The 72,089-nt window shown below is 33.5% G+C and overlaps 1 protein-coding gene across 1 annotated transcript; it reads right to left on the bottom strand.

Annotated features, from left to right (window-relative positions):
* Nucleotides 1–52,429: 52,429 nt before the first annotated feature.
* Nucleotides 52,430–53,574, bottom strand: PABPC4L (poly(A) binding protein cytoplasmic 4 like). The gene has a single exon (XM_045550688.1). The coding sequence runs from the start codon at nt 53,540–53,542 to the stop codon at nt 52,430–52,432; it is 1,113 nt and encodes a 370-aa protein (XP_045406644.1). The 5' UTR covers nt 53,543–53,574.
* Between the last annotated feature and the right edge of the window lie 18,515 nt (nt 53,575–72,089).

The raw sequence follows: 72,089 nt of genomic DNA, 5'->3' as shown, positions 1-72,089 counted from the left end.
TATTCATGTAACAAAAACACTTGTACCACCTTAATATTTTGAAATTAAAAAAAAGAAAACTAAAAGGAAGCCAAATGAAACTAGGCTAAAAATGTATCAATAAAAAAGCCAAAATATAAGAAATGGCTAGAAATAAATATGTAAAGCATACATACAGTGAAACTCTAATTTTGAAAAAATACTAGTTAAAAAGTGGTTTGCATTTCATCTCGTAATGGTTTTATCTTTTTGTATCTTACAGATGATTTGACTTTTCCTCTTTTTTTTTTGTTTTGTTTTTCACTCTACATGTTGGTATACCCTAGTAAGTTTTCTCTGATTTTAGGTTGTATACAACAATCTGGTGATCAATTTGAAGTTATCTACTCAGCTTGTAATAATCCTTTTTCTCTAAGAGAGTCATTGCTGCAAATAACTGGATCCCATCCGGGTAATTACCACGTTCCAGGTAGTTGCTACATGTGTCACATGAGGTAGAGCTACCTGAACACTAGTGATGGAGAAAGGGTGGCCGTGGGACACCTGATCCAAGCTCTGTGAAACTTTCATAATAATTCCTTCTCATAGATACTTGGAGTTGGAATTCAGAGAGAGGAAATAAATAACTTGGTAATCTGGGAGCTTTATAGTAGCCATGTGTCTTTAGAAATACTAATAATCCCAGCAGTAAAAGAAGAAGGTAATAATAATAAAAAACTGTTACTAGTTTATATATTTACTATACTGTACTTTTATCATTATTTTGTTATTTAATAACAAAAATATTTATTATTTAATAAGCACTCCTACTTATTAAAAAAAAATAGTTAACCACAGGTCTTTCAGCAGGTATTCTCAAAGAAGGCATTGCTACAGAAGATGACAGTCCATGAGTGCCATTGATTCTGGAGACCTTCCAGTGGGACAGGACATGGAGGTGGAACACACTGGTACTGACCAACCCGAGCCTGTGGAAGGCTGGGGAAATGTGTATGTTTGTTGTGTCTTAGTTTTTAACAAAAATTTAAAAAGTAAAAGAAATAAAAATTTTAAAAATAAAATAACTTATAAAGTAAGGATATAAAGAAAGAAAACAAAGAAAGAAAATATTTTTGTACAGCTGTAAAAGATGTTTATGTTTTAAACTAAGTGTTAGTACAAAAGGATCAAAGAGTCAAAAAGTTAAAAAGTATGTAAAGTAAAAGAGTTACAGCTGCACACAATGGCTCACACCTGTAATCCTAGCACACTGGGAGGATGAGCCAGGAGGATAGCTTGAGCTCAGGAGTTTGAGACCAGCCTGAGCAAGATCGAGACCCTCGTCTCTCCTAAAAATAGAAAAATTAGCTGGGCATCGTGGCATGCACCTGTAATCCCAGCTACTCAGGAGGCTGAGGCAGAATGATCGCTTGGGCCCAGGAGTTTAAGGTTGCTGTGAGCTAGGCTGACACCATGGTACTCTAGCCCTGGCAACAGAGCTAGACTTTGTCTGGAAAAAAAAAAAAAAGTTACTATAAGCAAAGGTTAATTTATTACTGAAGAAAGATATTTTTTATATAAATTAAGTGTAGCCTAAGTGTACAATGTTTATAAAGTCTACAGTAGTGTGCAGTAATGTCGTAGGCCTTCACAATCACTCACCACTCACTGACTCACCTAGAACAATTTCCATTCCTACAAACTCCATTCATGGTAAGTGCCCTGTACAGGTATGCCATTTTTCATCTTTTATACCATATCTTTATTGCACCTTTTCTATGTTTAGATATGTTTAGATACACAAACACTTACCATGTGTTCTTATTGCGCATGGTATCCAGTACATTAACACACTGTACAGGTTTGTGGCTGAGGAGCAATAGGCTGTCCCATGTAGCCTAGGTGTGTACTGGGCTATTCCATCTAGGTTTGAATAAGTCCACTCCATGATGTTCCCACAGTGACAAAATCACCTAACAATGCATTTCTCAGAACATATTCTCTTCATTAAACAATGCATGTCTGTATTATAATGCAGGATAGAATAAACATATTTTGAAAAATTTAAGAAACAGAAGAAACACATTCAGTTAAAGGGATTACAAATAACTCCAGAGCTGATGCTTAAACTGTGTGTTTGAACATAACTGGCATTTAACCAAGTATAAAATGTGGGAAAAAGTCATGCTAGACAGTAGAAACCTGTATAAAGTCCCAGAGGAGTGAGAGAGAAGGTCATTTTCAAGCATCTATAAATAATCAAAAGTGGAGCGAGAAGAGGGTGGCATAATGGAAAAAGGAATATAAATAAGACAGGCAACAAATTATACTCAACCTTTTGCTAAGTGTGACGGTAAGCCACAGAAAGATTTAAATCTGGGTGCTATGATAAATTTCAGAAGAACACTTTGGAAGCACTTTGGAGGACATGGAGTGGGCAAGAAGCAAGTGGAGAGTGATGTGGAAGCTATTTTAAATTTCTATTTGAACAAGGTAAATAGCTGAGCTAAGCAGGGGGAAATGATGATAAGAGAGTGGATTCCGGAGAGCACCAGGAGTGGCCCCTCCCAAGCACACACTGGGGGACACGCTCAGAGACTCTTTTTACAGTGATCACACAGGTTAAAAAATGTGCATCTCATTCAAACTTTTGTGGGAGGACAGATTATTTAAGATGTGTCAAAGCACTTTGCAAAATTTAAAAAATATAAATATCTTTGGTATTAATCTTAGTAAGGTTAGGCTTCTCATTAAAATAAAATTTCTACTTTGCCTTTTATAGTGCAGTTAATATCCATCCTTTTGTTATGAACACATTAAAGTGAATTTATTTCATACAATTTTAGAGAGGAGAGAGTTAATTACCTGGATATTAGGCACTGAGCATTCCTTTCAGTCACCTGGATTATAGCTCATTTTCTTTATTTTGGGAATGGACCCTGTGTACTCCCCCTTAACGTTTCTCACTTCTACTGTCCCTTTCCATGGCTGACACTGACATCTCCTTTCTTTCTTCACTTTCCTTTGTATTTACTCAGCTTCTCTTTTTCTTTTCTTTCCTGGAGAACATATTTTCAGAAGGCTGATACAGGATAGGAATAGAGATTAATGTGATACCCCAGAGTCCAAAATATATTTATTCACTGTTTACTGTGCACTTGCAATGGACCAGGTACTGTGTAAGGTCCTGGTGATCACATGGTGATGTGGCAAACTTGGTCTCTGTCCTCATTGAGCTTATAGTCTACCATGTAAGACAGTCAATTAAAGCAATGTGCACGTACACACATACATGCATGTGTGGAGAGGGAGAATGAGGGGAAGAGAGACAAATGAGAAAGAGAGAGAGAAAGAGACTTTGAGAGAGACTTTGAATTTCTGTAAGATCATAGAATAGGAGCCTAATTTATAACTAGGTAATTAGCAGCAGGCTTTACAGAGGAAGTAATGTTTTGAGGGAGATCTAGAATACAAGAGTTTATCCAGGTACCACAGGGGCCAGGGGGATTAAAATTTTTCCAGAATAAGGGAAAGACTTTCTTGAATGTCCTGATGCAGAAGAGAAAATGCCAACTTCCAAGAATAAAGTTGAGTTTAGCTGGAAAACACATAGTGGAACGAGACATAGAGAGTCACTGCTATCAAGAATGTCAAATTCAATATTGTGGTATACAGGAAGAATACTGCCTTAAGAATCACATAGTGACACTGAGATACACTTTAAAGCAAAACTCCACCTTAAGAAAGAATACCTGAATTAGAGTAATATTTCCTATTATTATCACATCTGTGAATATAGCGAATGTGAAACTCACTTGAAGAAGTTGAAAAATGGTATTTTTATAGAATTAAGTAAATATTATTTCTATAAAAGGAGCTTTCTCTGATTAGATTTTAAAAAGATAATGTGATGGCTGAAAACTAATTAAATGGATTAAAAATACTTGCCTAGGAAAGAGAACATACTATATTTGAAAAATAAATGTATAATCGTAGCGTAAGTGGATTATCTACTCATATACAAAGGGCTCCACACTCAGAAACAAAGACAGGAAGAACAATTAATAGGCAGAGGGTGCATCAAGGACAGCAAAGAAGGAGCCCGGCATCGCCACATGTCGTGACCTCCATTATCTGCAGACCTGTCACTCACACCCACTCAGGAAGGTGCCGAGTCGTGTTCAAAGAAGTTTACAATTATAGGGCCAAGTGGAAGAGTCACATTACATGTAAGTAAATTGCCCATCAGTCTGAAACAGTAGAAACCCTTCAAGAAATGATGAAAAGGTCAAAAGAAAAGTAATAAAAAGCCCACTGACTGACTGTGCCACCAGACATAGTACCTACTTTAAGTTATAGCTCTTTGATGTTTTTCAAGTACTCAAAAATGTATTAGAAAATCCACAAACCCCTTTTTTTCAGAACTACAGGCAATTGGAGTCACTAAAATCTCTCCAGTGTAGGAGAGAAAGCCTAACCTGTTGACCAACTGAAATTTAAGAATACGGGGGCCTATCTATTTATTTCTATCTGTGCTCATAATAAAACAGCAATTTTTGTTTTACTCAAACTATTTGGTATCAATCAATGTTAAGTAAGAACAAAATAATGCTGCTAACAATGGAAATAAAAATAATAACAATATTAAGATGTATAAATTTATTTTAGAATGAAGAAATTCATGTGTTATTATGTTTAAACTACCCAAACAGATTTCAATTAGATTTCAATAGTTTTCTAATCTTCTATTCATCCATTAGATCCTTCCTTTGATATAAATTTACTTGACAACTGTAATCCAAAGATGAATAATATAATTAAATGTATGTATTCACAGTAAGATCTCTGTATGTTTTATATTATAGTTTTACCTTGTTCCTACAATTATATTTCTGTGCTGTTTGGGTTGTTACTATTGTTCTATCTTCCTTTTTTCCCCACTTTCTCTCTCTTCTTTTCTTCCTTGCCTCTACCCTTCCTTTATTCTACCTTCCATTCCTTCAACAACAATGTATAAAACAATGTGGTATTTGCATTTTCAAAACATAACCATGACAATATCTCTCATTCCATATTCTCATTTAAAATGTAATCTTGACACTCCTGCTACGGTAAGAGGGGTCCTATGTTCTTCCTCTTGTGTCTGAGTAGGTTGCTACAAGGGAGGAAATGATTTTTAAACCTACCTAATAGAGAAAAAGCATTTCTATGTCTTACTCTCTGTGGCACTCACCTCTGCAGCCTAAGTACCATAAGGCAGCCAACACCACACACTTCCTCATGAGAAAGCCCTGGTGCTACACGGAAGGAGAGAAATACTCAGGCAGCCCCTATCTTTTTCAAGCTCCCAGAGTTCCAGCTGTAGTAACCATGTGACTGCAACCATGCGAGAGATCCTGGGCCAAAACTGCTCAGACAAGCCCCTTTTGATGTCCTGGCCATAGAAACTATGAGAATTAATATAATTGTTGTTGTTTTAAGTTACTAAATTTGGGGTGATTCATTATACAGAGATGGAAGAAGCAGGGGAAACACTAAATCAGTGTCAGTGTTCATAGATGCTAAAGGTACAAACATGAATGGCTTTCCCCCCCCAACATTTACACAATCTGGTTGGAAGGAAAAGAATGAATATATCAGAAATGATAATACTACGCAAACAGTTCAACAACAGAGATAAACACATTATGCTTTGGGAAGCCCAGAGGATTGCTGCAAGAGGCAATGAATTCATTCCTTCATACTCTTACTGCATATGCCAGAACTACATCTTCTAGGATAGTATTAGCACCCAACAATGATGAGGAATGAAATAATGCCACTCCTAAAAATAAAAGCAGGTTTGCTTTTGCTTTCCATAAAACACTCTAAGCTCAGTGTTTCCCTTCTATAATACAGCCCACTGTACGTACAGGTATTAATCTATGCCCACCTGTGTTACCCTTCTGGGACTTAGAAGGCCTAAGGAAAATGGTGCCAACAAAATGATGCTCATGCTACTTACTCTTTATTATGAGTAATAAAGTCCTGTGTCTCCGACCCAGTAGTGTCCTGCTTTCTGCCAGGACCTGTGACACAGTGACAGTCTGGCTTGTTAGTTTGCAAGTAGGTTAAAATTCAAGACTTTGTGCAGGTCCTGTCAAGGATGCCTCAACTTACCTTGAAAAGTCAAGGAACAATTCAGCAATGATCTCAGTTGAACTTTTATAGCTTTTCAGGTCTGTTGTATAGAACACCCGATTTTCATGGTTGTATAGGCTGCCTATTTGATTAATGAGAAATTAAAACTAACTGATTTAAAATGTAACTTTCTAAATGAGATTTTCATGGTAGTAAAAAGTCATGATAAGAATTAGTGACAATGTAGGACAACATTTAGATACCTAAATTAAAAAATATATATGTATATATTTCATTTGATGAAGAATTTCAAATAAATAGGAAAAAATATTTTCCCTTATTGCTGATGTTTTAAAATTTGATTTATCTGCAGCTGGATCGCATCTGTTGGCATTAGAATTCACAGAGGGCCGTCTCTTTGTTCTTTACTTCCTTAACTTCTACCTTCCATTTGAAAAGTGTATTCCCTGCTTTGCTTCAGTGGACTGGAAAGTTCTCTATTAGTAATTGACAATTACCATCTGCTTTTAAAAGAATGTGGCTGTCTCTTGTGTGTCGTAATATGATTCATCAACTTAAATGTAGACTGGGGCAAAATGGTTCAAGAAAATTTTACAAAGTAAATTACTTGTGTCTCAAAACAATATGATTATAGTTTCTTGTTTTATAGCATGTTTTTTTTTCCTAAAATGGTTTAAACTCCTCACAATTAAGGTATAAATGCAATAGTTCTTATTAATGAGTTATTAATCACTATGTAGTGACACTATTTTTCCTTCTGTGAAGTATCTGCTTGAATTCTCAAGTATCTGTTTATGAAATTTGGCATATTATATGCCTTTTAAACAAATATTACCACATAATTACATGTAAGATGTTAAGGTGCTTAGGGCAGGAGGGGAACTGAGTAATTTTATAGTAACATTCTGCATCTTACAGATTAAAGACAAGTGACAGTGATTGGTTTCCCAATATCACACACTACTACACAGAAAGTTAAAGGAAGAGCTACAGTTAATGCATAAGTTTCCTGAATACAAACTAACATAATTTTAGTGATTTTTAAAGTAGAAATAGACATGTTCTCCTTTTCTTTCACATTATATTTTATTCATTGGCCTTACATAATTATTTCTGATTATTTAACTCTTTTCAAAGAATAGTGTCTTTCAGGATGTGGGGAAGAATGTTACAAGAAGGGTGAGAGAATAATGTCTTATTTTTATAAAACATTTAAGTGAGGCATATTAAGATGAGTGATTTACTCACAATATTACACCGGTTTGTTTTTATGTAACCTTTTAATATCAAAATATAAAGAAGAAAAGTGCACAAATCTTACATGTACAGATTAATGAATTTGTACCCTGCAAACAGACCCAGTAAGCATCACCTCAATCAATATATCAAACATCACCAAGTACTCGGAAATTACCCATATGCCCTCTCCTCCTCATTCTGCTCCCCTAAATATGTTCACATCTCTGACTTCTATTACAAGAGACTAATTTTGGTCTTTATATTTTTAAGGAATACTATTTAAATGATGTCATATAGAGTATCCTCTTTTACGTTTTTGTTTCCTTCTCTTAATGTTTATTATGTTTGGGAGATAGAGTCATCTAGTTGTTGTATTAATAGCAGAATTTTGTGAATGTTCATTGCTGCACTCTGACTGAATAGATCACATTTTTAATCCATTCTAACCTTCATGGCCATTTAATTCATTCAAATATTGATAGTAATATTTGAATTTGGAGTGTTTTGATTAGTTCTCTGGACATTTTTTTTACATATAGTCTGGTACATATAAAATACATGTACTTCTGTTGATATTACATTTTGGAATAGAACTTCTGACTCCCAGTATATACTTAACCTCACTATCAATCAATACAGATAGCAGTTTTGCAAAGTAGCATACCAATGCAAAAAGGGAAGAGAGAGAGAGTGAGAGAGAATCCATCTTAACAACATTTGACTTGTGAAGAAAGCCTGACCAACAATGTTTTAAACATTTAATATGAAAATTTTAAGTTTTTAAAATACCTAAGAGGAAGATTTGGGAGACATCTCAGATGTGAGCATTTTAAAAATTCAATAGTTCTTTAAAAAAAACCCCAAAACTTATCAAAAGAGGTATCAATGATCTCCAGCTAAAGACTGCCAGACACAGACCTGCAATTGAAAAATGTTAGATTTGTTGGCTTGTGGCATTGAGGGAGAACACATATTAATGGAAATCATAGAATGTCTCAGTAAAAAGTGTTCACAACTACATATATGATTTGGCCTTACTCTGCATAATTTATGGAGAGAGTTCAAAGAAGTGATAATTTGCTCCGAATTGGAGGCAATCAGAAATCAGGGGTAATTCTATGATTGGCTACGTTACTACATCTTACTGAAATTGTGGGAGGGAGTATAGTGAAGCCAAAGCTATAATCAGTACCGCGAAATCTGATCATATGAACTAGGTCATTCTTGATATACACAACTAAAAAAGAGTCAAAGAGCCAGGGGAAAAACATTCAGGGCACATAATATTGCCAAGGATGTAATTCTCTGCAAGCCTGGCTGCTGAAACTGCCTGCTGTAACTTGAAATCAGTTTTATCTAATAGCTGCTGAAACAACCTGCTGCAACTCCAGAACTAGTTTTACCCATCACCATCGTTTACCAATCAGAACTTGCCAGCTCCCCAAAACGTTACTAGTGCCAATGAACTTTCTTGTAAACAATATGTGACATTTCTCCTTTTTATAAAAACCTCTAAACCTCCCTTTTTCCTATAGATGTCCTGAAGACCACACCATCTATGGTTTATACCCCAAACTGCAATTCTTGCTTCCCAAATAAAATATTTTAAATTTAGAGATGTGTCTCTATATTTTATTTGACTTCAGCAATACACAGGCAGCAGTCACTCTTCCAGAAAAAGAAGATATTTGGTTATGTTTGTGATTTGCACAATGTTTTTTCCCTTATCTAAGTTCAGTCATAAGTATAGCGAACTCTCCTTTTACCTTGATCTATCATGTTCACAGAGTAGCCGGGTCAGAGTCTGGCATTTTGCAAAATTTCATATATTCAGTAGGAGAGTACCAAGACCTAGCTGTGAGCACCAAGCCATCTCCCAGAAAGACCAGTGCCTCAGGGATCACTACTAGGCCAGCTGCTTTTCCCTTTCTCAAGAGTGCAAAGCATTAAAAGTATTCCAAATAACTTATATTTGTGTCATCCCTACTATGATATAGTAATATATGTTATTGAAGACACACAGGTCATCTGCTCATGTATTAATCTTTTGTGCACACAGGACATAGTAGTAGGAAGACTAAAGGACACAACCTACATTAACCCTAAAGTGTTAAAATATATCTCTAAGCAAAAAACAGAGGTTTTGAAATAAATATTGCACAATCATAAAATATTCAGATTCAGGTTGCATATTTTTCCTACATAAATGGAAAATACTTAAAAAAGAAAAAAGAAACCTTGATGGAAAAACTAAAATTCTATATTTGAACCTCGATACTCCCTCTCATTTTATGTAGTGACTTGCCTGTTTGTGCTTTTATACATTCGTCCTTCAAAAATTAGCAACTTCCTCCTCTTAAAATGATAATGTGTATTCTAGTCTTTGTGGAAGTTTACATTCAAAATTCCTGGATGTACATTTTGCTATAAACTGTGGCCTGGTTTAAGAAGCTACATAGGGATGCTGTAGCTTGTAATGCAAGTTAAACAATTAAATAGATCATTATTATATGAAGCAAAAAAAAAATTAGTCATGTTGATCTATCAGCGGCCAAAATATTTTATTAAAATTCAAATATAAATATTGCTTTTAAATGTGTGAATACATATCTAATGTCATTCTAACAATCATATCCAAAATGTGCATTTAATATATATGTATCAATAAAAGAACTAAATCTTGGATACTGCTCCCCCTCAAAATCAGAAAAATCACAGGGTTTAAAATTAACAGCTAAATTGATAAAGCCTTTTATTTGCTACTCTAAAAAGCTGTTGCATTGTAATGTTAATTCACACACCTACATACACACACCCACATGTAGAGCTATTACTTATTTTAAGTGCACGTTGGGCTAAACACACATCCTCTGGGGTTGCAGGGTCCAGTACCTCAGGAAACAGATCACTTTCAGGCCACTAGGATTTGGTGACATTTGAGTGGATTCCTCAATATTAAGCCCTGAATGTTGAAAATATTGGATATTTATAGACCTTATATTCTTTAATAAATAAATTGATAAAAATATCATTTTATTTCCTACATACATATGCACACATATGAGACAAAGAGAGAGAATAATATGACAGTCCCATATATCCAGCCTCATATCATCAACCTACCTACAAATACCATATCGTCACATTTTCCCATGTATAATTGAGGTTATTTACAACAACTAATAAATTTTTCCTTCTACAACCAAGGTGGTATATTTGGGGCTGAATTAGGTATGCCCCCTGGGCACAAATGTGAGAATCTCAAAATTCAATATCTGTCCCCACTGTCTGTGACCATTGGGCCACAATGGCCAAGTCTCAATGTCTGGTTCTGCAAAGATTGGAGACTAGTTCTTAGCCTCTGCTAGTAGAATCAACATCCTCACCTATCAGTCTTTTTGAATATTTCTTGAATCTCCATATTAAGTATCTGGATCTTTATCTGACACTTTGAATTTTTGTCCTCCTCAAGATTTAGTGCTACTTTCTATGCCAATTAAATAGGTCCTAAGGGATACTTTGTAGTCAGATGCATTTATATGTCTCTTACTGAATTTATGTCACACCAGTCGTACTTCTGCTTAGTTTTTTAAAAATCTTCATCCTATGAAAATTCCAATTTGCAATTTTTTCCCCTTAAACATTTTAGTATTTATTTTGGCTAGGAATAGGTCATTGATGGTTTAAGGATTGTGTTTTTTATTAAGGTTGTCATATTGAATTTTATATAAAAAAGTAGTATTTGCCTAACAATGTAAAAGAGATACTTTTCTTGATTTTTAATTTAAATGTTACATTGAAAGAAAAAAATCCACTTTTCCTATTTGAGACATTACATGTCTTTCATTGAGAAATAATTTCAATAATGTAAGTTATTAGAAACTTAAATGTAAGATTCAAATTATAATTTAAGAGTTTTTCATATATTAAAAGAGAGAGATTTAATTTTCCTTTCTTTTAATTATCTGATTTTAATGCTAACCACCTGGGTAACAATATGAGTTTAAAACTGATTCTTAGCTATTGAACCCCATAGGTTAGTGTTAGTTTTCCAATAAAAGCTAAATTAAATAAGATAGTCTGATTTTCAAAACAATAAAACAAAGTGATCCTAACATAATGGTCAGTTGCAAACATTTATCTGTTATATAAGAACTTGGATAATAAAACAGATTATTTCAATAACAAAATGGCTTTATTTCAAAGTTAATGTAACAGAGTATATAATTACAAATATAATTCTAGATGTGCTCAAATCTAATAAGGCTTTTCACCTAAATAAACCAAAGTGAGTACTTAAAGGTATCCTTTTTAAATAAAATTATAGTAAAATTGTGGCATATTATAATATTTAGATAACTAAAATAGAAGATGTTGACCAAAGTTTAAATGAGCTATAAAATATGAACTAAATTTACATAAAACAATCTATTTCATTTTCTTCATTTTAATAATATAATCAATGAAAATAGTAATTATATTTGTTTTGGGAGAAAAAACCCTGAGAAATTGATCCTTCTTTGTGCTCTGTCAAATTTCTCCTAGGAACTGGATTGAGAGGGAGCTGAATAAATTTTCTGAGCACCCAGTATGACAGGGTACGATTAATTGAAGTACAGAACTGGAATCCCTAATGTGGGGAATCAGAAATCTATAGAAGCTCTGTGGGTTAAATTTAATACTCTAATAGTTATTTTAGCAAATAATGACATCCAGAAAGAAATGATATCTAGTGAATTAAAACTGATACTGAACAGTAAAACATTTGCAGACCTATTGAACCTTAATTGATTAAGCTAATCATCACTAAGACACCATTACTTAATAAAGAAGAAATACATTTTCTCAATGTAGGAAATACACCACAATTAGAAAAAGAAACTTTGTTCTGTTGCCTTTTTTGTTCAAGATTTTTCAGCCTATCCACAAATTAAAGGGATAAATGAGCAACATATCTGGTAATTTCTGATTTTATTCTATCATCTGCTTCTTTTTTTTTTTTTTTTTTTTTTTTTTTTTTTTTTTTGAGACAGAGTCTCACTTTGTTACCCGGGCTAGAGTGAGTGCCGTGGCATCAGCCTAGCTCACAGCAACCTCAAACTCCTGGGCTTAAGCGATCCTACTGCCTCAGCCTCCCGAGTAGCTGGGACTACAGGCATGAGCCACCATGCCCGGCTAATTTTTTTTTTGTATATATATTTTTAGTTGGCCAGATAATTTCTTTCTATTTTTAGTAGAGACGGGGTCTCACTCTTGCTCAGGCTGGTCTCGAACTCCTGACCTCGAGCGATCCACCCGCCTCGGCCTCCCAGAGCTAGGATTACAGGCGTGAGCCACCGGCGCCCGGCCTCATCTGCTTCTTAAATGCAGTCATGGCCTCAGGTCTTTGTCCTCAAAACTCTTTTTGTCATTTGCTGGTACTTTCTGAAACATTGTCTACTCCTTCAGTTCCATTTATTACTTTTGGTTAAATGTTTATCAAATATATTGCTCAAAACTTGACCTTCAGTTTACTTTCCCAGTTGCGTTATAAACATCTACACCAAAGTATCGTAAAGGGACCTCAATCTTTACATATTTTCCACTAATTTTTGAAAGTTTTTCTTAATTTTTATATGTTCTTAAAAATAAAATACAGGAAATAAAAATGTAATACCCATTTCCCCATCACTTGATTTCATTTCTATAAATATTGTGGTATAGTTGCTACCATTTTTATGTTTAAACAAAATTACTCAATTATTTTTATAAAAATGGTATATTCCTATTATAAAAATTTCAAACATTTCAAAAAGTATGGGAATGAAGGTGAAATATCAGACCAAATCTCATGATCCAAATTAGGAACAATGGTGACCCAAATCAGCCACACCTTTGCCAAGTTCAATATTTAAATTCATCTTTTATCTGAATACATATAGTGGTCAGGTAGGTGATTTCCCATTCCATTCAGTAGAAGAGCTCAAGGGTGTTATATTTATTAATTTTATCATGTTTCATCAAGCATGTCAATGGATTTTGTTCCTGAATATCTCATATGCTGATTCTAAACTTCTCAAGGTATTTTCTTGCTCTGACTTTGCACACATTGCTACATTGTCTTCTGACATTCATTCTGTTCGTCTGTTTTTTTTTTAAGAGATTTGGGACTTACCTGATAATTTTCTCCTGTATAACAATTTGCTTTCATTCCTGGATTACCAAATAATTCTCTTTTTTTTTTTCCTTCTTTCATCTTTGAGAACTATTGCTGTACTAGAGTATGCCTCAGTTTTATTAAATTCCTTAGACCCTAGGAAACTTTGATATTTAGATTCACTTCTTTCTTCACTGTAAGAAAATAAATTTTATTTTCCATTTTGGACCTCTGCATTCTAGAAACATGATATCCCTTTGTTTGCTCTAAATATTTTGTATTAAATGTTATTTGCAACAACTCTGATCATCTCAAGCCTGTGACAGTGATTTGATTTTTAGTGGTTTATCTTTTCTTTCTTGTTCTAACTATAAATTTCAAATTCTGTCTGACACTGGAATTTGCTTTGATGACTGTGTGAGAATTCTTGTCATCCTTCCCACTGTATCTGAGAACATTTGTTTTCTCCTTTGAGCTATAGTTTTAGGGCTGAGTATGCCCTGGAACGGATGATGAGAGGAGGTGAAAATCTTAGCTGAGTACATAAAACTGCAGTCTATTTTAGAATAAATGGGCTATGCTTTTTCTTCTGAGAGTTTTAAAAATATCTATACAGAATTTAATTCCCATAAGTATCAAGGGCAGAGAAAGAAGACCAACTTTTATGTGATCCCAATTATTTAACCTGTTTAAAAATAGCCCTGGAGGATTTATTTTGTTCAGCCAGAATCATTTCCTTCATTTGTTTTCCCCAGCCTACCTACTTATTCCCCACAGCTATTTCCAATAATTCTTAACCAAAAGTGGAAAAACATATGATATGCCTCTCCTCAGATTTGGGAATATTAATAAAGATTCTTAAGGTACTGTGAACTCAACTCTGTGGGACCAAGTAGTGGAGTATTCTGCTTCTACTTCTTTACTCGAGAATCTTCTCCTACTATGACATCCAGTGTTAGAAAGTATACGACATTAGAGTACTCACCTTGCTTTGATTGCCACTTGAGTTGTTTTATTTTATTTTGGTCCTACTACCTTTAGCTTCTGTCATTGAGTAATATGCAAGTCAAATTCTGGGACAGAGTTTCAAATAGCATTCTTAACTAGAATTTCCAAACTTAATTACCATTATCTATTCCAAACTGCTTTTCATTTGTACCAATCTGAAACCACTGTCCTTAAAGTCCCAAAAGTTCAAAACCCTGCAGTTCTTTTTTATTCCTTTTTCTTGCTTTTATACAACTTCCAATCAGCCATCAACACACAACAATTCTCTGCCTGAAAATAGCTCAATGGCTCTTTATATTTTTATCTCTGAATTATATGTTCTTTGTTCAAGCCTATATTCTTTCTATAATGGATTATCAGGAAAACCTCCTAACTAGAATTTCAACCACTAATCCCCTGACCTTCTAAAATAATGAAGAAATAAGCCTTTATTGATACCTACTATGCAAAATACATTTTATTTCTCTCTCTAATCCTCAAATACTTTATAGCTTTTGTGTTACTACAAACATTTCCAAAATTAGACAACTAATCAGGGACAGAATCAGGACTTGAGCCCATATGTGACAGAATCCATTTCTGTTCCCATTCCACTACTCTAAATATCTTTCCATTTATTCATACAATGTTTAAGCTAATATGTGTATAGTGGATGCTTTCCATTTTCAAACAGTTAAAATACATGCATTATGAAAATCTACATTTAAAAGAGCACTAAAGGCAACTTGCTTTAAAAAAAAAAAAGCAATTTTTTTCTAGCAGATGATACCATAATCAAAAAATAATAATCTTGCTATATATGCTTCCTGAATTTATTACCAAAAGCTAATGATGATATTGTATTAGAATATGAATAAAAGAACCACATTTATTCATTACACATTTGTTAATGTTGAGAACCCTGATCAACTGGGAGAAAAATAAAATGAAAGGGAATTATCCCTTTTCCTACAACTCAGTATTCCCATTGAAAATCAAATTAATGGGATATCTACGTGTCATATTGCAAAAAGCACTTCCTCTGTTTTGTTTCTCTCAATCAATAACTCCAGTGATTACCTAATAATTGTATGTACTAACAAAGTAGGGATATATATATATATATATTTTTTTTTGAGACAGAGTCTCACTCTGTTGCCTGGGCTAGAGTGCTGTGGCATCAGTCTAGCTCACAGCAACCTCAAACTCCTGGGCTCAAGGGATCCTTCTGCCTCTGCCTCTAGAGTAGCTGGGACTACAGCCATGTGCTACCATGCCTGGCCAATTTTTTTCCATATATTTTTAGTTATTCAGCTAATTTCTTTCTATTTTTAGAAGAGACGGGGTCTCGCTCTTGCTCAGGCTGGTCTCAAATGCCTGAACTTAAGCAATCCTCCTGCCTTGGCCTCCCAGAATGCTAAGATTACAGGTGTGAGCCACTGCACCCGGCCAGTAGGGCTATTTTTAATTACAGTTTTGTAGGTTTTTTTTTTTTTTTTTAGTATAGTTGAAGCATTTCAGGGTTTTTTTCCACTTAATATTTCTTTTGATATATATGCTTTTTCAGTGGTAGGGGATCTAGAATTCCCTGCTTTAGAGTTGTGTATGCCTTCCAGTGGCCCAGTGGTATTTGACTTTATTGTTCATCCTAATTTTAAATTTTCTTCTTTTGAAATTATAAACTACATTTCAGCCAGAGTTAGATTCCAATATGTGTAAGCAATGTGTTTCATAGCTTATTAGGTATATTGAATAATTTGTGTGCTTTAAAATAAATAGCAGTGGCCTCTTGCTCTTGAAAGAACTATAACTCTGTTTGAAGGAAGGTGTTATGATAAACTTCTAAGTCAACTTTGTGGTAATACTACAACTAACTTTGCTTTAGATACTGAATTTCTATATCAAATTTCTGTCTTGCAATTATTCAAACTGACCATTATCAGATAGCTGGTGAAAGAACGTAAGGAAATAGGTATTACTAAGCATCCAATATATGGCAAACAATATGTTAAGCCTATTTCATTTACAATTTCATTAAATCTTAAGAAAAATCCTACAGAGACATATGTAATAAATGAGGCTATAGAAGGTCATAGGGAATATTGGAAAAGAATGCAGCTACTAAATGATGGAGCAAAGATTGCAACTGAAGTCTTGAGGACCTCAAATTACATGTTATTTCCAGGACTCAGTCCTGTGTTTATGTAGTATAAACAATCCTCCATCCGTCCACTAGACAGTTATCACCCATGGATGTGCAAGGACTCTGCTGAGCTCTAGTTAGAGCCTGGCAAAAGTACACAAGAAAAGCAAGAGACTCAATATAAAGACATAGAAAAATACTCTTCTCAGTATGTTTTATCCATTCAGCAGAAGTTTACTAACTATCCATTTCATAGTTAGCTTTGAAAGTATGAATTCTGAAGTTCCTCACTTTAGATCAGGGCCAGTGTACTAACCTTAAACTGATAATTATTCAATCTCAGATCAATGGAGCTAGATAATGAGTGGCCCATGATAATAAAAGAATTTCCAAGCAGCTGCTTTATGGTGGACGGAAGAAATCAAATAAATATATACATATTCTTGACATAAAGCAATGAAGCATTGCTGCTGACTGCTAGTAATTGACAACAATCAATCAATGTGACATGTAGCAATTAGAAATAAGGTAGCTATAATTGAACTGTGTCAACCAGCTTATAAGTGAAGGGGCAGTCACAAATAGCAAAGACTTAAAATGCTTTATCTATTCATTAATCAAAGAGCAAACTTCATAACTATATTTGGTAATAAGCCTTCCAAACAATGCCTTTTTATTGTTCAAGTATTATCTAAGTAAAAAAATAGGGATATATGTAGAGTCATACATAATTAGTGTGCAAAGCTAATTTTACAAGCAATGTTCTATGGGCTTAGCCTTCATACTTTTAAAACAACATTACAAACAAAGGTGCCATGGTATGAAAAGTTTCAAACAATTTTATATAGCATTTATGTATCATGGAAAATTGGATCTCTTGAGAATGCAGAATGTTTCTTACAAAATGGTACATTCATTTTCAATCATAGTAGTATGAAAATTAGGAATTATGATGATGCATTTAAACATTTCACTGTGTTAATTTTTTTAGTTTAAAAGAGAGTTTAAAAAAGACATAGATAATTTTAGTAGCAAAAGCAATTGTAGGCTATTTTACTGCTTTGTCTGAAGTGCTATTCTGACTTCGGAGGTCAAATGGTACCAAGTTTCAGTTATGTAGGATAAATAAACCTAGAGATCTAACATACAGCATAAAGAATATAGTTAATAATAGTGTGTTTGATACTGGAAATTTAGCAAGAAAATAGATTTTAAGTACTTTTGACACACACAGAAAAGAACTATATGAGCTGATGGATATGTTACGTTAATTTGCTTGACTTTAATAATCATTTCGGTGTGTGTGTATACATATATCTTAAAATGTCATGTTGCATAACTTAAATATATAATAAAAATAAATTTAATAAATAACTTGAGATTGAAATCCAAGGTAAAATTCATATAATAAAGAATTAATTTTGTATGATATTTCTCATCAATCATTTATACAGTTTTATATGATGACCCTCTTCAACCATTTATACATTTAAAACAGGGTGGTGTAAAACACACTGTGATGGCTTTTAGCCATATCGGCGTTACAGCTTTTATTAAAGTAATTTGTAATAATGAAGGGTAGAGCTCATTAGTCACATGTTACTTAGTTTTTTCAAATAAGAGCAGATAAATGTAGGAATTTTTAATCAAATTAAAAATTATCAAACCCTGATGTATGTTGTTTATATACAATTTAGAGGAGATACGATATGTATGTGCTTTTATTTATTTGTAATGATAACTGTGGATCCAATTTGTAGATGTTTTGACTAGTTTGATTATATTGAGCATAGTTTTAGACAATGGAATGTACTTGCAGGGTGGCTGGATGATATTAGTGGGTGATGTGTGACCATTGATTGTTGAAAATAAAATAAGTGCTTAGAGGAAAAAATATTAAACTAAGACATGACCCAAATCTTCAAAATCTACCTAGGGGCTCATTCTGCTATGCTGTGTAATAATTAGTTTTATCCTAAATATTTGAAATAATTTTTTGTAGTAAAACAAACAGGCTTAGATTTGAAATTAGGGTGTGTGAATTTTATTCTGGAAGAAGAGAATTAGAACTTTATCCTTCATGGAAGCAGGAAATGAGCTAATGGAAAACCACATTGTACACAATGTAAAGTAACCCTTAGAATTATATAATTTTCCTAAAAATGGGAGATAACAAAACCACTCCAAATATGGATATTCTGAGTCATGCAATCCCCAAAGAAACAATACCTACATCATGGACAGAGGGTGAAAACTACTCTCTATGGCTTTTTTGAAGTGTGTCTGGTTGAAAACAGAGAATTGGTAAGCAAAATTTATTCCAGTAATAAAGCTACCAAAACTTGAAAGGTTAAACTTGGATACAAAGTAAAAAAATAAAAAATAAAAAGGTCTATGTATTCTTCTATCACCTTGATGGGCTCACTTTCTCCAAAGTGAGAAAAAGAAAATATCTCCCTCTTTCTGTGTGTGTGTGTGTGTGTGTGTGTGTGTGTGTGTGTGTGTGTGTGTTTGTGTATATTTATGTATTGGTACACTTACCATAAGAAAAAATGTTAGAAACATAAAAAAAATTCACTAATCAAATAAAGGTAGCGAAATTAAATCTTTCTTAATCTATATATAGTCTACTTAATGTTAAAAGTTAAAAATCTGGTGAATTTGGAGGTGGGTAATCTCTATATTTTAGGCGATTATTGTGTTATTGTTAACATTTTACAAGTTTCCTAATCAATGTTCAGTTCTTAATTGAAAGCAATTAAACTTTATTCATTCATGGTATCTTCCTTTTCCTAAATTCAATGAACAAATGCTCAATTTTCATTTTTATATTTTCTATGTTTCCATATATTTATAAATACCAGCCACAAGGGTGATGGAGAGGTTGAGAGCCTTTCCTTTAAGTCATATTAAATGGCACGTCAAAAGGTCATCAGGGATGGGGAACACAGGCATATTCTGAAATATTGAGCACTGCACTGCTAACCAGCTCTGATAGATGCATCAGAAAATATCTCATAAATGAAAAAGGCATTCCAGAACAAAAGACTGTCACTTCTTTCTTTGAAAAATAACTGTCTAGCTTATCTGTCTTTCCTCACACTGACAATTGCCTTCGTATAAGCAGAAGATACACAATATGGATTGAAAGGCACATTTCATGTTTATGCAAAAGAAAAAAAAGTGAATTTAGAAAAGAATACAGCCACATAAATGAGTTAAAAATACCTATATGCCCCATGAAGCTCTCAGAAACATCAAGTGAATAAAATAATCCCAAATTTTTCAAACGCTGCAGTCCTTGTCCAGTAGCAAAAACAGAGCATTGATTTTGAAAACTCTATAATTTTTTTAAAGCAACAACCACAATACCTACTTTTGCTGATCTTTCATAAATATCTCCTTTGACCAGTCATTTGTACAGGTGAATGTACAAGAGGTAAGAATTGTCACATAGCATAGATTAATGAAAGGGACGGGGGTATGTTTTATCCAAGGAAAACATAGTCTGAGGTTCTTATAATCAATGTGAACTTTGAGTGATATTTATAAAAATATAAATTACTTAGCAATTATCAAAATTGATAAATTTACCTGGTATCTTTAAGATTTGTATGTAAGACCTGCCCAACTAAAGAAACACTTATTGATCATCCAATATTCTGTGCACTGTTCAAGTTAAAAAGAAAATGATAATATTGTGTTTCTTCTTGTCAAGAAATTACAATATAATGAGAGATATAGGTCATGCATACAACTAGAAATACTGCATGCCAAGTGATCATTGTTATAATTAAGAGATATGTAAACTGTCGGGGTATTTAGTAGAATACTAATGAAAAGACAGTAATATAAAAGAAATGGCAAGCTAGCACAAAGCTTTTGGAATAGCTCTTAACATATTCCTTACTAGCTAGTTCTATTTCTATTGTCCTAATCTTTGTGGGGCCTTTTCTAATCTAGTCAATTGCTCTCTATTTATCAACTTGAGACACTTTTTTGGCATAGTTCACTGAACTCTTTACATTGAGTGAGAGTCAGGGAGTCTTACCATAAAAAAATCATAAAGTTCCTGGTATATCAGAAACTACACACATAAATGAATGAAATGCATGAAGTCTGTTTTTCTCAAATGATATACTATAAAATTTCAGAGTTTGTATGACAAGTTCTATTGTATTAACATACTATCAGATGACAATTCTATTATATTGATAAGTTATATATATTATTGATAAGATATATGTTAATACATCAATAACAAAAATTTGATATATACTATATATAGTAAATATTATATAATACATATCTGTCTGTATATACAAAAACTAGGATGAGAGTGGGCTTGCAACACTTAACGTGAACTGAAAATAAATTATAATTTTCTCATACAGAGCTATAAGAATTATAAGTGAATACTGAATTACTTTAAACTAATAACATTGACCTTTCACAGCTATATGACACTAGAAAATATTCATACTTGATTTCTTCAGATATATGAAATAGCAACATAAACCTTTCTAAATAAAAGGCAGTAAGAATTGATTACTTTATTAAAGGTAGTCTGTGAAGATAGTTGTTTACTAAATAAAAGTAAATGAATGAAAATATGATAAAAATATCGATATAATCTTTATAGATGTTTCAGTTTTCAAAAAATTCATGACTTTGTATAATATTTCCAGAATATTTACTTTTATTATATATCTCTGCACATAATACTATGAGGCATATGCATCCTGAAACACCAGAAAATACCAAGCAAACATTGAATCTACAACAGAGAAAAGAAAAATCAGTGTTTCCTTAGAGTTGGCTTTATTGTGTGTCTTGATTTTGTCTATTATCTGCCATTATGGGGTGGGAAACCCAGAGGAATATATTTCCTAAAAAAAAAATAAAACGTTTTCTATAAGACTTGTAAAATTATGAGTAGCTACCTAGTGCATGAATACTAATCTAAAAATATTTTCCTTTTCTAAGACTGATGTTGAACCAGAATATTTATGTTTATTGTGATCCTTAGATAAGACTGCATGTAAGTATATCCCAATCTCCTCATGTGAGTGATATGAAGAAGTTTCTGAGTATGTAGCTTACTGATTTGCAGAACAAATGTTTTTCTACAAACTGCTGGGCTCTGCTTTCAGCATGGAGCTCACTTCTAGAAGGAAAGGCAGACAATAAATACATAAACACATATCATACTGCTAGATGGGATGCGGAAGGGAAAGAAGCAAGGTAAAGGAACAGTAAGTGACAGTTGGGTGTCTTTTTTATAGTAATCAGGGAAGGACACCCTGATGTGGTGACATTGAGAGGTATTAAGGATGTAAATGGAAATAGCATTACAACAAAATGCCTTGAGGGTAAAAACAATTTGGTGCTCTGAGGCTCAGAGGTTTCCCATGAGTTCTTTTTAAAGAAGAGGCAAAAGATTCAAGTTATTAAATAGCTGTTAAGGCATAGCTGGTAAGCAGCAAAGGGGTACATGGTAAGCAGCTGCTTGCCTATTTTTTAAGTGCAAGTTAAGGGCCTTCCTTATCTAGAGAATTATCTTTTTAGAGAACTAGATGGAAAAATTACAGTCTTCTCTTTCAAAAGTGTACGTTCAAAAGAACTTTCAGTGTCTACTTGGTTTAGTTTTTTTATCATTCACTGTGATACTAGCTGTGGGTCTATCATATCTGGCTTTTATTGTGTTAAGGTATGTTTCTTCCATCAATATAACCAGTATAAAATTTCCCAATGTCTTGAGCCACCTGAGTAATATTTAGTTTTCTGCAATTATTTGAAATATCACCTTTTTAAATAATAATATTTAAAATATATGTAATATAAGTAGAATCTTGGGGTCCTCATGATCGAATCTCTATGTTGTTTCAAAGATATCGTAATCAAAACTAGAAACCTTAATGAACAATGCAGAGCTTTACTCTAAATCTCCTTAAAGAGGTTTTTATCATAGAATCTCATTGAACATCCTATTTATTCAGTTCTCTCGTTCTTAAGTGTTTCCCCTCAAGGCAGACGTTAAAGTAACTTTCTCATATTTCCCCTCATTCTCTCCTCTTCACCCCCAATACACACCATTCTGCCTCTTTTTAGAACATCACTTATCTGCCTAATGACCGTTTCTAAACACTCCATCTTCGTTCTGTTTTTGTCAAGGGAAGCACAGAGGGCCTACTAGAAAATATAAATCATTACTTGCTCTCATAAATTTTTTTCTAAAATTCATCATCCATAAAAAGATATTTTAGCTGTTTTATATAATTGCTAACATTGCTTCCTGAGATATTGATCTATTTATTCTGAACCTGTAAAATTTAATATTATAGTATCTTTATAAATGTTTGGTAAAGCTTATTGTTCTGGTACTCTCATTACTCTGCTGCTTAAATTACTTTGCAATTGTTATTTGTTTGTTGTTTAAGATGGATTTTTAAAATATTTGCTCAAGTTGAATGAGGAGTCACTTGGAGTTTTAGGGAAATTATATCAACTTAATATACAAAATTAAGATAAATGAATATCTTTATGGTAACTTTTTTCTAATATGTGACCACAGTATACTTTCTATTCAGTTGAATTTTATATTATTGGTATAAAGTAGATTTAAATAAAATTATAGAAAAGATAAAAATTGGCAAAGATAAAAAGTTGATAACTCTGTGTAGTTTTCATTGACACATACAGTTTGAAGTAGAATTTAATGAGGGTGCTTCCCTTTATAGCCTGAAAAGGGGAATAAATAATTTTCTTCATTTAATCCATGCATATTATTATTATTCCATTTAGAATATTCAGTTATTATTATTTTTAAATAACTGATATTTAAAATAAATGATATTCTAAATAAAATAAAATAAATTTTCCCAAAATGATCCTCACTAAATTTTACAGAAATACTTTTAGATATCTTACTACAGAAAATACCTAATAGAAACAGGAAATAGAGAAAATACTTTCAGGGAAAAGTGTTATTGAAATCTTTAGTAGAAGTATTTGAATGCGTTTTACTTGAAAATCAAGAAACTTGGGAAGGAGGTACATTGAAGTAAATCAAAAGATGACTAGATACCAGATAAATGTCAACTGTCCCTTTGCCAGTCATCAATGCAAATGACATATTAAATTTTGAATATTTTTGTGAAGGACTTGATTTTCTATATAAATAATGTCATCTTCAGTTGTATTTTTTCTTACAGAATATGAATATCATCTTTCAATATTTTTTCCATTTTCTTCTGTTATATTGTCTTATTATATTGAGTAAGAATTACAGAGCAGCATTAAAAAGTGGTGGTGATAGATGCAGCCTTATTTTATTTTATTCAACAAATATTTACTAAGTTTATCTTGTGGTAGGCCCAAGAGATGTTATATTGATCAAGCCCTTAGGAAATTTACATTTTAGTAGGAAAGATAGACAATACATAAATATTGATATAATAAATGATATCATTGTAGATTGGAAAAGGTGCTCTAAAGACAGGGTTACCAGATAAATAAAGGTCACGTACTAAATTTTGAATTTCAGGTAAACAATGAATAGGTTTTGTTTTTTAAATTTTTTGTATTTTGTATATGTTTTATAAAGCATTTCATATAAATATTACCCAAGTTTTGCATGGTACACACTGGTCTTAGTTCATTTTATGTTTCTACAACAGAACACCAGAGACTAGTTAAGTTATAAAGAAGAGAAATGTATTTCTTACGGTTCTGAGGGCTGAAAAGTCCGAGGGCATGGTGTTGGCATCTGCTGAGGGTCATTGCATGGCCGGCAGGCAGAAGTCAGCATGTGAAACAAAGAGGAAATGGCAGCTGAACTCACTTCCGCAATAATTAACCCACTCTCAGGATAACAGCCTCAATCTATTTATGCCGGCAGAGCCCTGATGGCCTAATCACCTTCTAAAAGCCCCACCTGTTAACACTATTACACTGCCAACTAAATTTGAATGTGAGTTTTGGCAGGGATATTCAAACCGTAGCATTCCCCCCCTTACCCCCCAAATTTATGTCCTTCTTACATAAGAAATACATTTATTCCATCTCAACAGCTTCAAAACTCTTAAACTGTTCTAATATCAACTCAGAAGTCCAAAGTCTAGAGCAGGAGTGGGGGAACCTTTTGTGTTGGAAGGCTGTATTAATTTAGCTGTAATCAAATAAGCCTGTATTTAAGAAACTTCAATTAGATACACTTAAAATTTCACACTATTTTGTAAATATCTAACTACTATATACTTAATAATTTCAAAAAATGAAAACTATTTGTGAACTTTAAAGTTAACTAACATTTTAATGACTTTGTTGTGTCTGCTGTTTGTTGAAAAGTATTTGAATATTTGGCTGAAGCATGGAGGTTCAGTTGATCCTCTAGATGGGTATCAGTCGTTTGTGGATCTTGATTTGGATCAGGTAGGAGAACATAGATTCGCAGCAATAAGTGGTTGAAAATCAAGAAAGCATTTTTCAGGCATGTTGCCAAAGGCTTGGGTATTCTACTGCATTTTTCCATATTTCCACTGGCTCTTTCTTATCAGCAAACAATGACTTTAAAATGTCATCTACTAAAAGCTCATTCAAGTCCATCTGCAGTTCTTTAGGTACCTTGGTGATATCAAGGAGGTGAGGCTGAAATGTTAATTTGAGTGTGATGTCATGATTCTCAAAGTCAGTGAACCTTTCGTTGTATTCTCCAATTAATAAATCTGTAACAGCTGCATATTCTTCAAATGATCGCTAACTGGGGATAACGTTCATCTGAAATTTCCTTTTGAAGAAGTCTTTTGAAAAAGATAGCTTTTTTCAAAATACTTGGATTTTTTTGCCACATTATCATATATAAACTTAGTTTTACCTTGCACAGAAATATTCAAGCCATTTTGATGTGACATGATATCACACAGAAATGCTGCAATCCCATAGAAATCTTCTTTCAAATAATTCACATTGCTGATTCTGTTCTTCATAAAATTTAACTATCTGTTCTCATAGATTTTTCAAGTATGTTCTATACATGTTGAGGTAGTTTTCTTCTACTCCTAGTTTGTTGAGTGTTTTCATCATGAAAGAGTATTAAATTTTGTCAAATGCTTTTATGCATTAATTGAGATGATTGTGTGTTTTCCCCCTTCATTTGATTAATGTTATGTATTAAATTGATTGATTTTCATATGTTGCACCATCCTAGCCTACTAGGAACAGACCCGTCTTGATCATGGTGTACAATTCTTTTAATGTGCTGTGGAATTTAGTTTCCTAGTAGTTTGAGGATTTTTGCATCAATATTCACCCAGAGTGTTTGTCTGTAGTTTTCTTATAGTGTCTTTGTTTGGCTTTGGTGTCAGGGTAATGCTTACCTCACAGAGTGAAAAAATATACCCTGCTCTTCAATTTTCTGGAACAATATGAGAATGATTGACATTATTTCTTCTTCAAATGTTTGGTAGAATGCACCAGTGAAGCCATCTTGTCATGAGCTTTTCTTTGTTGGGAAGTTTTTGAGTACGGATCCAATCGCCTTTAGTAGTTATAGGTCTATTCAGATTTTCTATTTCTTTGTGATTTTGTTTTGGAAATATGTGTGTTTCTAGGAATTCAGCCATTTTACCCAGATTATCCAATTTGTTGGTGTACACTGGTTTATAGTACTATCTTATAATCCTTTTTACTTCAGTAAAATTAATATTACCATTTTCATTTCTGATCTTAATTATTTTCGTCTTCTTTCTTTTTTTGACAGTCTAAACATTTGCCAATGTTGTTGATCTTTTCAAAGAACAAACTCTTAGTTTTACTGATTTATCTCTATTGTTTTTCTGTTCTCTATTTTATCTTTGTTCTAATCTTTATTATTTCCTTCTTCTGCTTGTTCTGTATTTAGTTTGTTCTTTATCTCATTCCTTCAGAGATGAAGGCTGATTTTTGACTTGTGATTCCTTCTTTTTTTAATGTGAATGTTTAGAGATATAAATTTCCCTCTTAACTGCATCCCATACATTTTTTATGTTGTATTTTTATTTTCATTCATCTCAATGTATTTTTCAATTTCCATTCTGTTTTCTTCCTTGGTCCATTGGATGTTTATAAGAGTGTTATTTAATTTCCATACATTTTTGTATTTTCCAGTTTTCCTTCTGCTGTTAATTTCTTAATTTCTTGTTTCATTTCATTGTGATCAGAACAGATAAGTTATATGACTTTAATCTTTTTAAAATTTTAAGTCTTTTAAATTTTAAATTTTTTAAATTTATTAAGTCTTACTTTGTAGCCTAATAGATGCTTTATCCTGGAGAATATTTCATGTGTTCTTTCCATATTTTCTTAGCTCCTCTATTCCCCTTTCTTTCATTATTTGCATAAGATATAACAAACACTATAATATTTTTATTTATTGCATTTTTAAATAAAATTACTTTAGCTCCTCTGAATTTTAAATCAGGTATCCTGGGGGTACAATGTACACTATTCCAGTAGTGGGTAAATTAGAAGCCTAAATTTCACTACTACACTATATCCACATAACAAAAATGCACTTGTACCCACTAAATCTATAAAAATAAAAACTATAAAAAGGAGAAAATAAAATATACATTATTTTCCATGCATATTTTCATGGCCTGTTTTATCTTTTTAATAGCTCTTAAAAATATTACCCATTGTTGTTTTTACTGATGTATCCTCTTGCCAGATCTCCACTCGCTGTGAAAAGTATTAAAAATGTCGTAATGAATAGGCCCACTTGAAAAACAGATAACCTTAACTTTCAAAATAGAAGAATGTGTAAAGGAAAACTGTTTCTTTCCTCACAATATTTCTATTACCAGTTGTGTAGGTTTTTCCCACCAAGCCATCCTCAAGTTTCCCATAGACGCCAACTGGATGACCTACAATTTAATTCAATTCTGACACTACCCAGAGTCATTGCAGATCCCACAGATCCACATATTTCCCCACTTCAAACTGCAGCCTCTAGTATTGAATGCCTAGGATACTCACGGACTAGGCTACAAATCAGGGGTTTCCACAAAGCCCTCCTCATGTTTGATAATTTCCTATTATCAACTCATAAAATTCAGGCAAATGCTTTACTTAGGATTACTGATTTTTCATAAAGGATATTTTAAAAGGATACATATGAACAGCCAGATGAAGAGGTACCTGGGATAAGATCCAAAGGTCCCAGGCACAGGAGTTTCTGTCCTTGTATGGCTGGGATGCACCACCTCCTGCACAGGGATGCATTCATCAACACAGGAGTTCTCCAAACCCTGTGTTCTGGGATTTTTAAAAGGGCTTCATCACATAGGCATGATGGATTATTAACTCAATCTCTAACCCTGCCCCTCCCCAGGGATTGGTGGTGGGCCTAAAAATTGCAAGCTTCTGGTTATGGCTTGGTCTTTCTGGTATCTAGCCCCCATCCTGAAGCTATCCAAGGCCCACCAAGTGTTGCAGAATTAGGACAAAAGACATTCCTAGCTCCCAGAAAATTCCAGGGGACTTAGGACCTCTGTGTAAGATGCACCTATTATCTATTATCCATATTACTCAGGAAATTATAAGGAATTTAGGAGGTCTGTGTAAGAAACCAGGGGCAGAGATTAAATATATATTTCTTATTGTGTCGCAATGTGTTAAGATCACCACATCTAAATTTATTGATTATGTTTTTATTTATACATATACATTCCCAGGCATAATTTCTTTGTTTCTCAATACTCTATTGTTTTAAGTGAGATAAAACAAATAAATCAAATAAAAGCAACTGTGCTGCCACCACTCACCAGGAAGAGCTCACCAGCTCCTGAAAGACACTAATGGCACCAATGAATTTTCTTTCAAAACTACTTATGTAATCTTCCTCTTTTCTCCAGTAGAACCCCAGGCTTTCCCTTTATTTTTGAGACACATCTAGGGCCTACCCTGGTTTGTGTGCCCCAAGTTGCAATTCCGATTCTTGCATATTATTCCAAAATGAGCCTTTGTTCGGAGGAAAAAACAAAAGAAAAAGAAAATTACCACTATAACTCAGTTCTGAACCAATTAGAATCCATAAGTAAATTACAAATATATATTAATCACTTAAAAGAAAATCTTCAAATGTTTTTAATAATAGATCATGATAATTAAATAAATAAAACTTTAAAAAATACCTTTAGTTGCTTTCCTGAAATTTTGCAGATGTGTCTAAACTTCTGTTCAATGATTGATATTTTCTACCACTAGACAAAAAGGAAGGCTTGGGGTTTTAATGTCTTTAGTTTTATTATTTATACATTGCACCTGAATATTTCACTCATGACAACTGAAAGGTTCAAGAAAAAACATGCAAAATAGATCTTCTGATGACAATTGACTTTACTTGAAAAGATCATGTGCCTTAATCGCTAAGGTAACCTCTCAGTCAAAGGCTGAAATAGTACAAGATTTGGATGCCATGTCATATCAGAATTCATCACTTACTTATTTTTAAAACATCTTAGGTTAGCTTTTACTTTGCAGTATTCAAGATTACCATGAAACTTCCTTGAAAGTATTTATAAAAATATTTGATCCTCAGAATCAGTTCACAAGTGCTAGCAATAACTTTGGAAAAGAAAGAGATAAATAATTGAGTTCAATTGAACAATTGTAGCAAGACAAAATATTAACTTCCTTTTCATTATCTCTATACTTACTGTTTTCTAGCACATAAAATACAATTTCCACTTGAATTTTCCATAGGTAAACACATCTATTAAATATTCTCTATGTATTTATCACCATCAATCTAATTGATTATACAAATTACACTTTAAAAGACACAGTTACTTTTAATATGTATCTATTGATGTTCATAAATCATCATATTCATAATTAAATTGTCATCCAACTGAAGCAGGGACACAGAAAAAAGAAACAGCCGAATGAGTTCTCTCTAAGCCATTGCCCAATAGCTTAATAAAAGCAGTTCACCCTTGTTTACATGAAATAAATACTTCTTTAGGCCCATTGTAAACTATGTATTTACAGTTATAATTATTTTTCTCATTGACTATTATAGTCAGGACACTGCTGTTATTCAGGATTTGCTTTTAGATCCACTTTTGTCAGACAGTTTTCACAGAATATTTGCATATCTCAATTCAATTACATTAAAGTTATTTTTAATCTAAACTGCATCTCCTAATTCTTTTTCTCCTCTTCTAATCTGAATCATTCTGTCCTTGTTTGGGTAAAAAACTCATGCTGACTTTTTTTCATTTTTTTTCTTGTTTATGATTTGAGAACCAACTTTGATCCCTCTAATTAAAACTTCTGTGAAGGACAAAACATAAAATGACTGCCAGGAGGCAGTCTGAAGTTATTTGAAATGATTTTAACATCAATGATCTAACTTTCCATAGTACCCTCAAGTGTTTGCAGACCCAAATAAACAAATTGCTTGGTCTTTCCCAAGTATAATTAGTATTTAATTATATACTATGCTCCGGTGACTTGAAGAGCCTGACAGTCATTCTAAGATGTTAGCAAAATAATTCCAAAAACAGACTCTCTATAGATAAATATTGTTTAAATGGAAAAAAGATTTAAAAAGAAAGGAAACAAGATAAAACTGATCACAGATTTTACTCCTACGTGGAAAAGAAATAGGATGAAGGATAAAAATATGAGGAGAAAAGTAGAATGATATGAACAATACATAAAGGGAAAGGGCTAAGTCTAAGAAGGATATTGATGGAAATGAAAATAGAGACACTAAAAAATAAACACACACACACACAAATATAGAGCTATTGCTTAGTTTTCCTGTTCATATTCAGCCTGTTTTTTTCTATGAAGCTCTGCAGTATTGCTGAGTAAGTCAAATGTAAATGAGACTACTGAAGCATAAATGGATACCCAAGAGTTGGGAAAATGTTATGCTAACAATCAAAGAGGTCTCTGAAGGTCATGGGAAAAAAGTACTTAAGGGCTAAGACAGAGTTTTCATTTGGTCTCTGAGACGTGATAGAAATTATACTAATATTGATGAAAAGCAGATTCCCAGTACTTTCTAAAATTTCTGTTTATGTAAAATGAATAACTTTTTTTAGGATAGAAATTCATGGACAGTATAATTCTATAGGCCTATAATAAATATTCATTGTACCTGTTATATCAAACGAGTATATCCCTATTGTTAGACATTTAAAAACATTTAATCTTGACAATTTAAAGAGAGAAGAAATTATTGAAAAGGTGGTTCTAAAATAACAGCCACTTCCTTATGTGTTGAATATAGGAGTGATTATGTGATATTTATATATCCAATTAAGGACTAGTCAACATCTACACCCAAGACATTATAATATAGTTATAGATTTGTTGTGGATTAAGGAAATTTTTTTATTTAAATAATAATAAAATGAGTGAAATGTACATGCATTTTTGTTCAATCATGTCAGTCAAAATTCTGATACTTTTCATTTTGGGTTTATCTTGGTTTTGTGCATCATTTATTAACATAAAAAATTTTAATAATAAATTTATTAGCATAAATAATATGAGATTACATAAATTTGAATTCCAGTTAATACATTCCCATGTCTAATGTCTATAATATCACTTATGATAAAATGATAAAAAGTATAAAGTGAATGAAAGCTACAAGTTTAGTTAGAAATGTAATATAGTTATTTTTAAAAATGAGTACATTTTTCTATATAAGAAATCTATTATTATGAAAAGATTTTAAAAAGCCAGGATCATGGTAATCAAATCAATGAAGTATGCTGTATTTTCATCTTGATTAAAATACAAGGGAAGCATTATCAACACAAAATAATGCACTTTTGTTCCATAAATTAGCATTTCACATGTAACTGATTTTGCTGTTTATTTTATTCACATTTAAACTGCAAACTCCAGCTTGTGTAAGATAGAAAGCAATAAGTCATAGTTCCATATTTTTAATCACATGCTGGCCAAATTTAAAAATTAGAACTCAACTGTTTTGTCAATTTTATTATAAAAAAATAATGCAAATATTAAGTAGCAAATATACTTGCTTGAGTCTTATTCTCAGTTTGAATTTAAAGTAAAAGCAATGTTCACCAAGAAATGCTGCATGATGTAGAAACTTCTTTTAATTTAATTTCAAGACATAACTTGGATCCTGTACAATTTACCAAGGAATTACTATTTGCTAATATTTATTTTTGAGGAATGACATTTGCAAAATGTATCTAGGAGACTAAAGTCAAGCAAGTAATCAAAGTTTATTATACAGGAAATAATGTTTGTACTGATTTATATCAAAACCACATATTTATTATATATATTCATGAACTAAAAGAGAAACAAGGAAATTCAATTTGTTCTGAAAATACCATTCTATTAGGATCCAATAAAATAATTATACATATGACTATCATTGTCCATAAAAATGAATATTTAGAAATTACCCCCTCCTTTGTTCTAGAGATCATCGTGTGTGTGTGTGTGTGTGTGTGTGTGTGTGTGTGTCTTATTTTTTTTTCCTAGAAGTAGATATTAAGATAAGAGTTTGCGTGCAAATAATTGTTTTGAAGTCCAAATGTGACTGGTGGAGATGTGAGAAAATGATAGGGAAGAAAAGGCAGTCATAAAGGGTGAATTATAAAGTAAGCTATCATGGTGGGCAACTGGAACTTAATCCCATGGTGAAACTCTAGAAAATGGAACAAAATCACACGTCACAATTACCCCACTTGAGAGGCAAGGGAGCTGGTATATTTATCTATCAACTTACAAAATCATTATTTGAGGGCTGCTCCCAGAGTGGTTTGAATTCCAGAATCATTCATTCCCAGCACTCTGCGTGCACAAATAACAGCCTTCTGTGCTTCCAGAAAGAAGTCCTCAGGCACGGAGATGCAGAGATTGCACTTGGAAACTAGCCATAATATACTGAACAATGTGAAGTATTTGGGCAGGGCTTTGCTATAAATATTCCTGTCTTCACCTTGCATTGCTCAGGACCTCCTCAGGCACTACATTGAATTCATAGTTCATTTAATGTTACTGCTAAAGGTTGGTCATAATTTTTTTTAAACAAAAACGAAACTAACAAATTACAAGATGATGGTGAGTAAGATAAGCTGTAACCCTGCTGTTGCAGTCGGACCTGAATCTGGCCACAGCTGATACTCTTTATATCCCCTGTCTAGAGTTCATATAAGATTTCCCTCCAATTGTGCCAGCAATTCAGCTAGTCAAGAGTACTTGCTCTTTGTGAGAAATTACGCTTTCATGCCTGAAGGTTCCAACCTTTGGTTACCAATTGCTTTGTCAGATTGTGTCTCCTGCAATTGCCATTTAAACTTTTACTCAGACCCAAAGAATCTCCTTAGCTCCAGACATACTTCCCCCACCTGTTACCCAGCAGCAACTCTAACTTGTCATAATTGCAGTCAGTTATTAAAGAGCTCAAAATAACTGAGTCGATAATTTTAAGTTTGGTGGCATCCTTAATATGTTTTTGGGTAAAAGTGTCCCTGCCTTCAGAATAAGGATGTCGCTCAGAAAACAGTATCTCAAAATGAAAGCCTCAAAAGCAAAAGTTTTTCTCTCACCTTCTCCTGCCCCTCTTATCTTTCATTCTTATTCTCCCCCAAGGCTAGCCAATAGAAACTAGAATTCCTCTTCCCAAGGTTTGATTAGTCTTAAGTTTTGGAATAATCACTTTTTTACCTTAACATTTCATTTTTAGGAAATAACTACTTCTACAAGATCAAGATCAATAATTAATTAAGGAATCATTATAGGTATCACTGTCATATTTTCAGCCACATATATATGTCTTGACCTTATTGTCAGAACAACTTGTTAACTTTATTAAGAGCTATATGTTCATTGAGATATATGTTTTTTAAAGTTTCTTTTAGATTTGATTTTCATTATTTTGTAAAAGAGGTTTCATTGTTAAAAACAGTGTGTTCTCATGGAAAGAGAAAAAAGTTATAGTTTAAATATTGATTATATATTTATAGTCCAATTACTCTAAGACAAATTTGTAATTACTAGATAAGAAAAATGTATATAAAATGTACATATACAAATATTCTATAAACAAGAGAAAACATATATTAAATTTTATTTACAAAATTTTATTTAGCAATATGTGTATTTATCCAACCTGGTTTATTATTTCCTTAAGTTTATCCATAATTATAATTTTTGTAGTAAACCCTTAGAAAAAGTATAGCAAGCATTTTGAAAAGTGAACAAGTTTTAAGTGTATGTACTGATAACTTGGCATAATACCCATGTACTGAACAAGGTTGTTGGTATAGTGATGAGCCTAGTTGCCTTCCATAATACCCATTGTTAACAGCACAGAAGCCTCTTTTATTCCCAACTCCACTCACTCTTTCCCACTAGAGATAAGAATTATAGTAATTTCTAGCACCATAGATTTTTTTCTTTTTTAGAGAGTATATACAAAAGAAGTTATGAAGTACTATCTATTTATTTGTTTCTGCCTTCTTGTATTGAACAACATACTTGTGAAATTTACAGTTGTTACTAAGGGTAGGTATAGTTTTTCATTCTAATTGATGCCATTATTTCACTAAATAAAAGTAAAATCTATTTAATCCCTCTACTGAGTGAATAATTGGTTGTTTCCATGTTTTAGATATTTTGAATAATTTCTTTATTTTGAACATTAGGTGCTTATTTCTATTTGGTATATAACTATATGTAGATATAGGAATGATTAACATTAATAAATAATTCCAAATAGTTTTCAAAGGAGTTTTACCAACTTACACTACCATCAGCGTGCATGAGATTCCTAATTCTCCTTATCATTGAATATATTTGATATATTTTTTTTCCATTTTTGCCATTCCAGTGAGTGTTTTCTTTTTTCCATTTTAGCAATTCCAGTGAGGGTTTAGTGGTGTCATATTGTGATTTTTTTTTTTTTTTTTGAGGCAGATCTTGCCCTATTGCCCTGGGTAGAGAGCAGTGGTATGATCATAGCTCACAGCAGCCTCAAACTTTTTACTCAAGCAATCCTCCTCCCTCAACCTCCCTAGTATCTGGAACTATTGGCATGCACCACCAGTCCCAGGTAATTTTTCTATTTTTTGTAAAGATGGGGTCTCACTATTGCCCAGGTTGGTCTTGAACTCCTGGGCTCAAGCGATCCTCACCTTGACCTCCCAAAGTGCTAGGGTTATTCTATTTTATATCCATATGTATTTGAATATTTTTATTTTTACTGGGCTTTTCTCATCTTTTGTTCAATTTTCTAATGGGTTGTCACTAACTATTTATTTGACATGTAGGAGTATTTTGTATAATCTGAAATTAGGTCCTATGTCAGAGATATGTATTATAACTACTTTTATCCTTCTATGATTTGCATTTTTTCTATAAATGTTTCTATTGATAAAAATAATTTCTTACTATAATAATCTTTTTGTTTAAATTAAGCTTTTTGCATGGTTACCTAAAAGAGACATTGGCTGTAAACATCTTTTCTCTTAACATTATTTTCAGGTTTGGTGTCTAGAATGTGCTATGTTATAAAATAAGTTAGAAAGTATATTATAACTTTGAATTTTTAAGTGATTTTATGTAAGATTCTTGAGATTTCATATTTAAAAATTTTGAAAAATTCACTGGTTAAGATTCCTAGTCCTAAAATGTTCTTTGTAAAAGGATTATAATAATGAATTCAGTTTCATTAGTGGGCTAGGACACTTTAGTTTTTCTGTTTTTTCTTGTGTCAATTTTGTAAGTCATATTTTTCAAGGGTTTTGTAATATTTAAAAAATTTCTTAATACATTAAATGTTTATGATATTCTATTATTCACTTATTGCTGACTGTAGGATCTGAGTGGTGTCTCTTTTATTTTGTTCCTAATTTTGTTCATCTGTGTTTTCTCTCTTGATAAGTCTTATAGAGGTTTATTAATCTCACAAATAATTTCAAAGAACTTTCAGTTTTGCTAATTTTATCAATTTTTTTCTATTTTATTGATTTTAGTTTTAACTTTATATTTTTGTTTTCTTTCATATATATGTATTTAAAATAAAAATTCCCTCTAAGCACTAGTATATGAATCTCACGTTTTAATTTTTATCAGTTCAAATTATTTCCAAATCTCCTATGTAATTTCTTCTTGACTAATGTCTTATTTAGAAGTCTATTGCTTAATTTTGTATTGATTGGTATGTTGTTATTATTATTGTTTGCTATTGATTTACAGTTTAATTTCATTGCCATAAAAGAACATCACCTGAATGAAAATTATCCCTTGACATTTGTTTAAGCTTTATAAATTTGGTTAATATTCTGTGTACACATGAAAAGAATGAAATCTGATATTGTTGGGCATAGTGTTTTAAAGAAATCAAGTATGTTAATAAGGCTAAGCTTTGGTGTTACTTTTTAGATTTTTTTTGTAACTTTACTTATAATTTGCTTGTTCTATCAGCTATTGATAGAGGTAGATATTTCTATTTCACCTTTTAATCTATTGATATTTTAAAAATATCATCATGTTATATTGTTTGTGCACAAGGAGTTTAAATTAGGAAAGCTTTCTAATGAATTAACCTTTATTTTTATTTTGAAACATCTTTCTTTATCTCTAATACTGACTCTTGCCTTAATGTCTGTTTTCTCCAATATTAGTACAGATAAACAAGCTTTCATTATCTCTTTTTTCCACCCTTTTTTTAATCTTAAACTCTTTATTTTTATATGGAAGATATTTCTACCATAAATATAATATCAGATTTTTGTTTTAACTAGAATATTCATTTCTTTCATTTAATGTAATTACTGTTTTACTTTGATTTATATCTACCATCTTCTTTATTACTTTTTGATCTGAGATTTTGTTCCTTTTTTCTCCTCTTTTGCCTGCTTTTGGATTAATAAAATATACATTTCTTTTATTATTTCAGCATGTTTTTCTTTATTAACTCATTAGAGATACACTCTTTCTCATCTTTTAGCAGTTAATAGTAAAATTTAACATGCATATTAGACTAAGGAATGCATCAATGCATCCATCTAGTTTATCAATGTCCCAAGAGTTCAAGAAGTTTAGAATTATTTAAACCCATTTACCACTCTTCTGCCTTTCTTTGGTATCATTTTCAAGATATTTAATTATGCATATATTAAACCCCAAGGAACACATTTCTTTACAGTTAATATTCATTTATATTTACCCCCTTTTTTCTTTATTCATTCTTGCATTTCCACGTTTGCTTTGAGATAATTTTCCTTCTCCTTGAATACATTCCTTTAATATTTTTATAATGCAAGTTTGCTGATAATAAAATTTTTTGGCCGATCTGCATTTCATCTTTCTTTCTTTCTTTCTTTTTTTTTTTTTCCCCAGAGATAGGGTCTCACTCTGTTGCCCAGACTAGAGTGCAGTGGCATCATCATAGCTTACTGCGACCTCAAACTTCTGGGCTCAAGTGATCCTCCAGCCTCAGCCTCCCAAGTAGTTGAGCCTACAGGTGCATGCCAAGATGCCCGGCTAATTTTTTTTTTTTTTTTTGCAGAGATTGGGTCATGCTGCTGCCCAGGCTGGTTTTGAACTCCTGATCTCAAGCAATCCTCCCACCTCAGCCTCCCAAAGTGCTGGGATTACAGGTGTGAGCCACCACACCTGGCCCATCCACCTGATCCATTTCATTTCATCTGCCTAAAAATGTTATTTTCACTGAATGTATACATTTAGTTGTAAGTCATATTGTTGCTTCTTTGAAGTTGTTTGTGTGTGTGTGTGTGTGTGTGTGTGTGTGTGTGTTTTGCTTTGGGTACTTCTGAGATTTTTCTCTTTGTCTTTCATTTTGGGTAGTTTTACCACGATGAGATTTCTTGTCTTTTCTTTTTGCTCATTTGTTTTATGTTGTGGTTTATATATTTTTTTGAATATGTTTTCATTTCTCTTGGGTAGATGCCTAGAAGTGGAATAGCTCAGGAATATGCTAAGTTTATGTCTTCCTAGAAAATGCCAAACTGTTTTCTAAAGTGGCTGTTCTATGTGCAATATATGAAGGCTCCAATTTCTACACATTCTTGCCAGTGCTTAATATTATCTTTCTATTAATAATAGCATTCTAGTGGATGTGATTTTGTCATTGTGCATTTGATTTCAATTTCGTGAAACACTAATACACATCATACATTTGATTTATATTTAATTTATAGTTATCTAAAAACTCTAATATTGTTAGCTTATTAAATCATTTCTTTTGTCCTTTTACAACATGTTTTTGAGCCTGTGCATAGAATTTGAATTTTAAAAAACTGAACTCTGTCTTTTTAGAATTGTTTCATCAGCATATTCTGCTGAAAACCTATAAGGCTAGTTTTCACAATTAATTTAGTAATTTAATATATTAATAATCTCATTAAGCTTCCCATTATAAATACATTTATGCAATGTGCAATACCCTCAGAAAAATAATTAATATAAATGTGTTACAGAAAAAAGCCAAAGAAAATAACTACACTCCATGTTATTCCTGAAACCGTTGTGAATTTTCATTTAACAAGTTATAAAACAGTGTCACCATAGTCCCTGTAATGATATCATTATATAGCATTAAATTACTTCCTGTGTTAACATCACAGATGGTTTCTGACTTACAATGGCTCAACCATGGCTTTTGGCTTTACCATGGTATGAAAGCAATACACATTCTGTAGAAACTGTACTTTGAGTACTCATACAACCATTCTGTTTTTCACTTTCAATTCAGTACTCAATAAATTACATGACATATTCAACACTTTATTATAAAATAGGCTTTGTGTTAGATTATTTTTCGCACCTGGAGGCTAATGTGAATGTTTTGAGCACATTTTAGGCAGGTTAGGCTAAACTATGATGTTCTGTAGCTTAGGGGTATTAAGTGCATTTTTGGCTTAATGGTATTCTCAACTTATAATGAGTTAATAGAAATATAACCCCAGCATAAGTTGAGGGGCATCTGTATACCTCTGATCTACAAATATAGTAAATATATATCCAAAAACTTTGATTGGCAACTGTCGTGGATTGACTAGTGTCTCCTTAAAATTCATGTCCACCCAGAACTTCAAAATGTGGCATTATTTGGAATTAAGGTCTTTGCAAATGTCATTAAATAAGACAGTGTCATACTGAATTAGGATGAGCCCTAAATCCAGTGACTGATATCCTTATAAGCCAGAGGAGAGGACACACAAAAACACACAGAGGGAAGAAGGAACGTAAACTTCTGAGAGTGGAACCTTGTCTTTTTCTTTGCTCTCTCCCCTACACGTGGTAGGCACTCCTTAAGTATTTGTTAGAGAAATAAATTTTATTTTCATTCTTTAATTTGAACTAAATGTACTTCCCAAGTGAATTCTATGTAGTAGCCTAAGACACAAACTAACTATGGCAAGATTAGAACAATTCAAGTAGAACAAAGCAGTACGATTAGTAGTAGCTGTCTTCCATGGTTATTTTAACGTTAACTACCAAAAAAGGGCAGCTTTTCAATCAGAAGATAAATATTTTTGTAATTTGATCTTCTAAACTAAAAGTCAAATGAGCTGATTCTAGAAATCATACAATGTGTATACACTTATTAACTTTAAAAAATTGACATTTTTTAGTCTTTCATGTAAGCAATGAAGTGAGAGGCACTGTATTCAGAGTGAGCTAAGGCACCCTTTAGCAGAAATGTTGAATTACAGTTTGCCTAAGGAATACCAGGATCGTTCATGTTTGCATATTTAGATTAATAGTACATTTCTACAAGGTTTGTGCTGTAATTGGAACTTAAATAACATTTGTAAAGTGTTATCTGTCAGAGCCTGAAGAGACACAAATAGAATGTATGTCATTATGCAAAATTACTAATTAAGTACAAGTAATTTAGCAGATAATTTACATGTTCATTTTATAATAGAAATTATTTAGTTTTAGGGTCCTCTTTGTATTTCTAAAGTAATCTTGACCCAAGGGATCACAGACTGTTAAGAAGAAGTATAAATTATAGAATGAAACATATGTTTAACTGACTCATACAGCTTTTGTTGTGGTTAATGATTCCTCTAACAGTAATTGCATAAGGGAAAACATTTTCTTTTTAAGTAAATAGTGTTCATTACCTCTTAAATCTACTGTCACTTGACAACATTAATGTGGAAAAATTTCTACCTTCTTGATTAGCTCTCCAAGGATATTCAGCAGCTTTAAATTAATATTGATCAAACAAAAACCATCATATCCATCAAAGTGTTCTTACAAATGTAAAACATAGATGCACAGAAAAAAATAATATTTTAATTGATTCTGGAAGTAAAAACAACTACTCTTCTGAAATATTCTGTAAATTACGGAAATATACAGTAAACTATCAAGATGAGAAAATTATATGGAATGGGGTATGTATTTGGTGGCTATTGATAAATACTAGCTCCATCTATAAATCAAATATGTCAGTATTAAAATTTTATATTTGTATAGTCAAACGGTGGCCATATTGTGCTAATAATTGTTACCCTACACAGCAACATTGGGGAGAAAAGAAATCAACCTGTCTTCACAAATTGGTCATTTTTTAAAATCCAAATCATCTGAAAGCTCCATGATGGTAGAAATTCTGTTTATTTTAACAGCGTCAGTCCAATACCCTAAAACAGTATTGAGGTACAATTTAACTTAGGTGACAATCTCTCAAGTTCTTCTCTCTGTTTTCTTTTGGTTTAATTTGTTGTTGATTTTAAAATATCTTTTGAAAATTGGTATTAATTTTATTTTTCTTGTTTTTCTTGATGCATATATTTAATGGTATCAAATTGCCTCCGATAATTACTTTACTGTATTCTATAGATTCTGATAAGCCCATTTTAATTTTGAGAAGTAGTGTGGTTTTATTTGTATTTTCAGTTTGATCTAAGAGTTGTTTAACACTGTGTGTTTCATTTCCAGGGGGAAGAATTTTTTGCTTTTTGTTATAAATTTCCAGTTTTACTGAAAAGAATTCAGAAAATACTCTTTGTATTATTGCTATTTTTTTGGAAAGTATTAAGAATTCATTTGTGGTATAAAATGGTCATTTTCAATGAACATTTTAGTTGCATTTAAAGTATAGTATCATAATCTGGGTTAAGAATTCAATATATAAATTGAATTAAATTATTGATAATAAATGTTTAGTACTATATGTCTTTATATTGTTGTCTACTTGATCAGCATTGAATCAAGAGAGATATGTTAAATTTTATTTCTGTCAATTTCTCTGTAAAGTTTTCCTTGCAACTGCTGTTGTTGCTGTCTAATGAAAGTCGTCGCTGTATTATTTGAATAAAAATTAATGACTTAATGGCTTCACTGATGAATGTTTTTAACTTTATGAACTAATTTCATCATTTTATAATCTCCTTGGTCTACATTTTACCTTTCTAGATACCAAGATTTTAAACCCTACTTTCTTTTCAACTGCATTTGTATACTATATACCATTGCATATTTTCATTGTTATCACTTTTGAAAGTTTTTTTTTTAGATTTGTTACTTGTATAGAGTAGAATTTTGGATTTTAAATTCTTAGTAACAAAACATTTTTTTCATAGTGATTTAAGCTCATTTAACTATGCTACAATTAATATATTTAGCCTCAATTCTCTTACAGTTTAATATTTTTTTCACATATACATATTTCATTGTATGGTCATTTAATTGTTCTCTGTGTCATCATATATTTTTGTATTTAGAAAAGTTTGCAATTTTAAACAAAAGGTTTCCTTCATACAAATGCTTTTCAGAATATCCTTAGTCCTCTAACTTTTTTGAATTCTGTCTGTTGTTTCCCTCTATGAGCAAAATTGAATTTAACTAGCCAACTTTTCTTCCTCCTCCTTTCCTTTTCCCTCCAAGTCCAGTCTGAAGTTCTGTTTTTCACTCGTAGTTACAACCTGTAATGGAATTAGTGAACTCATTTTACTTTCCATACACTCTCTCAATTTTCCAAACCACTTTTGATCATGTTACTTTACCTAAAATGTCCGAGTATTTACACATACTTAATTGTCCTCTTTATGTCTCTGACTCAGTCTTTCCTCTACAGATAAATATGTATACAATGTTTATTATCAGATTTTAAGCTGAGTCCTCAATTCTTCTCATTGTGTAAAAAAAAATTTTTAGTAAAATCTTCAGGAAAGATTTATGGGAACAATATTTCCCAAATACTGTCATATTCTGAAGTCTGTCTTTCCACCAGATGGTCAGTTTTGGTTGGATATAAAGTCATTTGGGCACACTTTCCTTCCTTAGACCTTAAGTGTATTACTGCATGGCTTTCTGACACAAAACATTACTGTTGAAAAGGTTGATATCAATCAACCTTTTTATTTTATTTTATTTTATTATGTTATTTCCTTTATAAGTGACTTGAACTAATTGCCTGGATGCTCAAAGAATCTGTTTGCCTTTTCTTTAAAATACAATAGTTTTGCTAGAATATTCCTGGACTCTAGGTGTCATCCATTGTAGGTTCATTTTACCAGGTACCAGAATATGAATACAGTCATGTATCATAGGATACAATTTATATTTTTATTTATATGAAATGCCCAGAATATACAAATTCTTAGAGACATAAACTACATTATAGTTGTTAAAGGCTTGAGAGAATGGAGAATGGGGAGTTACTGCTCTTGAGCATGGGGTTTCTTTGTGAGATGATGGAAATATCCTGGAATTAAATAGTCTTGATGATGCACAACCTTGTGAATATATTAAAAACCATTAAATTGTATACTTAAAAGTAGTTAATATCATATGTCAATTATATCTCAGTTAAAAAGAGACATCTATGACAATTTTAAAAGCTGCATTGTTATAATTCTAACATGAAAGCCATTCCAATGTCCATTCACAATAAAAAGTAATTTGTAGTATTGTTACAAAATGGAATAATATGACAATCACAATAAACACACTACTATTAAACTCAATGGTATGGATGAATCTCTAAAATATGTTGAGTAAAAATCTGTGACACAAGAGGATGCATGCTTTATGAATCCATTTGAATAAAGTTTAAGGTAATCAAAATTAATCTTTAGAGTTTGAAGTCAAGATAGAGTTTGTATTTGAATAAGTGAATAGGAAAGTGATTGGGAGAGAGCACAAAGGGTATAGGTAATGTTCTCTTTCTTGACTTCAGTGGTAATTACACAAATATGCATTTGTAATTATTCATCAAGTTATATGCTTAAAATTTCTACACTGTTCTATGTGCATTTTGATTTTTAATACAATTTTTAAATAATGAAAAAATAACTAAATAAATGTCCCTCACCAATATGTTGATTTTCTGCAAACATTTTTGCCTATACTTTCTTGGGTCTGTGCTGCTGTTGTGTGTGCACTTCCCAAGCTGATACTCAATAAAACACTTGATAAGATACAGTGATTTGCTGCTGAATATTCTTTCTTTACCCCATACTTCATTTTATTGATGACTTAACACTTATTTTACTTTTTCTCTCACTATGGAGCAGCGCTTCCTTCAAATGGTCCTACTAATATGAGATTAGATGTCCCACAAAGAAATATACCAATGTTATATCCTAAAATATGAAAAAGCACAAATATGGAGGAGAATGAACTATTATTTAAATTAATAATAATGAAATACTTTTAAAAACATGCTAAATATTTAAAGGTGAATCTCCTTGGATTTTCCAAAAGATTTGCTCTTTCTCCCTATAACACTATGTCATGTGGTCTAATTTTTAAAAATTATCCCTGTTTCTGTACTTTAACATTCTTTAGGGAACCTTCCCTGCCCTCTGGGAGGAAGAAGAGAAGAAAAGAAAAGAAAGAAGAAACGAAAAGAAAAAAGGAACGGAACGGAAAAGAAAGGAAAGGAAAATACTTCCATGCTTTACAAATGTACTGTTACTTATTTTGATCTGGTTCCAAAATTCTAGACTGTCTACATGAGCTCAAGCAAATGCTGGGCATTAATATTTAATCAAGTCTGGCTTTGGATGGCTTCTAATGCTAGCATGTCCAGAAGCAAAAGTATGCCTGGATTTTGCCCAAAACCTCACCTCTCAGCTCTCAACAAGAGTCTGAAGAGAAAAACATAAAAAAATATTAGACAGAGAGGAAGGAAAGTACTTGTTTATTATTTATACAAATGTTTGATGACATAAAGTGTAGAGTTTTAATAAAAATGGATAAAAACTATGCCTTAGGTCTTGAGACCTAAGAATGTTCTTCTATCATTTCCTGAATTTAACTCTTATGATCTCATACTTTTATAGTACATGTATATTAAAAAAAATTGAAAAGATAGAACTTTTTAGGCCATATATTGCATTGCCAGTCCAATCATGTGTAGTGAAGAAGAGAAAAGAGCAAGTAATTGTGATAAGTTTGTTTATATAATCTGTATGTTTGTCCCCCCAAACTTCATTTTGAAATTTGATCCCAGTGTTTAGGTGGGGCCTAATGGGAAGTGTATTGGTCATGGGTATGGATCCCTTATGAATAGATTAATACCCTCCCTGCGTTGGGGGTGAGTGCTTGTTCTGTTAGTTCCCGTGGGATCTGGTTGTTAAAAAGAGCCTGGCACTTTCCCTGGGCCTTGCTTCCTCTCTTGCCATGTGATCTCTGCATATGCCAGCTTCACATTGCCTTTTGCCATGGGTGGAAGCAACCTGAGGCACTCACCAGATGCAGATGCCAGTACCATGCTGCTTGTATAGCCTACAGATCCATGAATCAAATAAACCTTTCCTCTTTATAAACTACCCAGATTCAGATATTCCTTTATAGCAATACTAAATTGACTTAGATATATGTCAACTAGTAAATGAGGTCTAATTAATGAGCCAGCTACTGATATAATTTGGATGTTTGTCACTACTAAATCTCATGTTGAAATTTGATCCCCATTGTTGGAGGTGGAGCTTAGGGGGAGGTGTTTTACCATGTGGGCATATCCTTCATGAATGGGTTGGTGCCATTCTCATGGGATTGATTGAGTTCCTACCCTTAGTTTCCATGAGATCCGGCTGTTAAAAGTACCCTAGCACCTTCCTCTCCTCTCTCTCTTGCTCCCTTTCTTACCATGTGACATGCAGCTCCCCTTCCACCATAATTGGGAGCTTCCTGAGATCCTCACCAGAAGCAGATGCTGGTGTCACGTTTTTTGGACAGCCTGCAGAACTGTGAACCAAATAAATCTCTTCTTCATAGATTACTGAGCTACAGGTATTCCTTTATAGCAATGCAACACAGACTAACACAGCTACTAATCAAAAAAAAAAGAGTGAAGTTGCCTCCCTTGGGAGTGGAGGTGTTTGAAAGTCTTCCTTTGCTCCTTTAATAAGTGCTATGCTGGCAAAAAGTAGTGAGTAAAATGGTTGTACTGAGAGTTAGACTCTCTGCATGAAAATAGTATTTAAACCAGCATCTGAAAGATAAACAGAAAAAGATAAGCAAGAGTCAGTCAAAGTAAGATTAGAGGAGAGTATTTCAGGCCCAGGGAACAGTTCAGTAGCTTATTTATCAAAGCTATTGGGATGGGAGGGTTCACTCTACATCAATTCACACTTCTCCCGGCCCTTGTGTCTTGATTTTTACTAGAAGAACAACCTCCACTTCTCTCAGGCAAGGATATTTTTGCCCAATGTTGGAACACATTACCAAATCCTAGCTAATCAGCAAATCTCATTACCTTAGCTACAGCGATTGCTTAAGAAAAAGGATGTCATCCAAACAGAATCAATGAAACTTCCACTGAGAATTCTGGAATAATATCTGTTTCCTGGCTACCTATACCCAGAATTTTTATTCTCTAAGAGGCAATAAATCCCCCCACCATTTTTTTTTCATAAACCAGTTGGAAGATTTTATTTCTCCCTTGCGACACACAGAATCCTATCTGTTAAAAGGTGAAAGCTTTGAGTGAGACAGGGATTATCTTGATGCTTTAAGGGAGTGGAAACAAGACCACTTTATTTCCAGTCTGTTGACCAAGAGAAAGAGTAGCATTTAAAAAAAAAGGATTAAAAATACATAAGGACCAGAGAAGGCCACAGTAAAGATTTACACCTGACTTTAAGACTAAGGGAAGGCCATGAAAGGTTTTTAAGCAAGAGAATGATATGATTAAATTTGCATCAATATAATTTTGGTTAAAATCAAAATAAATATTAAAATAAAAATGAGATTACCATATAATGTCAACAGTGATGGCTTTTTACCAGTTGCAATCTATACCAGCCTAACCTTTTTGACACCAGGGATGAGTTTTGTGGAAGACAGTTTTTCCACCTACGTACATGCAGGAGTGGGTCCAGCCACCTTGGCTCCGCCTTAGATCATCAACCCTTGGGTTCTTACCGGGAGCACGCCACCTGGAGGCCTCGCATGCGCAGTTTGCAGTAGGGTTTCCTCTCCTATGAGGTTCTGACGCTGCTGCTAATCAGACGGGGCGGAGGGCTGGCTTCGGTGGTGATGCCAGTCATGGGGAGTGGCTGTGGGTGCAGGTGGGGTTTCGCTCACCTGCCCGCTGCTCACCTCCTGCTGTGCGCCTGCTTCCTGGCCTGGAATGGACAGGTGCCGGTTTATGGCCCCGGAGGTTGGGGACTGCAGATCTATACAATGTAAATGTCATTTGTATGAGTACTATGTATAAAATATTAGTGAACATAATGGTGAATAACACTAAATTATAATTTCTAATACCTCCTATGGCAATTCAGTAAAATGTGTCAAAACAGTTGAGTTACAATTCTAAGAATTGGCTTGTATTCAAATTGAAGCATTTCTTTAATTAACAAAGACTTGCTGGAATTACTATTATAAAGGCTTACTTTAACTTCAAGGAACTAGGACTGGCAATATATCAAAAGTTGTAGTGCATTGGTATGCCGTTGGCACATGTTCAAAGATGAAATGGAATGTAAATCAAAATTGTGATGCACTACAGACTGTCAGATACAGCTTCCTGAGATACGAAAATCCCATCAGCAATACTGATTTGAAAAATAAAAACAAACAAAAAATATGAATCATGACCAATATTCACTGAATGCAAAAAAACCCTCAATAATTATATCCACTATATCAATGACATTGCCTTTGGAACTCAAATGTGCTGTTAGCATTTGGCAGAACTTCAAAATGGGGAATTTTAATATCTAAGGTGAAGTAAATAGAAATGGATTAACAAAATCTTATGCAACATTATTGTACAAATTGCCAATATCCCTCAGAAGTTAAGTGTTTACTATAGTAAAGAATGCCACTAAGAGGATAATTTTTCTTCTCTTACTAGATGGATTCAATTGTTTTGTTCAGAACTTCAGTTTAATTACAAGCATTCTGTGGACTCTAAGATAGACATGACCATGAGACAAAACCAACACATAGCTATAAATATTTCCTTTCAGCAAACATGCAAAATAATCTGACCTTAATGAATTCAAATCAACTGTATTTGTAACTCGGAATTGTTAATATATATGTCTATATATACATTATATATACACATTTATACACACATGTACATTACATATACACACACCACATATATAATATTGCTTATATATAACTTATATAACTTATTGGTTAAATAAATTAGTGTGACTGTCTTAGGATTATGCATTTGTGTAATACAGAAAAAATAGATTGAAAAGATTTAAGTACAAGTTTGTTAATTCATGTCATTTGAATGTACTAGTTAAATTTTCTTGCTAAAGGACCTATTAATAAAAACTTTAGTAAAGAAAATGAGCACTCACTAATTTATTTTTGTGATTAAGCAGATTTTATATATTGGGGCCATTTTGTAGGTGTGAAACTTTTTAGAATTTTCTTAGGATTTATTTGTTACATTATCAGTAGGAATTGTTCTTTTTAAATTTTTTTTTATAGACTATCATAATAATTGGTGGTATATACAGTAAATTAAGAGTACCTTTCCTCTGGTGGTACAATTCTAAGATATTAATATATATGAAAACATGTTGGGCTTAGACTATACTGAATTAAAACTCAAGAAACCAATAACATTAACTGAAACATTATATTGACAATTTGTAAACTCTTGATAACTGTTGTTGGTGGAAACCTACATAGGTAACCAAATTGAATCTGATCTTTTCAGTTAGACCTAAGAGAGTATGATACCACGTCACACAAGTCCCACTACAAACAAAAACAAATTTAATTTTATCCATAACAACACTATACAATTGCATAATATATTCCCTAGGATTGTACAAGATGACATAGAGGAAAATTGTCAACTTCACTCAATGTTGAAACTATTTCAAGGAAGAAAATGGGATTCTAAGCACTATGTGGAAGCATGAGATAAATGAAAAAGAAAGAAAATATCAAATAATTACTGAAATTCCAAATTAGATATAAATAATGAAAAATATCCAAAGTTTAGTGGATGCATCACCCACATCAATTTCTACTCTTATTTCTTCCCATCATAACCTCATTCCATACAGAAATGGAAAGTTGACTCCTTCCCCAATTGCAATGTCAGATCTTGTTGAATCCATGTACCAATATTGGATAATGAGAATTGAGGGGGGAAGTTTTTATAAGGTTTTTAGGAAAGATATCACCTCTGAATATTGTTGTGCCTGAGTGTGATGACAGGAATTCCTGCAACCGTACTGCTACCTAGCAGATGATTAAGCCAATATATGGAAGCAAAAGTGTCAGGAGTCTCCTGGAGAAGTGGTACCAAAGCCCTGACATACTATGCCTGAAGATACCTTAACTCTGAACACTTTGTTAGGCAAAATCTCCATTTCCAGTTTAAGCTGGTATTTTTTGTTCCTTGAAGCTAAAAGTATTCTAAGGATATTTAATTTGTTCTATTTTTAAAAATGCAGATTTAAAAAATTATCTTTTCTCTATTGTCTATTTTTTTAGGTTACATTATGAGGCATATTTCCAAATGTCATACAAGTAACCTAATTCTAAACACTCAACATGTTTGCTAAATATTCAACAATCAAATTTGAAAGTGTCTTTAAAATAGTTAATTATTCAACATAAAAAGTTGATCTTTATTAGTGTTTTCTTTTCAATTATTGCCCTATAATTATGAGTAACTTAAAAAAGAAATACTAGTTCATATAGGAATGGGCCTTTAAAAACATGAACTATAAGTATCTTTATTTAAACACATAAGCAGTTTTCAGTTTATTCTTAAAAGAAACTAATCTTTAAAAAATTAGAAATAATACTAAAATGAATAAAAATCATTTTCAGACATGTCTTCACCATTGAAATATTAGGTTTTATTTCATATTTTCTCAGTGGCTATACAAAAATATTGACAACATGAAAATACCAATATTAAACAACTTTAAAAATTTTATCTTTACCAACTAGAAATTTTCATTTAAAATTTTAAAAATAAAGTGTCAAAAGGCATATAGTTATGGAACTGGCTTTAGACATAAGCAGATATTTAAACAGACTTGGCAATATTAATAGGGAGAGAGAGGTTAGAGTGGAAACAGTGGCTCAAGGCATGTCTATGTAAATTAGCTTTACTGGAATGCTTACCAGAAAAGTGAAGATTCCACATATTTATCACGGCACTTGGGCACAAAAGATTTAATCTTCTTGAAAGAATGAACCTCTCTGTCAACTAGGATGACGTGATATCATTACACACAAAATAAAAAATTTAAAATGAAAAAAATTTAAATAAATTTATCAAGGAAATCCACAGGATCATTAATTTTTTTAAGTTGACTTAGTCATTTCTCACAGTAAATGCTGGAAACAAGTAATTTTTACTAAGATGGTAGATTATTGTGTCATTAAGCTAGACATCTGATATCATGTCCTAGTAACTCCTAGTATACATGAGAGGAAAACTCAGGTTCCCGATATTATGTTCATAATATATATAAGCATTATCAAATATTGCTCAAATATTGGAACATTTTTATAGATTATCCAAAATAAAATGTCAAGACTGGACACACCAACTACATTTCCCAGTCTTCTTGTTTGGTAGCCTCCCTTAACACATCTCTGCTTTTGATGTAAACATTTCTCAACATAGTGATTCAGAAAGCCAATGAATTAGAATTGGCATGAGTTCCACATAAATTCTTATAGTGTATAAGTATTTACCAAAACATACGTTAATGAAGGTCAAAAAGCAAGACACTTTTAAAAGGTTTACTATAGGTTTTGTATAAGGTACTTTGTGAACAAATGTTTTAGATGTATTGAGAATATGAAACTCTGAAAGCAATAGAAAACAATACAGATGTGTGTGTGTGTATATATTTAGGGTGTTCAAAATGTTTTGAAGCATGACATCAAAGCCATCTAAGTAAAAGACTGAAAATTTTGAGCTTAAAATTTAACTTTGGAACAACCTTTAAAACTATAAAGGAAGTGAGACTATCAAAGGGGAAAGTCTAAAATGTCCTTAATTTGCAAAGAAATCTAACAAGTCCATGTAAATAAACACTCCAACAGGAAAACAGATTAAGATCATGAAACATTAACTCAAAATATGAAAATATAAATGGCCAATAAATACAAGAAATGCTGCTTAACTTTTGTAATTTAAAAAAAGTGAAATAAAGCAATGGTAAAATATTTTGTTCTACATATCATGTTGAATTGGCCAAAAACTTAAACAAAAGCTCTTGTTCCTTAGAGTATATGGAAATGGGCATTTCCCTCCACTGAAAATGGAAATATAAGTGGCACAAGTTTTCTAAACAGCCCTTGGACCATACTTATCAAAATTATTTTTAAAAATTGCTTGCTTTTTTAACCATTAATTCTACTTCTTAGGAAAATAATTAGATATTTGCACACATGAGTTTGCAAGGATGTTTACCTCCAAGTTATTTATGAAAGAGGGAAAAAAAGGAAGAAACAATCTAGCAACATATATGTCTACCAATAAGAAATTAGTTCTATTATAGTACACTCATTGTACAAAAGATAAAAGTTATTAAAATTATAATGCAATAATTAATTGTGGACTTGGAAGTTGACCATAGCATATTGTCAAATTAAGAAAGCAATATCAAACAAGATTTGTAATATGACTCTATTTTCCTTAAATTATCTATGTGTATATGTATAGAACAAATTTAGGAGAATATGCAATAAATTTTAACAGAGACTCTGTTTGCATAATAGGATTATATACTACTCTTGTTAATTTTTCATTGTCCATATTTTTTAATTGACTGAAAGATTTTTAATTTAGAAAATGTGCAATGTACATATAATTTCTACAAAAATAAAAAGAAACAAATTTTTCTCATTCATAGCTAAAGAAAAATATTTAGTATTTCTTTCATATTAGTAATATATGAAACAGAAGATTTCAATGTATAGTTACAAGAAGCAACTAAGCCAAGAAAAAACACTAAAACAGCAACAACAAAACCATTTTCTACACACCTTTGGTATGAGTGAATCAGAATTTTTAAAGTAATTATTTAAATGTAAATAAATAACTCTTGCCTCTATTTCCAAAAGAATTTAAAGCAGCACATATTAAAAGCTAATATCATAAAATCCTTAAGAAAAATATAAAAAGAAGCTGAGTAATACAGAGGAAAGGCAGGATAGAAGGGAAGATCTGGGAATAGGACTAAAACAAAAATTATACTGGAAAACAGGCTAAGCAGTGTAACTTTAATTTATCAGAAAATCAGTTAGTGAGTTTCTGATCAATCAAGTTAATGGGTTATATAACTCTTCACAGTCTAATAAAAGGAGACATAAAATCATAAAAATAGAGAAATTTAACTTTTCTGAACCCTGAGAGACTATGACTATATGAAATAATATAAAACAGATTTTAAAAGTTTTCAAACTGAGTTTCTATGTTCTCTATATATGACTTTTATAATATTGGTATATGGCAAAAACTTAAGGCACAATATTAAGCTGTATAGGTATGATAAGATTTAAGACAAGGCCAACTTTGGATCATCTGAATTAATACAGGTTTATAACTTAAGGAATGTAGAAGTGAGTGTTTTATAATGCAAGTCACAATTTAGATAACTAGCAAGTACCTTATTATAGTCAACTAATGGAAGGAATAACAAAGTATCCCAGAAAAGCAGTTTGTAGGCAACATGAAAACTTTTCAACACCTTAATTTAAGCCATCAAGAAAACAAACATATTAGGATATAAATTTCAAAGAAATTCAATTATATCCTAATACTTTAAGCATTAATTCAAAATGAATTTAGGTATTTAACTGAACTTGTAAAACTAACTTATAAACTTTTGATTTCTCAAAAAAAAAAAAAATCCTGGATGAAAAATTAGAAAACTTCTGTTTGGAAAAATAAATTACTTTGGAATCCTTAGGCATAAGAACTATTTTGAGCATATTTTCATAGAAGAAATTAAAGATAGCAATATTATTAAAACAAGAAAGAAAATATGCAATAAGCTCAAATAATTACCTCATTTCAGTTGGTTCAAAATGTAATAAAATATACCTAATTATACTTATTGTTATGAATACTTCACATCAAAATAAGAAAAATATACAATATTGCAATTAGAAAATATGCCTCTGTAAATGAACTAAACTTTTAAGATTCATTTATTTTTTCCACAAAAAAAAAAATGGCATTGTATAAAAAACCTTCCAATACAAAATTTACTAAACTAAGCTGCCATCAGGTGGGATTTGAAATTTACTGAGGACAATTCAGGCAGAGATAACTATCCTTTCCCCACATGCTGCAAATACTGGCTGGTGAGGTAAGTCTTTCTTTCCTAGTGCCTCTGGGCCAGGGCAATGCTGAGGGGTTTGGAGCCCAAGATGCGGCCATTCATCTCAGTCATTGCTTTAGTAGCCTCCTCAGGAGAGGAGAAGCAGATCAAGCCAAACCCTTTGCTTTGACCTTCTTCTTGCATTACCTTAACTCTGCTAATTGATCCAAATGAAGAAAATTCCCTTCGTAGTGTTTCATCATCAATGGTGTCATCAAGGTTCTTAATATAGAGCTTTACCCCCTGGCACCCACGAAGTCTTTCCTTTTTCAGCTGCGCAAACATTTGCTTTAACTCAGCCTGTCGCTCTACTTTCTTTTGTGCCCGGCCTACAAAAATCAGCTGCCCATTTATATCCTTGCCATTCATTTCTTCAACTGCCTTTTTGGCAGCCTCATGGCTATCAAAACTCACAAAGCCAAAGCCTTTGGATTTCCCACTGGAATCTGTCATCACCTTAACACTCAGGGTTTTGCCATATTTGCTGAAAACTCCTTTTAGTCTCTCATCATCCATGTCTTCTCCAAAGTTTTTGATGTAAACATTGGTGAATTCACTGGCTTTGTTTCTGAGTTCCGCTTCCCGATCTTTTCGGTTTTTGAATCTGCCAACAAACACCTTGCAGTCCTTGAGCAGCTTTCCATTCATTTCCTCAATGGCCCTGTCTGCAGCACTCTGGTTCTGAAAGTGCACAAATGCATAGCCCTTGGAGCCTTGGTCATCACTCATCACCTTGGAAGACAGGATCTTTCCAAAAGCTGAAAAATGTTCATAAAGGGTTTTGTTATCGATGGATTTGTCCAGATTCTTAATGAACACGTTCCCAATTCCAGATCTCCTCAAGTAGGCGTCACGTTGAGACCACATGAGACGGATGCACTTGCCTTTTACCATGTCAAAGTTCATCGTGTCCAGGGCCTTCTGAGCATCAGCCAGCTGCAAGAAGTTCACGTAGGCATAGCCCAGGGAGCGGCGCGTGACCGCGTCCCTGCAGATGCGGATGGACAAGACAGGCCCCACAGTGCTGAACTTCTTGAACAGCAGGTCCTCGGTGACATCCCCATGCAGGTCACCCACATAGAGGGAGGCCATGCGGTACTTGGCTGCCACATTCATCTCCTTGCTCCTCACCAACGTGGGCCTATCCCCGGGTCGTGGAGCAACGCCTGCGAGAGGGACACTAGGCCACAGCTCAGGCCTGGCTCAAGCGTGGTGGCCTCGGGATAACCACTGGGAGGCCAAGCGGTGGAGTTCCAGTACTGCTCCTCCAGCTTAGGCAACAGCCTCATCAAAAAGCCCCACAGCAACCAATCTGACCCTCCCTGGGAGCTGGCAACAGAACTTGGAAATCTCAAAGAGAGGTTATCAGGGCAAGAATTCCTTGCGCTGCAATTTGTGAGGACACTTTGAAGTGGCGGGCTGGCCCTCCATTTGAGCGAGCATTCTTCCCAGACACCCTCGTCGCGAGTTTCTGAATAAAAACAGGCCTCGCTCACGCTGGTTTAAGTTACAGCCGCCCAGGGAAGAACCGCGCAGGCGGCGGCGGAGGCGGCGGTCCGGGCGGCTGGGCGCGGGCTGCCAGGTCGGCCCCGGCGGCCCCGACCCTGCGCGGTGCCGGGTTGTGCGGGCGCCTTCGCCGAGGCGCGGCCGGGAGCGAGGCGGGCGCCCAGGAGCACCGGGCGACCCTCCGACCCGCGGACTCGCGCGGCGCCCGCCGCTCGGGCGCGGGGGGGGGGGGCAATGGGGAAGCGGACAGACCGACGGACGGAGGGACGGACGCGCGGGCCGGGCCGGGCAGGGCCGGGGGCTCACCGGGGCCGCGGTCGGCCGGGGGCGGGCGGGAAACCCGGAACTCGCGCGCTGAACTTCCCGCGCACACGCTGCCAAGTGGGATGTTTTCTTTTTAATAGTTTTTGCGAACGTTTTTGTTTCCCCCCCGCCCCTCTTGCACATTTCCCACCCCTCTCCGAGAGCCGAGCCGGGAAGCCGGAGGCGGTGATTTGGGTGGAGAGAGGCGGCCGGGGGGAGTGGCCCCAATAACCCACCCGCCCGCGGGGCTCTGCTCGGGTCTAAGGCAAGGAGCGTTTCCAAACGTGGATCGCGGCCTGTCGCTTCCTAGCTCCAAAGCCTCCAGTGGCTTCCTCTGCGTCCTGGATAAGTTCCAACATCCGCACCTTGTCCTATTGTTTCTGTAGGGTTCTTGTCATGTTCCAGCCTCAACTGCTGCTTAGTTGCCCTTACAAAACTCGAAGACACACTCACCTTTCTTCAGGGCCAACTTTATAAAAATGTGTCTTTCAGGAATCAATTTAAATGCTCTTTCCAAGTAAAATGTTTCCCTAAACCCCTTCTGAAAGTTTTTCCCTCTTAAAAACTCCTACAATTCTTTCCTAGCGTTTGTCTCATGACAATGTATTTTACATTCCGTGACAGTGGGGGCCATGCGCATTTTATTCTCAGAAACTTGCAGAAATGGGGTGCCCAATATTTATTGAATGAATCAAATGTATGAAATAGACGAGATATTTTAACCTGAGGTTGATTTCACATCTAGAGACATAGAGATAATGTCCCTTAACTCAGAGAATATTTTAAGTCTGAAATGAATTAATAGATTTGGAAACGTCTAACCCGGTATCAAGTACGAAACCAGTTTCTAGTAGCATTGGTTTCATTTCTTTTAGTATTACATAAAATTCTTTAATATCATTCTAATAAAACCTTAACATTTGAATTATACTGCATCTGAGGGAGTCAGAGTAAGACCTGCAAAATTGAACTGAGTGGATCAGTTTACATAAGGCAAAGTTTGTGTTTTTCAAACTTTAATAGACATGGCCATCACCTGGGAATCTTATTTAAAAGCAGTTTCTAATGTAGTAACTTGAGATGGACCTGAGATTCTACATTTCTAACAAGTTCCTGAGTGACGCAAATTCTGTTTGTCTTTGAACCACACTCTGAGTAGCAATACCTTAAAGCTAAATGAGTGCCCGTTTAGTGGGATCTTTTTTTAATGTAAGGACTAGAATACTAAAAAAATATTTTTTTCTTTCAGAAAATAATGATACTCAGCAAAATTAATTCTCAGTAATACATAAATAAATTGGAGCATGATTTTCAGTATAAAGTCCAAATTGCTTTTAACCTATCTAAAATTTGATTTGATTCCTCTCAAATCCTAATTAGTGGTTTTTGTTTGTGAATTTTATTCTGATGTGTGTTGTTCCTGTATTATAATTTGTTCAAGTAAATAAATGGAGCGATCTTTTCTTCAACCATATCTTCTAGACTGCAATTTTAAAAAGGATGTAATTGGTGGATACCATTAATGGATTTGGACAACACTCCAGCACATACTTTAAAAATTCAGACACTATTTGGTATTGTTAAAAGTAAATTGAACAGTTCTCAGCATACTCAATATTATTGGATTATTTTTAAAGAAAGTTCCTCAATGTGTAGTTCTTGAGAATTTAGTCTCAAGATTTTTTTATTTCTAGAAAATATGCCTAAGTGCATTAGTCCTTTGTACAACAATATTTCAGCAATACCAAGATACCGACATATTTCAAGAACTCTTGGCTTTTTATTTTATTGTACAGTGTTATCTTCATGCAACATTTTGTGAAAAATGAGGAAGAGTTTCCAAATTCAGAATTTAGTCCTATATTCTGGTCTCTAATCAACTTACATACCATTGGTACAAACCTCAATTTGCTGACCCTTAATCATGCTCCTTCCAATTTATTCTACTCATTATATTGTTTTTAATTTTATATATTAACAAACTATTCTTAAGCATATATGATTCTTTTCTTTAATTGTCTAAATATTTTTGTCAGTTGTGTTCATTCAATAATTTCTTCACTTGGGATGTCTTGTACATTTGCTCTTTCTTTCCATCCCATCGCTACTACCTTTGCTTCATTTCCTCATGTATTATTACATAAGTCTTATTCACCCATCTTCTCTGATTCAGTCTGTTTATATGCCAGTCCATCTTTCATTTTGCTACCAGAATAATTTCACTAATGTCTCTTTCATAATATTTTAGTAAAAAATAACAAATGACTTCTAAGACTTTGCAAAAACCTGTCCTCTTCTAACTACATATATCTTCTGTCAAGCTAATCTGTCATTTGTTTTATATGCACATGTTGTTAATTCCTTTAAAAATATCTTCCACCAATCCCACTACTGCGTATATATCCAAAAGAAAGGACATTGAGATAGCAAAGCAAAGAGATATCTGCGCTCCCATGTTTATTGCAGCACTTTTCACAATAACCAAAATAATGAAGTCAACATAAGTGCCCATCAACAGATGGATGAAGAAAATGTGTTATATATAACCAATAGAATATTGTTCAGCCAAAAAAAGAATGAAACCTTGTCATTTGCAACAATATGGATGGAACTGGAAGTCATTATGTTAAGTGAAATAAACCAGGCACAGAAAGACAAATATCACATGTTTTCACTCATATGTAGAGGCTAAAAAAGTGGATCTCATGAAGATAGAAGATTGGCAGTTAGTAGAGGCCAACAATGGTGGAGAAGGATGAAGTGAGTTTGGTTAATGGATACAAAAATACAGTTAGATATAAGAAATAAGGCCTAGTGTTCATTATAGTAAACGATAATCTTTTGTATATTTCAAATAGCTATAAGAAAATAATTTAAATATTCTAAGCATAAAGAAAAGATAAATGTTTAATGTGCTGGATATCCCAATTTCCCTGATTTTATCATTATACATTATATGAACGTATCAAAATGTCACGTGAACCCCCAGAATATGTACATCTATTACATATCAGTTAAAAAACATGTTCTCAAAAAAATCCTTTTTCCCCAATAATTATCCAAATTCTACCATCCTTGAGCCATGTTTTCTCCAATGATTTTTTTCTCTTAATAGTCCAGCTAACACTGATTACTTTTCCTTTTCTGAAATGATTTATTTAATATGTGCATTCCATGTATGTACTTAATTTTAGCATCAGTTCATTAGCTTTGATGGACCTTGACTTAATAATTAATGTCCCTTACGCTGTTGTCTTTTGCTTTCCTTAGCCAGTTGTTGTAATTCTTCTGTATATTGCTTATTTGCATGTCTTTTTAATTCCCCAAATATTCTGAAATTATTTCAATTAAATGTCAATATTTTGCCTTGTTTTGAAAATATTATAATTTTCCCAACCTTATGTTATTCAGCTCAATTACCTTTCAAGGTACAAGTTGGTTATGTGAGTGGCTTACAGAATTAAGAGGAAATAAGATTGCTTTTTTGCTTAAATTATAGGAAAACTGTCAGTGTTTCTATTCACTGATATTTATAACAATGGAGGTTATTGCTCAGTTTGGTATTTATTATGAAAAAATTAATAAATAGCTATTTTGAACATGGGGGGAAATGAATTTTAAAATAAAAATATGTTTTGCTCATTATATGAAAGTAGTCCCTGAAGTCTACTTGAATCATTGCTCAGATATAGTTAGCTATTAATAAAATTTTTCTTATTTTTGTTCAAAATGGTCTTTATTAGTCTTAATAGACAGCAATTAAGTAAATAAAACTTGCTTTTGTTACATTATGGAAATGCCATGTTTAACACTTACTACAAAGTATAATATTACACCTTTCATATTAGTTGGTTCATTATATTTCACAATAGTTATGGTCTCTTTCCAATTATAAGTGTTTTCTTATATTTTTTACCCAAATATAGTATTAACTTCTTTAGAATGAGGTATGTGGTTTACATTTCAGAGTCATTTTTCTCTATCTGGCACATATGGAAATATTCCATGCTTAATTACTAGTAGATCGTGATGAAAGGTTCAATTCAGACCAAAATATAGTTTATCACTAAAAATGTTAGGCATTACAGAAATAAAACTGAATAAGAGGTGACATTTTTCTCAAAAGCCTCATGGACTCTTATTAGAAAAAGAAACTGAACAAAAGTTCTCTAAAAAGGAATTTGAAGGAAAGGGACTCTATTCTAGTGAACGATTTGCCCACAAGGGAGAAACGCGGTGTAAAAGGAAGATGTGAGAACAAAGAGAGGATTTGGGTTTTACAGAAGTTCCTGCCCAGGTTCCCAATGAAAGTTCCCAATGAGGTCCGTTCGACAATGAAGGCTTGAACTTGCTTAGTTCTAATTGGTCAACACAGCTGAGTTCTAATTGATCTGTAGAGCTGAGCCTTTATTTGTTGGTTCAGGTGAGCTCTGATTGGTTGGTTTTGAAGCCAAAAACCAGAAGTCTCTGCCAAATGTTTCTCTCAAATGGGAAGTGGAGGAGGAAGCTTTCTGGCAACAGTTTATTTTGGCACTGACAGCAGGACCTGGTTTGGTTGGATCGTAGAAAGGGAGGTCCCGTGGTATACTTTTACATCTTTCTGAGAACAGAGTAGGGACCGCTCCCTAAACCCGCCTTGGCTTTCTAGCTCTGTTTTAATTTTGATAACCTCAGTTAGCCACAGGGAGTCCATTTTGTCTGTTAGCTGGGGGGATACTTTAGCAAAACCAAAACAATACATTTAAAACAATGTATAATTAATAGGCTAAAAATATAAAGGATATAAGCTTAACACAAAGGAGCTATGAATAATTCTTCCTTTAAAGGTTAAAAAAAGCTTTTGTAAAGAAGCTGGTACTAAAGAAGACTTAGATGTTAATCCAAGGGAAAGTTAGGGATAAGTAATGTTGGTATATCCAGTCTTTACTTAATATGCTGAAATACAAAGTCTGAAGGAGGAAGTGTCAGAAATAGAGACAAGGGAAGAAGACAGAGGTAATAGGCCAAAGAGCCTCAACATGGTAAGCTGTGATATGGATTTCAGTCTAAAAGGAGCTAGCGGAATAACTGATTTAAGAAGTGACATGTTTATATTACATTTCAGAAAGGTAATGTGAAGATAATTTGAAAGAAAACTGCTGGCAACATAGAGTCAAGAGAAGCAAGAAGCAGGAATAATATAAAGATCTATAATTGCCATTTTGTCTAATAGCCTCTGCAAAAGAGCGAAAGCACTTTCTTTTACAGCAACAACTATGTGTTACTTATATCCAATTATGGACTATTTTGAGTAGGAAAATGCATTTTAAAGTAAAAAATCTATGATATTAATTTGACCAAAATAGTTTCTGGAGTATACAAGAATTGTTTCTCTGATAGAGTCAGCTATTAAAATAGTTCTAAACATTGAGAATATGGTAGTTAATAAGCCAGACACAATTGGTGGTGGAAAATATTTATTTCATGTTCTAATCTATTACCCTCATATGGATGCCCCAAGGCCCTTCATGACTTTGTCCTTTCTACTTCAGTTGTACCCTCTTTACTTGTTCCAGAACACTGACTTCATCTTGCTGTTTGCCTTTGCTTTCCCATTAGCAATGCTGATCACCTCTCATAACACACATCCATTTTATTATTATGCCAAAAAGTCCCCAATCTCACCAGGAATAACGTTAAGGAAGAACAGAGAGAATGAAGAAGTCAGAGAATCCCCTCCTTGCTCAGGTATCTTTTATTCTACACTGCAGCCATTAGCATTAGTCAGTCAAATTCCTAACCAGAAAATAGTGCCCCAGGTTACACGAACTTAATCTCAAAACCTCTGGATTAAGATCTATGGGAGTCAATGTGGCAAAAGAAGTAGCACAGATTGGCAGGGTCATTGGGAGTTGATTCCTCACTCTCCTCCACACCTCATGTGTCTCCCCAAAAGAGAGACTTACTAGATAAATTGAACAGGCTGTTATCAGTTTAGTGTGGGTTAATTACCTTCCTCCTTGCCCTGCCCCAGGTCCAATTTTGTAATGGAGAAAAATGGTTTTATGATGCAACAACGTTTCTTCTTGGTCCCAGATTTTAGATGCAACTGACAAACTCCAAACAGCCAAAAAGTTCTGCCAAATATGACTAATGCCTGCAATTTACTAAATTCCATCATTAAAGCACAATCCTTTCTCAGGTAGCAATTCCTGGGATCTTACTTTGGTATGTAACTGCATTTTCTGGGGATTGCTGTTATGCTGAGCTGCCAGAACCACTAGTCAATTATGGGCTTAGAACTTGCCCTTCTGTTAGCTAGTGGCTATATGACATCTTCCCTATCAAATAGGCTTATTTGATACTTTTATTACACAGTACTCTCCCCCAACACACAGGACTACACACACATGCATACATGCATGCTCCCTAACACTACTGACACTCTCTAAAATGTAAATTCTATGAGGGCCAGAATTATGTCTGAAGTAGTTACCACTATATTTGCAATACCTAGAACATGGGCTAGCACACAAAAGTTTCTCAAAGCTTTTATCCACTTTGGGTGTGGGTAGACAATTCTTCATAGATCTCTCACATTTCCACACATCTTGTAAACAGAGGCACTGAGTGCCTTTGTTCTGGACTATGGTTTTCAGGATGTCTGTATAGCAAACAGCTTTGAAAGATATAGTATTTTTCTTTGAAGCAAAGTATAGGTTTGTTTACAGGCTTACAAGACAGAGATAATGTCTCTTTTGAGAACACTGAGGAGGTGTGTTTCCGGCCCACTCTAAAAGATTCAGTTTATCTAAGCTCAGGGTTACTCTCCTGTTATGCAACTCACTGTGAGTGCAGGTGTCACCTGGACCTCTGCTCATCACCCTGTGGGAATTTGTCTTGGGGACTGTTACAAAAAAACTTTTCATATGTTGGCTACTGCTATCGCTGTAATAACATCTTTGGCTCTGACACAGGAGCATTGCTTATTCTACCAGCATCGGTTAAACCACGGCAAATAACTTTTTATCTTATAAGTAGAGTAAAATGTCAGACTTTTCATGGTTCTTGACAGTTTTGGTGATAAAGATGGGATACTAACATAGACATAGCTTTCTGGAAGGAAAAGGTTAAGGGCAGGGAGATTTATGGGATTTGGTAGCAAAACTGTTGGACCAACTAATATCATCAATCAAGATAAAAAAAAAATGGTTCTCCAGTTTATTGCCTGTTACTTAGCAGGAATTGGGGTAGCTGAAGGCTAAGTACAGGAGAATGGACACAAAGCTATGCAAATGATGCCCACCTTGTTAATAAATCCCCAGGTTAGGGGACTTCCTTACTAATCTGATAGCTTCAGATCCATCCCTTTGAAACAATTAATACCAAAGCTAATTCAGGGCTGGCAGACAGTTCAGGCACTTTTACACAACAGTTACAGAGACTTGTACTTATACAGAGTGGAAAGAAAGGGAAAATCATGACTACTGTGGGAATTCAACAAGACAAAACAATAAAACTTTAGCTAGGTAGAGTCCTGGGTGGTGTATGTAAGGTTGTTAAGCAAGAATGGTAAATGCTGTGTCATCTCCTGACTTAGCTGCTCTTGAAGTCCATCATGCCAACCGTAGACCCATTCAATGAAAAAAGTAAAGGGTCTCCAGTTTTTTTGTTTTGTTGTTGTTATTTTAGTGGTTACCAACTTCTAGAAAAGAGCTTTGACACATTTAGGGAGATTTCTTTGAAACAGAAACCATAAATTATAGATGAATCAGTGATTAATATTCATGTTCATATTATCCTGATTAAATGTGAAGGTGACCCTCTGGAGAATAAATCACTGATCCAAAGAAGTTTCTGTAAATTCTTGCAGTAAGCTCCACTACCCTGGAAAACTCCCCTACCTGTTATATAAAAACAATTTGGAAACTTATGAGGTATTATTTTGACAATAGAGCAGAAGATATCTCATATTTAAAAGTTGTTCCTCTATAAGTCAAGCCCAAGTAAGAGAGTTTAGTCACTGAATGTGGCTATGCCCAGCAGCTAACCATTTCATTTGGCTATTTCCTGTGTAATGCTGAGGACAAAAATAGTCAGTTATATAGACATTTTATGAATAGTTGACAGTCTACCTTGTTCCTTCCTGAACATGATGCCATTTTTCCCCCTGTCATCACTGTGCTGGATTGGCTGGTGTGCTCTCCAGAAAGAAGTAGACTGGGCAAAAGGGGCTCAAGGTATTCAAAGTCTATTCTAATTCAACCAGCTGGATACTCTTCTTAAATTAGCATATTCCTATGTTGTACCAATAATGACCATTTGTTCAGTACGCTACTCACAAGTCCCTTTATTATGGTCCATGCTGATTAAAATATGGGACATATGGATAGAGTATGTTTCATGAATATGCCTTTGTCTCTCATATACCTGGACTTAATGGGTGAAAAGTTTGGGTGTAAGTAGGGTATGATTGGGAAAAAGGTGAATTTATTGCTCCTGAAACGGGCCACAGCAATTTTGTGGCAAAGGAGGAAGAGCAACAACCTAAGTAAGTACCCAGAGAATATCTCAGGAATCTTTCTGACCCTCTGAAATTTACATATGGATACAGTTGAAATCCTCTCCAGCTGCTCTGTGCCCAGAAGAGATGACCCCCAGAAAACCCACTACTCAAGAAAATTTCTGAGGAAATGAGGAAAAAAGAGTGGGAGAGAAGATTGATTTAGAACAAAGGGTCATGTTCCAGAAATACAAAATGGACACAGAAATCACATTTTAGAACAACTTGAGGAAAAAGGTTGTTTCTCTGGTGATCATATTTATGAACTTTTCTATGATTTTTTTTCCATTTGTGAAAGGAAAATTATGACATATGTATTGATGAAAAAATTGTCTGATATAAAGCCAACAATTACTGAGTGTTTACTGTGAATCATACTGTTATAAGCACGTTACCTAAATTACCACATTTAATTTTTATAAAACAGTATGTGGTAGATACTATCATTAGCTCCATTTACAGATGAAGATAATGAGGCACAGAGTTTAAATAACCTGGCTGGGGTCATTTGGCTCCAAACCCAGACAGTCTGACTCCATAGTCAGCTCTGTTCTTGGTGTCATTGGTGAGAAATGTCATGGGAGTCAACCTCTCACTTCAGACACTGCTGATCAGCCATCTTTGATGGCTGTTTCTGGAGAGGTAGGGAGGTGATGGTGGCCAGTGTTCTTTTACATTTGTAGCCAGTATTAGCTAACAGCTTCTGAAGCCTAGTTTACCTTTCTATTTGCCTACTATCCACTCTATGGACTTTTAATCCTCTTTAATATTCTGGCCCTTGTTACTTGACTCAGGTCTTCCTCCTTACACTGATCCATTGAATATTGTCCCTGACCTTAAGGACACCAGGAATCCTTCCCCAAGGACTATCCTCTTTGCCCTTTGCCCATCTCACTCTCTCCTAGCCCAACATCCTTTGCTTACCACTCCCTGAGTTTCAGTTTTACCGACATTATCCTCGTCCCCACCCCTCGCCCCCAGATAAAATGCAAACTGGACCAGAGCAGACATTCAGCTCCTCTTACAGCACAGGAGGACTGGGTAGCTACAACACTTTGACACGCAATTTCTGTTGGCAGACAATCTAAGCTTTGACAACTTTTTTATTAAACGAGAGTTTTTATTGATTTTTTTTATGTCATGTGCATTTTAAAATGTCATCAACAGCCCTCCATCTAGTCTTCACTGATATATTTTGTCTTTAAAAACATTTCAACCTTTTACTTTTCCTCTAGTAAACCACAATTTATTTGCTCTTCTTTTATTGATTATTAGTAGGTACTTTTTGTTTTATTGGTACTTTCATCCTTTTATGGCCATTAGAGTATTCATTTTAAATGGCTGTTTATTTCTGTCACTTCACAAACAAATAAATGGAAAATGCATTACTTGGTCATTGACTTACTTCATTCTGGATGCTGCCGTCTCTTTTGTGGTGAAGATGTAAAATTCTTTCAACAACTTAACTTCCAAAGACAAATTTCCTATTGGTTCCTATCGTTTTTTTATTTTGCCAACAATCTTACACTACCTCTGCTTTCTCTGTTTCTGAACTATGTTTTATGTCTTATCTAAGTGCTTTCTGCAATAATAATTCATTTAGCTGTTATGAAGCTCACGAGTGCTACAAAAAAGCACCATTTTGGAAATCATAGTCTAATTATTATAGTTGATATTTGCCCTTCCTTTAGCATTAAGTAGTGATGAGATTGCTTTTTTATCTTTTTCGTAGAAATATTAACTAATCTTCATGACCTATTTATAAGTGAGAGTAAAATGCTAAAAATAGGGCACATTGTAAGACACATATTTGGGGGAAAAAGCTGTATTATGTTGGAAAACAGGAGATATGAGGAGAAACTTATTATTGTCTTGAGAAAGTTTCAACATAATCTCTTTGCATTAAAGGACAGAACTAGTAACAGTTATATGAGGAACATTTAAGTGTAATTTGAGAAATCACTAAAAAGTAGATGAAGAATTATTAAATAAATTTCATTTCATTTAAAAATGAAAATTGGCTGATTTTTTGTAGTAACAAGTTTAAATATATGAGTATAATTTGTGCAAACACACAGCAGAACCTTGACAAAGGGAATTCCTTTGTGGGAGGCTGGAATAGATGATCTTGAGATTGTTTCCTACTTTATTATTCATGGTATGTTTTACAATTTTATGGAGACATGATATGAAATAATTAGAATCAGTGATCAAAATTTGTAAAAGTTTAAACTATATACAGAGATGTTTCATTTCTCTTGGATGTTTTGAATAGTTATGGTGGAAAGATTTTTTAAGAGTTTGTTAGGTGTCTAATCAGTACATATTGTCTTTTGTTGTTAGTTTCACATTATTTTCTATGTTTATAGTCTTTTCCATAAAGATGAGTTCTAGATGCATATTCATAAGACAATTTTCTTTAAAAGATTGATAAAAGCAATTATAAAGATTGATAAAAGCATTAATAACTATCATTAAAATTAAAATATTACATCAAAATTTTATTTCTACTTTTTTCTTAATTTTTGCATATACCAGGAAAGAATGTCAATATCTATAATTCTCAGAACCTGCATTTAAATATCTTCAGACTAGCTGAGTAAAATATACTTCTTGATTTTTGCAAGAGCAATTAGTATAATTCTTCTCTCAAGGATAGACTCTGGGTTTAGAAGACTAAAACTTTTCATAATGTATATGCACATATTTTTTATGCATGGATGTTTATGTGTTATATATAGCTATATGTTTGTGAGTGTATTTTTTATATTGAGCAGGGTAAAATAATATAGGAAATGTACAAGTGTAGCCAAATCCTCTCTTATTTAAGGATATGCTATTTGAGGTGATTGTTAATCCATATATAAAGCAGTTATGATCAACTCAGCCATGCTTCCAACAAACATTTGTTTGGTACTTGCCAAGCATTGTATTACATGCTGGTGAAAGAATGATATTAGACCCAAGTCTTACCCACAGGTGCATACAACATAGTGGAAGGAGGGAACAAACATATAAATATCTAAATAAATAAGTTATAATAAAATATTAATAAATATTTGTTCATTATTAGTACTTATCACACATTCACAGATGGTTTAATGTACTCCATTTGTATTTGTCTATTGTAATTATACCCAGCTTAATTGAGTGATCTTGGTAAAGTAGATGTTTAAGAAATATCATTGATTAAATAAATAGGTATTAATAAATTACTGAAATATATCTTGTATTCAGCAAAGCTGATAAACAGTATTAGGAAATCAAAATAAATAAAGACAAAGTTTTGATTTGTTAATGTGTTCCAAATTTGTTGGTAAAAATGGGTTTCTGAGGGATGACACTTAGATTTCCCATGTAAAAACTTTTTCTCTGCAATACTAAATTAATCCCATAAGCTACGATATAGTACAGTATTAGTTGAAAGGAATTATGAGCAGTTTACCTAACATAGTATAAGAAAAAGAAAGCTCCTTACCTGTACTAAAAAACATAAATGCACTTGACTTATTAACTTAGAATATTTAACATTGACTGAGAAATAAACAATAAATTCCAAATATTATTCTTCCTATTGCCATAAATATCTACTATTCTCCAGCACCCACCCCCAATCCACTATACTGAAATTGTGTCTTCTTTGCCCTTTGATGTTTATTTGGTGACAATATTGAAGATCTCAAAGACTGGCAGAAACTTAAAAAGTTAAAAATAATTTATTTGAGGGGTGATGAAATTGTAGCAATGAAAATCTGTGACTTCCCAAGCAACTTAATTAAAACCACTTTTTTCCCTAAATGACAAAAAGTTATATCAAAAAAGTAGGCTTAAAAATGCCCATGAAATACCAGCGAATGGTAGGTTAATTTTATTTTTTCTCATTTGCTGACTTGCATATATCAACTATTTTAAATGTCATCTCTTATCAGAAACAAAAAATTCTGTTCAGGATTTCAAATATACTTTGGTGACAATAAGTAGATTTTGCTGACAGGTGAAGAAAAGGAACACATGGAGTTTCTTAGAGTTCATTTCAAAAGATAAGGGCCTTGGATCCCCCAAAGTTCTTAATTTGAAACCCAGTTGAACACTTGTGAGCTGTATATCCATTGCCACATCACTTTACCTTTTTAAGCTTCACTTTCTTAATTTGTATAATTAGGTTACTGTCAGTCCTTCCTAACTTATACATTATGCTTGGCATATACAAAGCATTACACACACACACACACACACACACACACACACACAGATATAATGTTTAATCTTTTTACTTGAAATGGGCCTCTTACTACATGCTCTCAGTGAAAATCTAGCCACATGACAGTTGAGTACAGTGGCTAACAACCTGCCAAGTGAGTGGTAGGTAGAGTAGAGGAAATAAGAGTTCTTTATTGAAATCAAACAGTGAACTGATTTCATCAGTTTATCCTGCTAAACTTCTGACAAGTAAGTTAGGACTTGGGTTTCATGAGCAAACAGAGTGGGAATCCGTCCAGGATTCTACCTTTTATCGGTTCTGATAGAAATAATTACATAAAAAAAATAGGGATGTCTGTCTTTGCAAGGGAGAGAAATTTTGAAAAAGTAAATTTAAAAAGACGACATCGACAATGAAAGATGAGGGGGAGAAGAGAGGAAAACAATGGTAGAGAGAAGTTGAAATGACCTGGAGGGACAAGGGGATCTATGGGGATTTCACTGAAGCTACTAGGACATAGTTAGGAAGCCAAGGGGATGGGAGAACTGAGTGTTTGAGAAAGGCTGGGTTAGTTGGGAAGAATAGAGTACCATTTTCATCCTGTTAGCTCTAGAAGAATTTCTGTCCAGGTACCCATCCCACAGAATAAATAACAAAATCTTTTCTTCCCCTGTGTTTTATGAAAATGGTAGGGGAACGCGGACCTTAGGTTTTGTCTGTGTTCGTCTATTATTAGTATTCTGATAATCACTGGAAAATGCTACTATGTGACCAAAGGCTTCTTGAAAAACTTAAGGTACAGAGTATAATGTTGTATCTGAGAATGGTAGAGACCACCCTTATCTTGAGCCACATTAAGGGCCCTTGTTTTAAATACAGAACCTAAGATCATGGGTAAACCCACCAAATGCAAACACACAGAAACATAATATGTTATTATGTCAGTTACTCAAATTAGAATATTAAGATAGAAAATAGGCCTATAATTGGGGACTTTAGAAAAAGAAGGTCATATTGTAATATGAGGTCCACTCCCCTCTCTTCTCCTCCCTTCTTCTGGGAAAGAATATCCCAGGGTCTGGGCAGTCTCCCTCCAGGTAGATTTGCCTGGGGAGAATTGTCATGGCAATATTTAGGACCATGGCAATATTTAGGACCATGATTTATCTATGTTAGACCACCACAAAATCTCCAGTGCCAGGTAAAAACCAGAAAAATGGAGTTATATTTCCACGTATCTTTGAAAATCAAAATGCACTAAGCCAACCACTATGGCCACACTAGATGACTACTGTTCAATGTACTAAAAATAGTTCCTGCTCCTATATATGATGTGAGAAGTAAGGTCCATTTGTCATCAGTACCTTTTTTTTGTGAATTTCCCTCACAAACAAGAATTTTAATTAATATTGACTTGAAAGTTTTATATTTCATAAGATGTCAGAAATTAATCAATTTACATTTTCTTACAGTTAGTTTTTTGACATTTACAAGATTCTTGCTTTTGTTTTTCTATCATAGTAATTATACTTCATAAATAAACTTGTCACCTGCTCTTTTTTCTTCATCTATCAAGATAATCCAAATCAAAACCTGAAGGCAAATTTTATATACTGGGTAAGTGTACTCAGTAACAGTGCTAGAAACATTGTATTAATTTCCAAATTAAAAAGTCTTCCCTTTGACAAGACGTTCTCTATGTATCACATACCTTCTGATCTTCACATTAAAAAAATGCTCAAAATGGGATGATTTGTACCTGCTGTCTTCACTTCCACTCACTCATTCTCTGCTCAGAACTCTTCTCTACCAAAAAAATTATTCTTTTCAATGCCTTCACACTTCCATTATACAAATTCTGTGGTCACTTTTTAATTTTACTTTTCCTCAGGCTCTCAGTAGCATTTTGTATACTAGCTTCCATTTCCCCTACCCACATCTCTCGTGCTTGCTGCTTCTCCTTTGTCCTTCCTCTAGGAAAACATATTTTTAAACTCATTTGCTCACAATTCATAAAATATGATCAGTCAGTAACTACATACTGAATGAAATTAAAAGTAAAACTAAATAAAAATTAAAATCCATGAGTCCATATCTGTGTCAGTCACAGTTGGCCATATTACCCCAAACCTCTATTGCAAATTATGTGTTTCACATTGGCTTTACTCTTGGGTGAAGCTGACAGAGTGGTCTTCATCTAGAGCATTGCTAATTCCTTCTGTTGAGGAAAAATAGACACGTTGCTCATACTTCATTAGTCAAAGCAAGTAATATGGTTCTATATGAGTTCCTAAGGCTGGCATATATAATCCTCCAGCAGGGAGAGGCATCAACTTTGGCGAATAGTAAAGCAATCTCTCATAATATACAAATAAAACAACAACAACAACAACAAAATGTCTAGTGGAGATGATTACTACAACTATTTTTTTCTAAAATTTCGCAATAAAAGAAAAAATATCAAGAATTTCTTTGCCTTTTAGGACAAAATGTAAATCATCTTCATTGTTGGGGAAAAACTCTATCACAGAAAAATGCCTGCTAGTAAATTTAGAAGGAATATATGTGTTTCAGTGACAGACTCAGGCAAGGATTATAAATGAATACTAAAATTAGTAGCTTAAGTTATTGGGAAACAAATTTTCCTTAGTGCCAAAGTGAGGTTTCACGTATCTCTTTATAAATTCTAAGCAAAACACCACAGCTGTATGTTGGAGATGTCTAGAGGTTAACATGATTAATCCTAACAGCACTAATAAAGGGACAATCAATGTTACGTGTCTTCCTGCTGTGTTGAAAAATGAAGAGAGATCATCACCCATGAAATATTTTTGCAAAAAATGTTTAACCTAAATCCAATCAAGCCTTGAGATTTAACTTTTAGTTTATAGGACTAAAGATTTAAAGGAACATGGAATGACACCACAGAGAACACTGTGTGGAACATTTTACAAGAAATCTGGCTAGGTCTTTTGGAAGAGTTAATGTTATTTAAAAAAAAATTAAACTGTAAGAGGATTTTTCTACATTAAAAAAGACAAAGGAGACAATCAGCTGAATATATTACATGAACCTTGATTGGATCTTCATTAGAATTAAACAGCTATAAAAATTATTTTGGAGATAATTCAGATTTTGAGTATAGATTTGGTATTAATATTATGATATTATTGTTCTTTTCTTTTATAATGATACTGAGATCAGGTAGGTAAATATCCTGATTAATAAAAGAGACACAATGAAGTATTTATGGGTGAAGTTTCATAATGTTTGTAGTAACTTTCAAATGTTTCAAAATAAAAAAACGCCACAATAACTATTGAATTTAAATGATGTGTCTATAGATCCTCCCTATACTATTTTATTACTTTTATGTATGTTTAAACTTTTTCACAATAATAGAGAACAAATTATAATACTAATTCATTATTTTTAATCAATTTTGCTAAGCTTTGAAAATCTTACCCTGTCCAGTGATGGTATAGCAACTGAGCAGTTACGTATATTAATGTCTGGATTATAAATTTCCACAAAAAGTAATTCATCAAAATCTAGCAAAAATTATACTATAAGAATGTTCATTTCCACTTAATTTATACTGTCAGACAATTAGAAATAATTAAATTATCCATAAATAAAAGGATGTTTGAATCCATCATGATTCAGACATATAATAAATAAGGAAGCAATACACATTTGATCAGATTTATATCCCCATTGTCATTCTAGGTACAAAAGTTTTAGTATAAATCTATGTATATAATTCTGACTATGGAAGTCTAGAAAGAAGATAGTTGTATTTTTATTTAATTTTACTTAATTAGTTAATTAAATTTTATTTTGGGGTACTAAAGGAGTACAAACAATTTGATTCCATAGTTGGTTTTTGTACTGTGCCTATCCCCCAGATAGTGTTCATTGTACACGTTAGGTATGAATTTACCCATCCTCTCCTCTCCCCTCCCACCTGCTTGATTTCCATTGAGTTTTACTTCCATATATGCAAGTGTTGATCATTTAGTTCCATTGTAATAGCAGTACATGTGGTGTTTGTTTTCCCATTCTTGTGTTACTTCACTTAGAAAAATGGGTGAAAGTTCCACCCAGGTTGTTATAAAAGGTATTAGTTCACCATTTGTTCTTATAGCTGAGCAGTACTCCATGGTATACATATACCACATTTTATTATTCCACTCATGTATTGATGGGCACCTGGGATGTTTCCACATCTTTGTGATTGTGAATTATACAGCAATAAACATACAAGTGTTTTTTGATGAAATGACTTTTTTTTTCCTTTGGGTAAATAACCAATAGTGAGATTAATTGATCAAATAGTAGGTCTTCAATTTGGTTGTTTGAGGTATCTCCGTGGAAGTTGTACTAGTTTGCAGTCCCATCAATAGTGTATAAGTGTTACTTTCTATCCGCATCCACTCTAGTATCTCTTGTTTTGGGACTTTTTGATAAAAGCCATTCTTACTGGAGTTACGTGATATCTCATTGTGGTTTTGATTTACATAACCCTGACGATTAGAGATGTTGAGCATTTTTTTCAGATGTTTGTTGGTCATTAGCTTATCTTCTTCCATGTCTTTTACCCACTTTTTAATGGGATTGTTTGATTTTTTTCTTGCTGATTTCCTTGAGTTCTTTGTAGATTCTGGTTGTCAGCCCTTTCTCAGATGTATAGCATGCAAATGTTTTCTCCCATTATGTAGGTTGTCTATTCACTCTATTGATAGCTACCAGCCAGCATGAGCTAAAATTACTTTCTCTGATGCCACAATTGGAGGAGGTGCAGAGGAGTAAGTGTCTACGTGTAAGAAAGCCAACATTCTGGTCTCTCGTGGCACTCTCCTGTGGGGTGTCCCTTTGAACACCTGAACTTCTGGGGTCCCCTGGTTCACCCTGCTATTCCTATTTAGTCACTGTGGCTGGGCTCATGGAGAGTGCAAGCACTTCCAATATGTTTTGTGTCTTGCGGTTCACCGAAGGTACTTAGGTGGTCGAGGGAACCCCCTTCCCCCCCTACCCTTTCACTGGGTTCCAAGCCTCTCTGGGTTTGGTCCATGCCACTGCCCTCTCCTTTCTATCTTCTTTTTTCTCGG

This window comes from Lemur catta, chromosome 5 (assembly GCF_020740605.2).
Source record: "Lemur catta isolate mLemCat1 chromosome 5, mLemCat1.pri, whole genome shotgun sequence".
In the NCBI taxonomy this organism is placed as follows: Eukaryota; Metazoa; Chordata; class Mammalia; order Primates; family Lemuridae; genus Lemur; species Lemur catta.
Note: the sequence above shows the minus strand (reverse complement) of the source record. Positions and strands in the feature narration are given on the sequence as shown.

Coding starts and splice junctions, on each gene's coding strand:
- PABPC4L (XM_045550688.1), bottom strand. CDS start 53,542: ATGAATGTGGCAGCCAAGTACCGCATGGCCTCCCTCTATGTGGGTGAC.